Source organism: Pocillopora verrucosa, chromosome 13, assembly GCF_036669915.1.
Source record: "Pocillopora verrucosa isolate sample1 chromosome 13, ASM3666991v2, whole genome shotgun sequence".
NCBI lineage: Eukaryota > Metazoa > Cnidaria > Anthozoa > Scleractinia > Pocilloporidae > Pocillopora > Pocillopora verrucosa.
The window spans coordinates 10,710,735-10,782,492 of NC_089324.1; the positions used below are offsets into that span (position 1 = coordinate 10,710,735).

At 37.6% G+C, this 71,758-nt stretch overlaps 4 protein-coding genes, 1 long non-coding RNA gene and 2 pseudogenes across 6 annotated transcripts; 2 read left to right on the plus strand and 5 right to left on the minus strand.

Moving 5' to 3' along the window:
- Positions 1–297, plus strand: part of LOC131770140 (uncharacterized) — a 973-nt pseudogene extending 676 nt beyond the window's left edge.
- A 1,927-nt stretch (positions 298–2,224) lies between these two features.
- On the minus strand, positions 2,225–6,559 carry LOC131770174 (methyltransferase-like protein 27). The gene is made up of 4 exons (XM_059085887.2): positions 6,469–6,559; positions 4,505–4,631; positions 3,236–3,611; positions 2,225–2,403 (listed from the first exon to the last, which is right to left on the minus strand). Exons 2-4 carry the CDS (start codon positions 4,628–4,630, stop codon positions 2,225–2,227), a joined length of 681 nt encoding a protein of 226 aa, XP_058941870.2. The 5' UTR covers position 4,631; positions 6,469–6,559.
- A 5,215-nt stretch (positions 6,560–11,774) lies between these two features.
- On the minus strand, positions 11,775–13,721 carry LOC131770149 (methyltransferase-like protein 27). Its single transcript, XM_059085851.2, has 3 exons — positions 13,593–13,721; positions 12,845–13,220; positions 11,775–11,953 (listed from the first exon to the last, which is right to left on the minus strand). The coding sequence occupies exons 1-3, from the start codon at positions 13,719–13,721 to the stop codon at positions 11,775–11,777; spliced, it is 684 nt and encodes a 227-aa protein (XP_058941834.2).
- An 11,652-nt stretch (positions 13,722–25,373) lies between these two features.
- On the minus strand, positions 25,374–26,039 carry LOC136277858 (uncharacterized). Its single transcript, XR_010716055.1, has 2 exons — positions 25,898–26,039; positions 25,374–25,730 (listed from the first exon to the last, which is right to left on the minus strand). It is a non-coding gene; the product is annotated as an uncharacterized lncRNA (long non-coding RNA).
- Positions 26,040–31,425: 5,386 nt separating this feature from the next.
- On the minus strand, positions 31,426–41,129 carry LOC131770172 (methyltransferase-like protein 27). Of its 2 annotated transcripts, none has more exons than XM_066160650.1 (4): positions 41,055–41,129; positions 32,729–32,858; positions 32,143–32,518; positions 31,426–31,719 (listed from the first exon to the last, which is right to left on the minus strand). In XM_066160650.1, exons 2-4 carry the CDS (start codon positions 32,855–32,857, stop codon positions 31,541–31,543), a joined length of 684 nt encoding a protein of 227 aa, XP_066016747.1. In that variant the 5' UTR covers position 32,858; positions 41,055–41,129; the 3' UTR covers positions 31,426–31,540. The 2 variants fall into 2 exon arrangements, with proteins under 2 accessions (XP_066016747.1, XP_058941869.2); XM_059085886.2 differs by having other exon boundaries at positions 41,043–41,126.
- A 9,521-nt stretch (positions 41,130–50,650) lies between these two features.
- Positions 50,651–54,800, plus strand: LOC131770141 (uncharacterized). The gene is made up of 4 exons (XM_059085844.2): positions 50,651–50,740; positions 52,408–52,450; positions 53,477–53,614; positions 54,201–54,800. Exons 1-4 carry the CDS (start codon positions 50,693–50,695, stop codon positions 54,683–54,685), a joined length of 714 nt encoding a protein of 237 aa, XP_058941827.2. The 5' UTR covers positions 50,651–50,692; the 3' UTR covers positions 54,686–54,800.
- A 6,808-nt stretch (positions 54,801–61,608) lies between these two features.
- Positions 61,609–63,689, minus strand: LOC131770147 (methyltransferase-like protein 27; annotated as a pseudogene).
- Between the last annotated feature and the right edge of the window lie 8,069 nt (positions 63,690–71,758).

Consider the following 71,758-nt stretch of genomic DNA (forward strand, 5'->3'; position numbering starts at 1 on the left):
TACACCAACCTATGTGCTCTGGATATCTCAGCTGAGATGTTAGGGGAAGCAAAGAAGAAAGAGGTCTATACTGAGTTCATCTGCACGTCTTTGAACGGGCAGTCGATACCTCAGATTAAATCAGGGCAATTCGATGCTTTGACTTGTGGTGGGGCGCTCATTACAGGGCGTATCGGCTCATCTGCTTTCGTGGAGATGATAAGAATGGTTAAAACTGGTAGGTGTTTCTCAGGAGTTTACCGAGGCACAGATGTATTTGACCTTCCCATGGCCGCGGGGAGTCTGTTCTGTGACTAATTGTTGGACTTAACTCTAAAGAATCATTTGGTTGCGGTTCCAAATCATTTGTGGTTGAAGAAATTTGTTCATGATGTTTTGAATATTTTATGCGCCATATTAAAGAAAAAACAACAACTACAACAAAAACGGACACTAGCCTTTAAACATCATACTTTGATAAAGCTTTGAGGAAATAATTTCTTCTTGTTACCAATTGATCATAAACATTTCAATTTCCGAATAAACAAATACACCCAGAAAAAATTTCTCCAGTGAAGGCAATGCCTTTAGTTAAAAATTCCTCTATTTTGGAAATTCCCTAGTTTTTCTTTGTGATTGTTGTCATGGTTATTGTAATCGATTCTGTGATTGGTGGATTTAGCTGAGAGGATTTAGTGCGATTGGCTGCTTCAACAGTCCGATTATAGGTATTCGATTACAGCCGTCCTATTGCAGCCAACTATCCGATTACAACTTTACAGAAATATGCATGATAAATGAAGCTGCAAATGCACCAATAACATTTGAGGAATATGTGATGGTTCCTTCATCCTAAGATAAAGTAGTCCTGTAGGCTTGGAGGCTTATCAGGAGGTTAAATTCTTACCTGTCGCTGTAAAGTTAAATGGATATCCCATTCTGAAATGAATTTTGGAATGTAGAATAAAGTATAATTAATTAGGTCGTAAATCAGTAGTCAGTCGACAGGGACGAGCACGATTTGGCTCTTGTACATAGAGCTGTACGATTAACTGACGGGTGGGAGTTCAAAACCGGTTAGGCTTAAACGAAGAGAAAACTATTTCAACCAGCATACCTAGATGATGAAGTATTTACACGGGAGTTTTTCAGCTTAATAATCTTAATGATCTAATAAATATTCGATTTGATGTAAGCAAGGTGGTTCTTAATTGGAATAATATCTTAAGTGTTGGAGAAACACTCAAAAAAATTCAAACCATCCACACACGTAAAGGTTTTCAGTTGGGAAAGCAATATTGCATGATTTAGCCTTCCTGATCCATTCACCCACACTCCCAGACAGATTTTTCGGGACACCTACAACTACCGCGCCCGTCTCAATGTTGGTCTACAAGATGGTTATGCAAAAATTGGTAATTATGAAAAATGATAAGAGAGAGAGAGGGGCGAAAGAAAATCACAAAAGTTTCTTTCTGTCTAGTTTTGCTGCTAAAGTGATCGGTTGTCGATTTTGAATTGCTAGCATTTATCTGAACACGTTTTCTGATCTTTCTTGTACTCAGGGAATAAAATGTCACACGATAGCTCATACTTTACAGCTTTCCGGTGTCGAACGAAGAAAACCCGAAATTAGAAATGGCTCTATTTACAAATCTTTCTTAGGGTTTAGGGGTCTTTCGTCTTTCGGAGATAAACTGTGATACCCCTTCTTATTTTGGATTTTTATGGTGGAAGTCTAGAAAAAACCAAGGGTTGTGTTAGATTTGTGCTTTGATAACAGGTTTTAAGTTTGTGTTAATTGTTTCAGCCAATTTTATGACCACTGAGTTGTTCAATGGACAAGAAGTTTCTTTTCCATATTGACCCAAATTTCTCGAGAGTCCTGGTACTTACCAGTTCCACCTTAAAAGTTGTTTTCTCTGCTGTGTTTAAATCCAAGAAAAAAGTATCAGTAGTTTCGAAATTAGTACAATGAAAAATATCAGGAAACGAAACGCGAGTCGTAAAAGAACATTTGAAATGGCTGCGGGCTCGCCGCCCACCGGCACGCGCAAAAACGTAAGTACAACATCAGGGCAATGCCGTTTGAACAGTTTGATTTATTTCATGAAATTTTTTTAGTTTTAACATCAAAATATCACAACAGCATTATAACTGACGTTTAAAGTCAGCTAAAACAATGATTCTATTATTTCTATTATGGCCTAGATGAGTTAAGCTTAATGGCCATGGTACATGTTTCTTAGTTCTTCGAAACTTTGTAAACGAACCTCCAGCATTCACTGGGCAGATCTTCGGCTGCATAGAAAGGTGAAGACGCTCTGGACATGCACATCCATTCGCCAGCTTTCTCCAGCTCCGTCATCATCTCTTGATAGTGTTCTAATTCCTCCTTTATTATGTTGAAACAGAGGACGCCATCTGCAAAGAAGTTAACATCTTGTAAGGTTTTGACATGGGAAAGTTCCATCCTTTTTCCTATTTGTCCATGTATTTGTTAGATTTAACTCACAGAGTTGGTTAATCCTTTTACTCCTAAGGTCTCTTTAGTAATTCTCTTTAATGTCTGTCATACAATTCTTATGATGTTAGTTAGGAGAATTTGGTATTGGATTAACCAATAATACCCTCATTGACATCTTCTTTTGTTTTCCCATTACTTGTCTGCTTGATATCATATTAATACTGTAATAAGAAATTCTGTCTTGGTCACTCATGGGAGTTAAAGGGTTAACCTATAACCTGTAATATCATTCAAAGAGAAGTTGAAGAGACCAACTCTCTTGCAGAGAGAAGATTTGGCCCAGAAGAAGATTTACGGGCCAGATGCCAGATGTTAAGGGACTTTCTCAAGAAGGGTGTTAGGTGAGTCTTCACTACCTGATCTATCTCACGGTTTGAGTTTTCAAAAAAACAAAAATAAGCAAGCAAAAAAATTGCCAGACGATTTTACCGTTCTTCATTTTTTACAATCCTTTTTTTCAATTTTGTTAAAACATTATTATTTTCTCAAATGTTTATCAAAGTATGATGCTTAAAGGCTTGTGTCCGTTTTTGTTGTAGTTGTTTTTTAAACAGCGTTTGAAAGATTCAAAACATTGTGGGCAAATTTCTTCAACCACAGATGCTTTAGAACCGCGACCAACTGATTGTTTTTGTGTCAAGTCCAACAATTAGCCACAAAATAAACTCCCCGCGGACATCCGTGGGTCAATTATATCTGTGCCTCGGTAAACCCCTACGAAAGACCCACCAGTTTGAACCATTCTTATCATCTCCACGAAAGCAGATGAGCCGATACGCCCTGTACTGAGCGCTCCACCACAAATCAAAGCATCGAATTGCCCTGATTTAATCTGAGGTATCGGCTGCCCGTTCAAAGACGTGCAGATGAACTCAGTATAGACCTCTTTCTTCTTTGCTTCCTTTAACATCTCAGCTGAGATGTCCAAAGCACACAGGTTGGTGTATCCGAGTTTCTTGAGCTCAACTGCTATAAGTCCCGTTCCAGCTCCGGCGTCAATGATTTTGATCTGATCTTTTGCCTTGTCCTGGTAAACTTCTTCAAGGGCGTTATGCAAAGATTCGGTCAGTGGCTTGATATATAAAGCGCGAGCCGCTGAATGTTCCTATATGATGAGAAAGTTCAAGCTGATTATTATGATTTGGTGTTCGATAAATACGACACTAGTCTGGTGTCGCCTTGGGCCTCTTTTCCTCGAGAGCTCCGGTAACTTTACGGACCCGAAAAATCGAGATTTTTCCTTTAAAATTTTGAACTTAAACAAAGAAAATATCGGGGAATAAGGTAAAATAAACTAGTTTTTGAGCTAATAAGATACATGAAAATATTACTCAGTTCTGATTGGTTAAGATGAATGAAGTTGTTTGGTAATTCAATGCAGAAGAGTGTTAATTCAGTGAAAAGAAATAGCAAACCAGACCGAACAATTCCTTCAACTGTTCATCCGGATTTTGAACTTTTTTGCGCCTTAAAGATGTGAAAATATCGTTGTATATTATTGTTTTATCGTTCGCGGTTGTTTTGACCGAACGCACAATGTCACTTGCAATGAAAAAATCATTTTTGCACTTGATGCACGCGCTTTGCTTCTGCATAATTATGATAAGCTATCACGTATTTTTTCATATATATTATTAACAGGTAATCACATGCTTTTTCTTGTGTAATTTGGAAGAAATAAGCACGTTTAAACTTTTTCAAAGACCACAAATTGCATTCGCCCTTCGAGCTCGTGAAATTATTTTAGTCTTTCTTTTTACTCGTGCTCATTTATTCCAAATAGCACTCGAAATCATATGCTTACCTAGACTAAGACTGCACTATTATTCCCTCAATTAAGATCTAGGAATGTTGCATTGGGCTCGAATGTTCCGGTAGTACTGGAACATTCGAGAAACGCTACCCTGAATGATGGATCAGGTGTCCGGTGGGTCAAATGGCAATGTGCCACATCGTGCCCCAAACCCTTATTATTATTATTTTACTATTTTAGAATACCTCGTCATATGTTGCTGACCGTGCAGCATAGATACTTTTGATTTCATCTTCGGTTGTTTCTTTGGTTACTTTTGCTGTTGCTTCTCCGAAATACTTCGTTAAGCTTGCTTTTAACTTCTCATCCATTCTATATAGAAGAAAAAATGCAAAATATCATATACACTTGTCTGATAAAGGCTTTTATTATGTGAAGTGCGGTGCTTTGTAATGATTTCCAGCCCTGAGAAAAGCCTTAACAGTACATGTGTAAAATTGCGATAATTTTTTTGTAAACCTCTGTAAGGTTGATGATGATTGCAAAGTGATCCTTGGAATACGAGGTTGACAAAAGCAATTCATTTCCCATCCTCGTTCAAAGCCACGCTGTTCTTTGAGTAACAAGTTGAAAAAATTAATAGCTTAGCTAAGTTGAAAAGTTGGGGAAGGGGAAGCGTGATCTAAGATGTTAAAACACTCGTCACATGGTCAGTGATAAGACCTCTCGCATTTTGAGACATCTACATAATTCTCTACAATGACGCACTCTTTGTTCTGATAAGTGTTTTAGCATCTTAGATCACGCTTCCACAACTTTTCAACTTAAAATCAAAGAAGCTATCCACATTCAATGCGAGAGACCCACACTTAATTATCAACTTTATCATGTTAATTTAAAACTTTCTTTGTAAATGCATACATCGTTCTGTTACTATTGTTTGTTTTGTCCAGTCAGCATTTTGTTACACACTTTAAATTCAACTTTGTACTTTGTATTATTCAGAACTGAAGATGACAGAAGAACTGTCGAAACATGTTTTTAAAGAGTTCAATGTCCTTTATAAAACAATTAAAGCTTATCTTCACGTCAAGTGCAGTTCTCTACCATAGACAAAACAAACAGTATCACTAGTCTCAATGTTTCTGTTGAATTTATCATAAATTTGCCTCAAAATCCTAACCACTTCTTATAGTATTTCCGAATTGTGGGAAGCAAATACACGGTCGATGGTGTTACATTTTGAAGGTGAAAAAAACATGACAATCAGAAGAATAATCATACAATGGAATGAATCCAGAACAAGCCGTTCACCGTACAACACTAATTTCTGGTTACCATGTATCTGCGGCAAAAAACCATGTATCATCGGAAAAACCAAGAAAATTTCATTGCATTTGCTTTCACTCGTCTTCAATGCTTCACAATACTTTGGAATGGAAGTCCAATGTAAATTTTAAATGTTCATCGAAATGACAGTTTCAAGGCTACTATTTTCATACTAATAATGTTGAAAACATTACATTAGCTGAGCAAAAAAAAAAAAAACGTTTCTGAAGAGTTAACTGTTACTGAGTTAACTGTTAAGAGTTACTGAATAATGTTGGGTCGCACATGGAAGTCCCATGTAAATTTTAAATTTTCACTGAAATGACAGTTTCAAGGCTACTATTTTCATACTAATGATGTTGCGAACATTACAGTAACTGAGCAAAACAAAAACGTTACTGAAGAGTTCAGAATAATGTTGGGTCGCACTTAGGGAGAAAACTATCCACCGTCAAGCCCATCATACTCAGCAAAAAGCATTAAGTACTCTCGATCTGCCTTTCTCGGTTCTCCAATACAGAATCAATTCTACCTACATCCAATATTTCCCACTCTGTGGAACTCTGGTTAATTTCTTCGACTCTTACAATTTGATTCTCTCTGAATACTTTTTACTGACCTCTCCCTGAATTGTTCTTGTGATTTGTTCGTCGAGTTACAGTTTCAAGTGCAAGGCTACTATTTTCATACTAATGATTCTGCGAACATGACATTAGCTGAGCAAAAAAAAAATACGTTACTGAAGAGTTCAGAATAATGTTGAGTCGCACTTAAGGAAGGAGGAAACTATGCGCTGTGAAGCCCACCATACTCAGCAAAAAGCGCTTAGTACTCTCGATCTGCCTTCTCGGTTCTCTAATACACAATCAATTCTACTTACGTCCAATTTTTCCCCACTCTGTGGAACTCTGGTTAATTTCTTCGACTCTTACAATTTGATTCTCTCTGAATACTCTTTACTGACCTCTCCCTGATTTGTGTCGCGCATGCTACAAAATGAACTATGAAGTACATGCTTATATAGTCACTAAAGATAGGCATGGGTGGGCATGCCAATCAACTAGCCTTGAATGGTTATTTTAGACCACGTTGTCTACAAAGTAGACAATGAATCAAGCAAGGCGAATCTATTTCGCGGGTCGCTTAAACGCAAAGAATTCTGAAATTTTTCGCTCATAAATGGTATATTTAGTTTTTCTTTATAAAAAATGTGAGATAAAAATATTAGAGAATACTCGAAGATCAGATTTCAAAATACTTAAAAGTACATTTTGGCTAAAACTATCATTTTTTCTATTTTCAGAATACGCTGTCTCGTTCTAAATAAACGAAATGTCTGGCAGTTAGAAATTTTCACAGAATTTCCACCGAAAGGTTCTTTCAAACTTGTTAAGATTATCAGATGTTTGTTTAAAAATGTCAGATTAATTTGGCTTTTAAGTGGACAAATTAATATCCGTGTTGTGCAGCCTATCATATCGCCCGGTTGTCGACACTTTGTACGCTTCTGATCAGACTGCCGAGCACGGTCTCGAATAGACCAAATGCCCAGCAGTCAGAATTTTTCAAAGTGCCTCTAAATGGTTCCATTCTCCATTGATCAAAATGTTAGATAAAAATAGTACAGAATATTTGGCGATGAGATTTTAAATTACTCAAAAGTACATTCTGGCTAAAACTATTATTTGTTTTAGTTTAAGAGCAAGTTGTTAAACCATTATTTCCGTAGAGATTTTTTTCAGTAAAAAATTCGACGGTCTCGAATAGACCAAATTCCCGGCAGTGAGAATTTTTCAAAGTGCCTCTAAATGGTTCCATTCTCCATTCTCCATTGATCAAAATGTTAGATAAAAATAATAAAGATTACTTGGCGATAAGATTTTAAAATACCCTAAAGTTCATTTTGGCTAAAACTATCATTTTTTTTAGTTTAAGAGGAAGTTGTTGAACCGTCGTAGTAAAAATTCGATTTGTTTTACATTTATGGAGCGCTGTCTTTTCCCAAAAGTTATTAAATTGCAAGAAAGCAATATCCAAACAATTTCGGTTACGTTGTTTTACTTTGCGCGTTCATGGAGGCTTAAAGCGCGTGGAAAGTTTTGAGATCACTCAAGAAGCTAGACTTGCTCTCGGCGACGCCTCGAGCAACTTCTCTGTCGCTGTCTAAATTTCCCATATATTGGCCATGAGCGCACGCTAACGTAAGAACCAACTGTTAATTCAAAATGACAGTATGGTCAACTAGTGGATACCCTGTATAGAACATGGAAATATCAGATGTTGGAAGAAATATCATGACAAGGAATTGATTGAATCAACGGTTTTTGATATCTCTGCTTCAATAGGCTTGTGGAGTGATGGTCTTGAATCTGTTCATGGGTGCACAGCTGTCTTGAGGTTGCGACGTTTGAGAGTCATGTAGCCGAACTAAAACCGTGTGTACCTGATCTAGAAATGTATATAAGCGAGCAGCTACAGACCCATGCGGTCACAGCTGCTTGGGTTAATCAACCAAAATCTTTGTTTCACTGCTCAGAGTGGGTTGACTAATCTCATGTTATGACTATATTTGGTCATGGATGATGACATCAAGTTCGTTGGCCTGACAATTTTGGGTGGGTAGTACTGTTGGCACGCATCTTTATTGCAGTATTTGTTTGTTATTATAACGCGATATAAGTTAAGTGCAAGAAGGAACACCACTGCCGCCACGGTGCACACCATCAAAGTAGGAATTTGTCAGTTAAGAGTGTGGCGTTCTCTGAAGTGAAGAGACCCTGAATAACCTTCATAACGTTAATTTATGCGATGTTCAGGTGGCTTTCATATTAACGGGTTACGTGACAGACTGTGTCAGGCGTACATGAATTAGCCAGATCAAGGAATCTAGAAAGAACTGTAAATAACAGAGCTGCCACTTGTTACGCCCTTATGTCAAGAATCGTTTAAAAGTTATGCTGGTCATAATTCCAAGTTTATCCAGAGAATCTTTTAAAAAATTTGCAGAGAAAGCTTGCAAAATTGGATGCAAATCCTAGTTCCACTTTTTCGTGGGATTCCGTCATTCATGTACACCGTAGGGTATATCCCCAGATGCCTTTAGAAGATAACAGCATAAATCTGACATGTGTTGAAAGGCCAAATTTTGTTTTTCTAACACACATTTCAGTTGTCTTTGTTAGCGACTTCTTCTTTCTTTATTACATCTAGGAATTTCCCAACGTTAACGTTGGAAGCATATTTTTGGAGAGCGTAGATTTATTTCAAGCTTACGAAATTTTACTATTCAAAACAAGTTAAGTGTCCTCGTATATCCAACGTTTTATTAACACGACACAAATATCAATTCTGCACTTACCGTATTTCTTCACCTATAAGCCGAGCGATTTTTTCAGTATTTGACACGAAAGTTTAGTAGATTTTTCCAAGAGAAACGGGGTTCAGCTTATAGCCAAGGGTTTAGAATTCAAAAACAAAGTCTAATTGCAAACGAAATGACGGTAAATTCTCTGACTGTAGCGCTCTTTAAGTGACATGATTTAAAATTGCCATGACAACAACGTATTTCTGACCACCAATCAGACTCTTTGCTTCCCACGCATTGAAAGACGATCTCACTCAACTCAGCAAAACTCTTCCCATTTCGCATTAGACATGAAATATTTTGGTCTCTCCGCTGTAAAAACCACTCCATCACTTGCTCGTCTATAGTTCGGAGTTCTTGGGAGTGAAACGGCCCATTTTTGCACCTTTTGCAGTCATCTTAAGCTCGCCAGAAAGGTTCGCTCACTCAAATGACTGGTTTCAATCAAGAATTTCGCTTTCGGCTTGTAGCCGATGGGTTTTCTTTTTTTTTTGGATAACACAAGTCTGTTGGAAGGTCTCTAACTTTTAGGGTCTCGCCTTATAGCCGAGATCGCCTTATAAGTGAAGAAATACGGTACAAAGGCATTTTAATCTGGTTCTGAGATTTCTTTCATTTATAAGACCGCTGTATCTACATTGCTGTAATCCCTTCGGAAGAAAACAGAGCTGCTAAGAATATTCCTAAATGTGTGTGGTAACTTGACCTTCGCAGAGTAAAATTTCAATATTTCACAAGTGATTTAAAATTTTTTTACAGAGTACGGTTAGCCTAGAATCAATTCGTCTCCTATTTTCTCGTAAGATTTAATCATTTTATTTGCTTATTGTTTATTTTAAGATGACATGTCGTGAAAATCCAAAGTGTCGCAAAATGGACTTGAATTCATTTATTCTCTCTCTTGTACAACGAGTCATGAGGTAAGTTAAAACTTGATTGGCCCTTACCCTAACCCTAAGCAAGTCAATCAGGCAGACGATTAATTTTGTCTTTAAGTGGGTCAGTCAATTCGATAGAATGTACGTAATTCACTCAGTCAGTCCAAGTGCATGTACTCTGTGATGCCCTCGAAGGTGTCGTGATCATTAAATTGTTTGTTGAAAACCTTAACTTTGAAAGTCTTTTCTTCAGTTTTTACCTTGTGGGGTAGAAACACTTATGACCTTAACCACAACTGTAATCGATAGGATGCATTCCATGTCATTTGTAAGATTTACTTTGTAAAGTACCATACGCACTTGGTTTCAAAATCTTGTTAAGTTTTGTCAAAAAAATTTGGTAATTATATACGCAGTTGAAATATTTGATAAGTGCAAACTCTATTACCCTGAAATCGAACACCTTCATTTCGATTCCGTTCGCATGAAAGTGCACGATATATATGCTTACATGCAGCCGTCAATTCTTGGGAGAAAATGTTGCCTCGTCATGTAATTGCGTTGAACGAAGGAGAACGCATACTAATCGTGTCGTTGGATAAATCACTCTCAAGGATTTAATGGACTAGACCCAAGGGGATCGCCATTTTGGACTGGCTGGCTGGCTGGCTTGGCTATGTGGAACAAATAGCCTCGATCGCACGTGCAAATGTTTTCTTGGCTGCCTTGAGCCAAAGACACCAATTTTTTTTTCTCTGCGCAAGTGAGATATATTTTTTCGGTCCTTCATGTTGGCTGTAGTCTTCGCCAATCTTCATCGTTGTCTTCATAGCTCGATTGCTATGGAGAGTGAGCTATTTTAGAATATTTCCCAAGTTTCAGGTCTGTAGCAATTTCCACTGATGACGGATATAAGCGATACTCACAGCTATAAACACCACTGAACGAGTAGTGTAAATAAGACCTGAAAAAAAATTTAGGCCCGTAGGTCATGGTTCAAATCCCGTACGGGCCTGAATTTTTTTTTGGGTCTTATTTCAACTATTCGTTCAGTAGTGTTCATAGCTGCGAGGATCGCCTATATCCATTTCTTCCCCGCAGTGTACTGACATAAATTTATAGCGCTTCGGATGGGAACGCCAAGTTGATGCCCATGCCCACCTGCATGGGCATCACTACACAAGTAGCGGCCATGAAGTAATGCAAACATTTGCTGTCTTGTTTGGCTTCTAAAGTGATTAGTTATCAATTTCGAAATTGCTAACATTCATCTAAACACGTTTTCTAATCTTTCTTATGCTCAGGGAATAAAATGTCACACAATAGCTCATATTTTACAGCTTTCCGGTGTCGAGCGAAGAAAAACCGAAATTATAAATAGCTCTATTTTCAAAATAGAGAACTCCACGATGCTGAAACCTTTCTGAAGGTTTCAGAGGTCTTTCGTCTTTCGGAGATAAGCTGTAAAATCCCCTCTTATCTTTATTTTTATGGTGGAAGTCAAGTAAAAACCAAGGGTTGTGTTAGATTTGTGCTTCTAAAACAAGTTTTGAGTTTGTGTTGAATGTTTCAGTCAATAATAAGACCCCTGAGTTGTTCAGTGGATAAGCAGTTTCTTCTCCGTCTTGGCTCTAAATTTTTTAACTTTTTTAAAAAGGCATTTATATCTTCGAAATTTTTAATATCAGGAAATGAAACGCAAGCCGTGACAGAAAATTTGAAAAATCTGTCGGCAGTCGCTGTCCACTGGCATTTGCAAAACTGTAAGTACAACATCAGGGCAATGTCGTTTGAACAGTTTGATTTGTTTCATATACTTGCTTTTGATTTAACATCAATGAAAACATCACAACAGCATTATAACTGATGTTTCAAATCAGCTAAAACAATAATTTCCCTGTATGGCCTAGATAAGTTAGGCGTAACTGCCATGATACATGTTTCTTAGTTCTTCAAAACTTTGTAAACGAACCCCCAGCTATCACTGGGCATGTCCTCGGCTGCATAGAAAGGTGAAGACTCTTTGGACATGCATATCCAATCGCCATCTTTCTCCAGCTCTGTCATCATTTCTTGATAGTGTTCTAATTCCTCTTTCCTTATATTGAAACAGAGGACGCCATCTGCAAAGAAGTTCACATAGGAATTTAGTGCGTATCTTGTAAGGTCTTATCATGGGAAATTTCCATCCTTTTTCCTATTTGTCCATGTATTTATTAGATTTAACTCTCAGAGTTCGTTAATCCTTTCACTCCTAAGATCTCTTTAGTAATTCTCTTTAATGTCTGTCATATAATTCCTATAATGTTAGTTAGGAGAATTTGGTATAGGACTAACCAATAATACCCTCATTGACATCTTCTTTTGTTTTCCCATTACTTGTCTGCTTGATATCATATTGATACTGTAAGGAGAAAGTTTGTCTCGGTCACCCATGGGAGTTAAAGGGTTAACCTATAAACTGTAATATCATCCAAAGAGAAGTTGAAGAGACCAGCTTGAACGCGTGACCTTGATATATCAAGAAATTCTTTAAACGAATTTGCAGAGGGAACGTTTGACCCTAGAAGACGATTTACGGGTCAGATGCCAGATGTTAAGGGAATTTATGTAGAAGGGTGTTTGGTGAGTCTTCACTACCTGATCCATCTCACGGTTTGAGTTTTCAAAAAACCAAAACAACCAAGCAAAAAACTTTTGATAGGATTTTAAACGTTTTTTCCTTTTTTAAAATCCTGATATGTCTTCAATCTAAAATGATCCTTTTTTTTTCATTTTTGCTTAAAAACATTATTATTCCCTCAAAGGTTTATCAAAGTATAATGTTTAAAGGCTAGTGTCCGTTTTTGTTGTGATTGTTTCTTTTTTTTACAGCGTTTGAAAGATTCAAAAAGAGATTCCTTTGAAACCGCGACTAAATGATTCTTTAGCGTCAAGTCCAACAATTAGCCACAGAACAGACTCCCCGAAAACATCCTTGCTTGTGCCTCGGTTAACTCCTACGAAAGACCCACCAGTTTGAACCATTCTTATCATCTCCACGAAAGCAGAGGAGCCGATAAGCCCTGTAATGAGCGCCCCACCACAAATCAAAGCATCAAATTGCCCAGATTCAATCTGAGGTATCGGCTGCCCGTTCAAAGACGTACAGATGAACTCAGTATAGACCTCTTTTTTCTTTGCTTCCTTTAACATCTCAGCTGAGATGTCCAAAGCACATAGATTGGTGTATCCGAGTTTCTTGAGCTCAACTCCTATAAGCCCTGTCCCAGCTCCAACGTCAATGATTTTGATCTGATCCTTTGGTTTGTCCTGTTTAACTTCTTTAAGGGCGTTATGCAAAGATTCGGCTAGTGGCTTGAAATATGAAGTGCGCGCCGCTGAATGTTCCTATATGATGAGAAAGTTCAAGCTGATTATTAAGATTAGTTGTTCGATAACTACAACAGTAGTCTAGTGTCGCCTTGGGCACCTTTTCCTCGAGAGCTCCGGTAACTTTACGGTTAGTCTTTGAAAAATTAACTAATGCTAATTTATTCCAAATTGTACTCGAAATCATATGATTACCTATACTAAGACTGCACTATTATTCCCTCAATTGGGATCTAGGAATGTTGCAGCGGGACCCGAATGCTCCAGTAGTACTGGAACATTCGAGAAACGCAGCCCTGAATAATGGATCAGGTGTCCGGTGGGTCAAACGGCGATGTGCCACATGGTCCCCCAGACCATTATTATTATTATTTTACTATTTTAGAGTACCTCGTCATATGTTGCTGACCGTGCAGCATAAATGCGTTTGATCTCAACTTCGGTTGTTTCTTTGGTTATTTTTGCTGCTGTCTCTCCGAAATACTTCATTAAGCTTGCTTTGAACTGCTTCTCATCCATTCTATACAGAGGAACAAAATGCAAAATGTCACATACACTTGTCTGATGAAGGCTTTTATTATGTGAAGTGCGGTGCTTTGTAATGATTTTCAGCCTTGGGAAAAGCCTTAACAGAACACGTGTAAAATTACGAGGACTTTTTTACATGTGCTTGTTATCGCTAGTCAGCTGCCAACACGTCAATCGCCTTTCAACCACTCTGGAGGGTTGATGATTGACTGGCAAAGCGATCCTTGGAATACGGGGTTGACAAAAGCAATTCATTTCCACGTTCTTCGCCAAGTTGTTCTTTGAGTAACAAGTTGAAAAAATTTATAGCTTAGCCTTCTACCTGGCAACGAGCAATGAATAACTGCAGTGATTTACAGAGTTGAATGTTCTGAATAATACAAAGTACAAAGTTGAATTTAAAGTGTGTAACAAAGCGCTGATTGGACAAAACAAACAATAGTAACACACCAACGTATGCATTTACAAGGAAAGTTTTAAATTAACATAATAAAGTTAATGATTAAGTGTAAGTTTCTTCCGCTGAATGTGGATAGCTTCTTTGATTTTAGGTTGAAAAGTTGTGGAAGCGTGATCCAAGATGCTAAAACACTCATCAGAAAAAAGGGTGCGACATAATGGAGAATTATGTAGATGTTTGAAAATGTGAGAGGTCTTATCAGCATTTTGTTACACACTTTAAATTCAACTTTGTACTTTGAATTATTGAGAACTGAAGATGACAGAAAAACTGTTGAAACATGTTTTTAAAGAGTTCAATGTCCTTTATAAAACAATTAAGCTAATCTTCAAATCAAATGCAGTTCTTTACTGCAAATCAATGTTTCAGTTGAATTTAACATAAATTTGTCTCAAAATCCTAACCACTTCTAATAGTATTTCTGAAATTGTGGGGAGCAAATACACTGTCGATAGTGTTAGATTTTCAAAGTAAACAAAACATGACAATCAGAACAAAGATCATACAGTGGAACGAATCAAGAACAAGCTGTTCACCATACAACACTTATTTCTGGTTACCATGTATCTGCGGCAAAAAACCATGTATCATTGGAAAAACCGAGAGAATTCCATTGCATTTGCTTTCACTCGTCTTCAATGCTTCACAATACTTTGGAATGGAAGAGTCCAACGTAAATTTTAAATTTTCACTGAAATTACAGTTTCAAGGCTACTATTTTCATACTAGTGATGTTGTGAACATACAGTAACTGAGCAAAACAAAAACGTTACTGAAGAGTTCAGAATAATGTTGGGTCGCACTTAGGGAGAAAACTATGCCCTATCAAGCCCACCATACTCAGCGAAAGGCACCAAGGACTCTCGATCTGCCTTTCTCGGTTTTCTAATACACAATCTACTTACATACAATTTTACCCCACCCTGTGGAACTCTGGTTAATTTCTTCGACTCTTACAATTAGATTCTCTCTGAATAATTTTTATTGATTTGTGTCGCGCATGCTACAAAATGAACTATGAAGTACATGCTAATATAGTCACTAGAGATAGGCACGGGCGGGCATGCCAATCTCCTGGCCTTGAATAGTTATTTTAGACCACGACGTCTAAAAGGTAGACAATGACTCAAGCATGGCCATTCTATTACGCATTTCGCTTAAACGCAAAGAATTCAGACATTTTTCACTCATAAATGGTATATTTAGCTTTTCTTTATAAAAAATGTTAGATAAAAATATTAGAGAATACTCGAAAATCAGATTTCAAAATACTTAAAAGAACATTTTGGCTATAACTATCAATTTTTCTAGTTTCAGAATATGCTGTCTCTAAATGCCCTTCAAACAGGTACGTTCTAAAATAGATGAAATGTCTGGCAGTCAGAAATTTTCAGAGAATTTCCACCGACAGGTTCTTTCAAACTTGTTAAAATTATCAGATGTTTGTTTAGAAATGTCAAAGATAGTTGGCTTTTAGTGGAAAAATTCTCCGTACCGTGCAGCCTATAATATTGCTCGGTTGTCAACACTCTAATCAGATTGCCGGGCACGGACCAAAAGCCCGGCGGTCAGAATTTTTAAATGGTTCCATTCTCCGTTCTCCATTGATCAAAATCTTAGATAAAAGTAATACAGAATACTTGGCGATAAGATTTTAAAATACTCAAAAGTACATTTTGGCTAAAACTGTTATTTGTTTTAGTTTAAGAGCAAGTTGTCAAAGTGTTATCTCTTTAGAAATTTTTTTAGTAAAAATTCGATCTGTTTTGCATTTATGGAGCGCTGTCTTTTCCCAGTAGATTTAAATTGCTAGAAAACAATATATATAAAACACTTGGTTCATACGTGCGTTCATGGAGACGTGGAGCGCGTGGAAATTTTTAAAACGACGCCTCGGGCAACTTCTCTGTCGCTGTCTAAACTTCCCGTATATCGCCATGAGCGCACGCTAAAGTATAAACTAATTGTTAATTCAAAGTGACAGTATGGTTAACCAGTGGATACCCTGTATAGAACATGGAGATATCAGATGATGGAAGAAAATATCATGAAAAAGAATTGATTGAAACAACGGTTTTTTATATCTCTGTTTCAATAAGCTTGTGGAGTGATGGCTTTGAATCTGTTCATGGGTGCACAGCTGTCTTGAGGTTGCGACGTTTGAGAGTCGTGTAGCCGAACTAAAACCATGTGTACCTGATCTAGAAATGTATACAAGCGAGCAGCTATAGACCCATGCGGTCGCAGCTGCTTGTGTTAACAATCAAAATCTTTGATTCACTGCACAGAGTGGGTTGACTAATCTCATGTTATGACTATATTTGGTCATGAATGATTGACATCGGGTTCGTTGGCCTGACAATTTTGGTGGATGGTACTGTAGGCACGCATTTTTTTCGCAGTATTTTGTTTGTTATTACAACGCAATATGAGCTGAGTGCAAGTAGGAACATCACTGCCGCCACAGTACACACCATCAAAGACAAATTTTCGTTTGTAATTTGTCAGTTAAGAGTGTGGCGTTCTCTGAAGTGAAAAGACCTTGAATGACCTTCATAACGATCAGGTAGCTTTCATATTGAAGGGTCACGTGACAGACTGTGTCAGAGTGTACATGAATTATCAAGGAATCTAGAAAGAACTGTAAATAACATAGCTGCCACTTGTCAAGCCTTTATGTCAAGTATCGTTTAAAAGTTATGCTGGTCAGAATTCCAAGTTTATCTAGAGAACCTTCTAAAACATTTGCAGAGAAAGCTTGCAAAATTGGATGCAAATCCCAGTTCTGATTACTCGAACGCTTCATGTATACCGTAGGGTATACCCCCAGATACGTTTAGCAGATAACAGCACAAATCTGAAATATGTTGAGGGGCCAAATTTTGTTTTTCTAACACACATTTCAGTTGTCTTTGTAAGTGACTTCTTCTTTCTTTATTACATCTAGCAATTTTCTAACGTTGACTTTGGAAGCATTCCTTTGGAGAGCGTAGATTTCTTTCAAGCCTACAAAATTTACTGTTCAAAGCAGGTAAAGTGCCCTCGTATATCCAACGTTTTATGAACATGTAACACAACTATGTATCACATGCCTCGTTGCACCAACATGTATTACCATAATATTGCACGGACCTTTGTATAATTTACACCTTTGCACGCCTTGTACGTATTTAGTGATTGCAATGCATTAAATATTCAGTTTTGGACATGTAACAGAAGCGTTAACAAACACGACACAGATATCAATTCTGCACTTATAAAGTCATTTCAGTCTGGTTCTGAGATTTCTTTCATTCATAAGACCGCTGCATCTGCATTGCTGGAATCTCAAGAGAAAACGTTGCCTCGTCATATAATTGCGTTCGACGAAGGGGAACGCATACTAATCGTGTCGTTTTTAGGAAAATCACTCTCGAGGGTTTTATGGACTAGTTCCTCAGGCACTGGGCGCCATTTTGGACCGGCTGGCTGGCTGACTGGCTATGTGGCACAAATAGCCTCGATCTCAGTTGCAAATGTTTTCTTGGCCGCCTTGAGCTGAAGACACCGATTATTTTCTCTGCGCAATTAATAAAAGAAAAATAAAAAACTTTTACTAAAGATGGAACGCGCTTTACCAATCTTTGATTATTACTAGTTATATTTTTGTGGTCCTTCATGTTGGTTGTCGTCTTCGCCGTTTTTCATCGTTGTCTTCATAGATCGATTGCTAGAAAGAATGAGCTATTGTAGAATATTTCTCAAATTTCAGGTCTGTAGCCATTTCCGCTGATGAGTTATTAGCCTGAATGTCTGACATGAATTTATAGCGCTTCGGATGGGAACGCCAAGTTGGTGCCCATGCAAGGGGTGTCAACATGGCGGCCATGAAGTAATGCAAACATTTGCTGTCTTGTTTCGCTTCCAAAGTAATTCGTTATCGATTTTGAAATTGCTAACATTTATCTAAACACATTTTTCTAATCTTTCTTGTGCTCAGGGAATAAAATGTCACATGATAGCTCATATTTACAGATTTCAGGTGTCGAGCGAAGAAAAACCGAAATTAGAAATGGCTCTATGTCAAAATAGAGAACTCCACGATACTGAAACCTTTCAAAAGGGTTTGGGGGTCTTTCGTCTTTCGGAGGTAAACTGTAATATCCCTCAAGTAAAAACCAAGGATTGTGTTAGATTTGCGCTTCTAAAACAAGTTTTGAGTTTGTGTTGAATGTTTCAGTCAATACTAAGACCCCTGAGTTGTTCAGTGGATAAGCAGTTTCTTTTCCGTCTTGACCCTAAATTTCTCTCGAGTCTCGGTTCTTATCCGTTCCACCTTAAAAGCTTTTATTTCTATCGCTGTGTTTAAATTTTAGAAAAAAGGCATCTATATTTTCGAGATTTTAAGAGGACATCCGTGCAAAAATCAAACAAAAATGAAATTTTTATGGCAAGGGTCAAAAATTCAAATTGTCTCAAGTTTTGCACACAAGTAGACCCTAGTAAGAGAAGAAAGACTGTGTATTTTTTTCCTCAAATGTGTTTTTTTTTTCGAGAAAAACGAATGTGACGCTTGCGACGAAAGACGAAACTTCGAGGGGTGTCGCTAAGGCATGTTTGCTAAGTGTCGCAGATGTCGGGACTATTTTACAGGTCGTAATAAAACCACGAAAACCAAGATGACGGTTAATGGTGTTTATTCAGATTACGAAGACAATGACGAAGACGATCACAAAGAAGATCACGATCGTAAACTGGAATTACAATAATATTATAACGAATGCATGAATCTACTTGAATTGGTGCGAAAGGCATAAAAGAAACGCTTTACGTGCCTATGTCGATAACACGATTAAAATAACAACAATTAACGTAAATCAACATAAACAAATCATAAAAGACTAAATTGAAACTACTCGAGATTCAAAGATCGGCTACACGATGAACATTTGCGGCTGATTAACAGCCCAAAGACTAAAATGTGGGCGTTGCTGTCTGAGCGTTTAGTTCTTTCAAATTACTCTTTTGATCTCAAGATAATTAGTTGTACTATTGTACAACACAGTACAAATGTGCGCTATCACCCAAGGTGAAAAACTAAACTTAAACACATTGAAATAAAACTAACAAAATTACTTACATATCGGTTCCGCTTGTGCCAAAGGTTTAGAACGAAAGAACGAAGGTACTGCTATTCAAGGCGAAATCTTGCGAAACTCTGGCCTAAAGGGACGCTAACTTAGCTTGATATGCGCCTGGTGACGCTAAAAGATCCGATTACAAACCAATAGGAAAAAGATAAACATTGTAGGCACACAAAGTAATTGATAATTGATCTAATCAAAAAACTGTTCTTTTGTTCGATATCCTTAACAACGAACTTTTCGCTTTCACCTTTTAAAATCGATGGATCGGGTCATAACGTGTCGAAAATTGAACACTTTCGCTCGCTTCGCATTTCAAAGATATTTCATCAAGGGAAATCTAACCAACGTATGCTCTTTTATAGACTCTTCGTCTTCTGTAAAAGGTAAGTTGTGTAGGAATTGGTTGCTTAGAAGCTTTTATCCATCCGAAAAAACAATGTGCTCTCTTCCGTTACAAAAAAGTGTCGGTGAAGAAAACCTCTTTTTTCACCATGTGCCATTATCAGAATTCCACCAAATTACGTATGTAAACTGCCGAAGGAATGATCCTCAAAATGACGTAAATTTTTCTTTGAGCAAATGTTTTCTCGCTAGGTCTAGAGGCATACCCTAGCACGGCGCGGTCATAATATTCAAGAACATATTTGTGTCTCCCACATTCGAGATGCTTCTGTAATGACGAATGGCGTTGATAGGACTTGATGCAACCCTCTTCCGAGCAGAAAAAAATATTTTTAGTCGTGGAAGCGTGCGATTCTTCACTTGAATCATCGGTACCTTCATCAGTGCTGTCTTGGTGCTTTTGAGATGTTTTAGCAACCTCACCTCGTCTCGGCTTGATAGGAACAAAATTTGTTCTTATATTTACGCTTGCTGCACTGCATTCCAGAGTTGGAACTTCGTCCTGGTCAGGAACATGAAACTTGCTCCAATGAATGAATTTGTCTCTTCCAATTTTGTAGGATCTCCATACTCTCACACCTTCCTGCACAATACTGCTTTTACTCCAGGGATACCTCCAAATGGTTCTATTGCCTCCTGCATTTGAGATGCCGACTCTCTATCGTGGCCTGAATTCAAATGGATGGCCATATGGGATTTGATCGTTGCAGCTTTCCGATCGCAAGATCCCTTCCCTCCTTGGGGATCTGAAAAATCCATTCTGCGTAGTTTATTTAGCTCTGCTACTTTACTGGCTGTAACCAGGGTTAAAGCGCAGTGGTAACACCCGGCGTTGTCTTGTCTAAGATAAATAGATTGTAAATGAGGCATGACATCCTTCAGTCGACGAAAGACGTCGTTAAGTATGGCAAGAACTGCAGAACTGTCCTGGTTACAGGTCTCAAATAAGTGTACAAATATCATCATCTCAATCTTGCCATCATTTCCCTTTCTCATCGCAACTGTGATATGCCATGGCAGACCTCTCTTACCAAACCAGTCTGTTTGGCTCTCCCTGAATTTCTTTGGTAGATATTTCATAGCCCAGTCTAAGACCAATAAGACAGAAGTTTCATCCAGCTCATCGATGACGTCTAATCTAGACTCGTTCTGGTTTGTTGAACGCAGTAAGTGCGATTTCCAAGAATCTATGCATTGTTTGGACTGTAAAGTCACAAAGGCCAAATCTCCTTTCGTATCGGTTGTGCCTCCCACTTCCTGGACAGCTCTTTCGATTTCAGCAACAACAGATGTAAGACGAGAACACCGGTCGCATGTGTGGTTGTGGTTGTGATGGCAAATTTCAAGGTAGTCTGTGTCGTCTAGACAACTTAGCGCGTAGGCTCGACAATGGTCTGGTACACTTGAGCTCGTTGAGATGTGTACCTATTAATTGAAAACATCTCTCGAATTGGAAGGTATGATAATGACTATGGTCCCTGTCTATCTGCATGTATTTATTAAGGGTAACATTTTGAGGTAACATTTTGTGGATTTTCGTTTACCGTAGGGGCAAGTTAAAAGGCACCGATTAGCAAGTCAAGTAAGGGGCAGAAACTTAAGATTCGTATGCGAGAGACCTTGAATAATGGCACATGGTGAAAAAAGAGGTTTTCTTCACCGACATTTTTTTTGTAACGGAAGAGAGCACATTGTATTTTCGCATGGCTAAAAACTTCTAAGCAACAATTCCTACACAACTTAGCAGAGGGGCATTTTGTTGCGCATGTTTCATAAATTTTAGTTTGATACGAGAAACCGCTGGTATGCGCCTGCGTCAGTTTCCCGCTCGAGAATTGCGAAAGAAAAGAAGCAGTAAAATAGGTCGGAAAAAACAATGGTTCAAGTATTTGAGACAACCTTTCTTCTTATTTTTCTTCTGTAACTTAGATGGAAGCGGCAAAGTCTTGAAACTTTTGTGTGATGTGTGGAAGGAAGTTATTTTCTAAATGCAAAAGATTGTTCGAGTCTTGTCTTGTGATTGTTTGGGCGATCGATGTAGATGATGTTATTTTTGAAGGATGCAAGTGGCCTGTCGAAGAGCACAAAAGAATTGGATAGTACACTTTTATCGTGTCATTGCTATCTCAAGTTATCGGTAGTCACTTGAAGTACTCGCCTTCCTGTAAACGTTTTTTAAAGCTTCAACTATGCTGCTAGTGCAGTGTACTTCCAATTTTGGCAAAAATTTAAAGTTTAGAGAAGTTTATGTTTTGTTTCCAAAAGTTTTTTTTTTTTTTTTATGAATCACAATCGGCAGGGCCGATTACCTAAATAAAAAATAGGTCCGCAATGCGTACTTGTGTGGGATTTTATTGACAAAGTGTTTGGAAGGGGTTTTTGAGCGGAAGCAAACCTGTCGCTCACTATGAGTCAACTGTACTACAGGGGTGATATTAGGCCTGGAATCAACAGTCTTTCTACGCCAATTTGGGTCTTTCCGTTGTAATCGTTTCGTTTTGTTATTCTTCTATGCAAGCGTGACTGTTTTGATGGTAAGAATGAAAGATGATCGCTTTCCACAAGTCGTTGCCGAGCACGTGACTATAATCTGGCCGGTGTTGTTTTGATCACTTGACAACCTTTTTCGCTGAAAATACAGGACGACTTCCTATTTCAAGGAATGTTTTTCCAATTAATTTCTATCGCATCGGTGTAAAAAAGTACAGGTATATGGGTGTTCTGAAAAACAAAAGGGAAATTCAAAACTACGAGAAATTGCGAGTAATCGGCCTCTTGTACTACACGCGGGTTTTTTTGGTGTAACATGCGTGTGTTTCCCGTAAGTTACAAGCACTTTACGCACGTGGAAATGCTGCAATCACGAATTTTATATTACGTGAAAGTCACGCATGTGGTTGTTTGCTCACTTCACTAATATGTTTGTTTGCTTGTTGTTGTTTTTTTTGGTATCCTGGAGTATTTCAGGAGGGGTTGCAGACTTAACTGTGGAATAATTGTTTAATGCAGGGTTGTCAATAAAGGTTGCAGTTAGAAATTAGTCAAGATGCTAAGGGAGCTGCCTTGAAATTTCAGGACTGTGTGTTATGTAGTTTATTTTTGTCTTTTGTAAATGGTTGTTAAACTGGACAACTCTTAGAAAGATGACTTCAAACTTAATTTTAAAAGGCCTGTTCTGGTACCAAATGAATAAGCAGCATTTCCTTATTAATAGTTTTGCAAGTTTCTCATTACAAATTCCTCTGAAAAAAGAGAAACAACTATTTTCATAACTATTTACTGCTTTCTTTTGTTGCTCTCTTAACTTAAAAACAATGTACATCATGATAAAGTAATTTGTTATAGGACACCGTGAAATGAGGCCCAAACAGCTTTATGATCTGTGAAATGTGTTTCTAAAACATCTGCTTGTATATCAATGTTAGATATATTTGTATATATATATGATCAATTACTGTGTTGTTGTCAGTTGTATAAGTTGATATGAACTGTTTGTAGTGGTTATCCCTCACTAATAAATTATACAAAGGTCTTCTGTCTGTTTCAACAAGCCAATTTATATCAAAGTCTCTAGTAATGATATTGTTGTCTGGTGAAATGTTATTTAATACCTCAGTTATTGCTTCATAAAGTTGTCTTGCAAGCACGTTTGGGGAGTGATATATCCCTATGATTGTCCAATCCTCAAACCTTGCTAGCTTAATTACTGTTATTTCAACACCATCTATATTGTGACAATAGGGGTATCCAGGTAAGTATGGGATTTTACTGTACACAGCTGTACCACCATAAGACCTTGATCCATTGCTGGAATTAAGGTTATCATTACGGAAGAGAACATAACCAGCAATGTCATACATGTCATTATTATCTTGAGAATTAAATCTTGTTTCTGTAAAAATATTGATATCAGCACTTAGATAAATTAAGTCTTTACGTATATCTTCTATGTGTTTGTGAAGAGACCTTACATTAAGATAACACAGTTTAAGAAGGGAAAATGTTATGTCATGGAGAGGGAGATGCAAAGCTTAAGTTTTGCAGTTGTTCTTAATCTCTCCATCTGGATTAACAGCAATCTTGCTTTCACACAAATCAGAAATATATAGGCCTTCTATAGCAGTCACTCTACTGAGTCCCATATAATGTATGTGTGGAATAGTATTTCTGGTACTAAAATCCACAACAATTCTACTGTCAGTATCACCTTGTGACCTGTGAATTGTTTTTGCTGCTGAGGGACGCAGCGGAAATTGTTTTCTAACAACTTGTGCTGTTCTGTTTCTACCTACCGCAAACTGTGTAGTCACAGGGTTTACTGGGGTCCATGTGTGTTCAATTCATTGTACATACAAATGCCTTTTTTCATTCCTTGTTTTCTGACCTACATCTGAGTGGTCAAATTGTACCCATACAATACCAGATGGTTTGGTTTGTTGATGTAACTGAACTAGTTTAACAACATTTCCAGCACCATTTGTCATGCCATCTTCGGTTCGTACATTCATGACAAGGTGTGTTCTTTCACCCTCAGCAAGACAAAGGGTTGAGGCTAACTGTTTTGTTTTTCTTGGATCATTGGGTATTTGTCTCAGTATTTTGTTTCTTAGCTCTGGAGAGATAGCTCCAATAACACTATCTTGAGCATATATTGTGAATTTGTTTCCTGTGGCTGCATTATGGGCCCTTTGTTTAAATTAATCTACTTTAGCATTCTGTATAAATAGGTGAGCTGCATCTATTGGGTTGTTGATGTCTTCTTGTATAGCTCTCTTTAAGTTTTGCAATGTCAGCTACTGTGTGTTTACCTTTACACAACCTATTAAGTAATTCTACAAACAATTTGCTGTCTCTTTGACCCATGATTTCATTAAGTTCAAACATTTTAAAGTGTTTATGCCATAAACTGGGAGAAAGAACAGCATAAATCTACATTTTTGAGGTCTTTGAAAATATAAGCATCCATAACGGATTCTAATTGGAATGAGTCACCAATAGCAATTATGCTCACACCTCCAAAATCCTCTCTACAGCCTTTTATGTCTTTAAGCCTATTGTTTAGCTGTATTGCAAACATACCATTTCCTACCATTGAGATTTCATCAACAAAAATCAATTGACTTCTCAAAGTGTTTAGTCTACTTGAATCAAGCTGTTTGTAATTTCTCAGTGATTGATTGGCAGGAATGGCCAGAGTGCTATGAAGAGTGTCACCCTTAAGCTTTACCAGTTGGAGCTAATAGTATAACTATGATCTGATGAAAATCATCACCAGCTCTAGTGTTATAATACTTAAGCACTGCCTGATACAAAGCTTTTGTTAAATGCGATTTGCCAACACCAGCCCCTCCACTGAGGAAGCAGTAGAAAGGGGTTTCTGAGGTTTTAATCTGATGTAAAATGTGTTAAAAAAATTCTTTTTGCTCTTTATCGGGTGTCTGGACCATTTGACGAAAATCAAAATTAGGTAATTCATTCAATATCAGTGGTTCATTATTCAGCGATGTTGATGAAATGTTGAGATCATCAAAGAGGTCATAGTTTTCACTAAAATCAGGATGTAAATCTTCATGAGATCCAATCCTTGAACGGAATTGGTCAATGGAGAACTCCATATTTACTTGTGTGCTTGAGCGAGCAACAACAACAATCCAACTAACTAGAAACTCAGTTTATTAAAATAGATAACACTCTTGACAGTTCAAGGCAAACAATAGTTTCTTTCAGTTTGTGACACTTTGAGACACTCGTGAGACATTTTTAGACACTCGTGAGACACTTTGAGACACCCTGAGACTCTTTGAAGCGCAACCCGCACAAATACATTCAAGCCGACAAATGTTGGCTTGCGAGAGTACAATGACTCCTTTCAATCTGACACAACCCGCACCGAAGGTCCAAGCCGATAAATGTTGGCTTGTGAAAGCGTAAAAGCTCCTGTGCAACCTGCACTGAACACAAGTCGCGTTTCAGCGTGTTGACTTACGTGAAAAAATCTTTTGTTATAGACACCTGAAGAAATAACGAAACAAACGCCTCAGATTATGAAAGAAAAACACAAACCAGGTGTACAAACGTAATCGCCTTTCGTGAGAGCTTAATCGTGAAGCTCCCACAACAAAATTGAAAAGTTAAAGCACGCAAAGAACCCGTGAAAATATGAAATGACTTATCCTTACCTTGGAAACAAAAATCCCCAAGAAACAAACATGAAATTCCGAATAAGTTCTCCAAAACCCAACGACTGAGAAGAGAAATGGCCGCCGTACAATACACTATGAAAAAACGCCGACTGGAATCCAGTCTTCACGGCTCACTGAACGCAAATAAAAACCACGTGACAAGCACTTCTCTCTCGTGGACAAATAAATAAAGAAATAAATTTCGCGGGCGTTGACAAAGTGTGGGAAATCCCACACAAAAAGGTCAATGTCGAGTAAAGAAAAGTAAGACAACGCTAGTGCTAGAGATATGGTAGCTCCATCTGGTTAGAAATGGAGGAATAATTATGGATTTTATCAGAGTAAGATAAAGTCTTTTCAATCATTAGTCTCAGAAATATCATCAGATATGATTGATGATATGGGGAAATTGTGAATGAAAACAAGTACTAGTTTGGGCTTCCAGTTATAAGATGAAAAGTTAAATAAATCAATTATTACCCTGTAAAAATCACTTTCATTTATCATTTCAACTGCACAACAAAATCATACACGCTCTTTGCAACCTTATCCTCTAACCTATTAAATTACAAGAATGTATAACAAAAAAGACTCTTACACATGCCAAACAACAAAGGTAAATGAACTGGTTAGACCAAAAGCTAAATAAATAAAAAATGAACTGACAGTGGTGAGGGATTTGGGGGCCATGTGATAAAACAAGTTCTACCGAAGTTTATCCTCTAGTTAGCACTTCAAGCCCAAAAGGGCAATCAGAAAAATTCTCACAAAAACACAGCAACAAAATAAGATAAAACCGGAGAGAATCGAGGTAAGACTATAAACGTTGTGAAGACACATGCCTACATACAAAGTACAACAGACTTGGAGAGCAAAAAGGCCAAAGACAGTTGTGAGTCATGACTTGGAAAATCCACCTCAACCTCCCAAAAACGAATTCGCCGAAGGTTGTAGAAAGAGCAACTCAATCCTGAAGCTGGAACGTTTTTTTAACCCTTGTGTCCTGTGGGACTACAAAGAGAAAGAAGAGAAGATGTTATTTGGAGTGATTTGAAGCTTGGGGGCCACCTCGAACTTAACGTAATTTTATTTCAAAGTTGAAGTAAAATAAGATCAAATTGTAAACTACCTTCTATTATCGAAACGAATATCTCACGATCGCCTCCACACACCTCTTCGTGATTCATAGAAGTAAGACATCAACATCTTAAGACTAACCTTCAAGGTTTGTAGTCTCGTGTGCACATCTTGATCGTCAGCAAATCAAATCTCAAACTTCAAGTTTTCGGCCTTTTTTCGCGTTTTGTTCGCACTTTGATCATTAAAATATCCTCATCCGACGAGCCAGCAAACTCCACGAGTATCCACAAAGTTAGGAATCGTGGTAAACTTGTCATACTCTTTCATCCCTCTCCAAAAAATATCACAGAAAGGTGTCGATCGCTCAGTTGAAAACCCGCAAAAGCGCGCTAAAAATACCGAAATGGGGCCGAACGCGCCGAACAAATTTTCTTGGCGCATGCGCAACAAAATGCCCCTCTGCTACGCAACTTACCTTTACAGAATACGAAGAGTCTATGAAAGAGCACACGTTGATAAGATTTCCCTAGACGTAATATCTTTGAAATGCGAAGCGAGCGAAAGTGTTCAATTTTCGACCTGTTATGTCCATCGATTCTAGAGGGTGAAAGCGAAAAGTTCGTTTTTCTCGAAAAAAAAACCACATTTGAGGAAAAAAATACATAGTCTTTCATGTCTTACTAGGGTCTACTTGTGTGCAAAACTTGAGACAATTTGAATTTTTGACCCTTGCCATAAAAATTTCATTTTTGTTTGATTTTTGCACGGATGTCCTCTTAATTTCTATAAAAATACAATTTAGAATATCAGGAATAAAACGCAAGCCGTGACAAAAATCTAAAATGGCTGCGGTCTCGACGCCCACCCGGCACGTGCAAAACTGTAAGTACAACTCCAGGGCAAAGTCGTTTGAACAGTTTGATCTATTTCATATACTTGCTTTTGATCTAACATCAAAACATCACAACAACATCATAAATGATGTTGCAAGTCAGCTAAAACAATGATTTTCTATTATGGCCTAGATGAGCAAGGCTTAACTGCCATGCTACATGTTTCTTTCAGCAATCAATGAGCAAGTCCTCTGCTGCAGAGAAAGGTGAAGACTCTTTGGACATGCACATCCATTCGCCAAATTTCTCCAGCTCCGTCATCATCTCTTGATAGTGTTCTAAATCCTCTTTCATTATGTTGAAACAGTGGACGCCATCTGCAAAGAAGTTAACATTGGAATTTAGTGCGGATCTTGAAAGGTTTTATCATGAGAAATTGGTGAATCCTTTCACTCCGAAGATCTCTTTAGTAATTCTCTTTAGTATGGAGAAATTCTGTCTTGGTCACTCATGGGAGTTAAAGGGTTAACCTATAACCTGTAATATCATCCAAAGAGAAGTTGAAGAGACCAGCTTAGGGGCATGCTCTTGATGTATCAAAAAATTCTTTCAAGCGAATTTGCAGAGAGAAGATTTGACCCCAGAAGAAGATTTACGGGTCAGACGCCAGATGTTAAGGGAATTTATCAAGAAGGGTGTTAGGTGAGTCTTCACTACCTGATCTATCTCACGGTTTGAGTTTCCTAAAAACAAAAACAACCAAGCAAAAAACTTGCTAGAGTATTTTACACGTTTTTCCTTTTCTACAATCTTGAAAGATTCAAAACACTGTGAGCAAATTTATTCAACCACAGGTGCTTTGCAACAGTAACCAAATGATTCTTTAGTGTCAAGTCCAACAATTTGACACAGAACAGACCCCTCGCAGACATCCACTCATCACTTGTTTTGATGAGTGTTTTAGCATCTTGGATCACGCTTCCACAACTTTTCAACTTAAAATCAAATAAGCTACCACATTCAATGGGAGAAACCTACACTTAATCATCAACTTTATCATGTTAATTTAAAACTTTCCTTGTAAATGCATACATTGTTCTGTTACTATTGTTTGTTTTGTCCAATCAGCATTTTGTTATACGCTTTAAATTCAACTTAGTACTTTGTATTATTAAGAACTGAAGATGACAGAAGAACTATCGAAACATGTTTTTAAAGAGTTGAATGTCCTTTATAAAAAAACTAAAGCTAATCTTCAAGTCAAGTGCAGTTCCTTACCGCAGACAAAACAATGATGTTGCGAACATTACATTAGCTGAGCAAATAAAAATATGTTTATGACGAGTTCAGAATAATGTTGAGTCGCAATTAAGGAGGAAACTATGTGCTGTCAAGCAAGCCCACCACGCTCAACGAAAGGCACCAAGGTATTATGTTAAACCTTAAATGTGCAAACCGATTTTGTGATCTGATCACCAAGTACTCTGTATTATTTTTCTCCACCATTTTGAAAAAATGTTAGATATAAATATTAGAGAGTATTTGTAGATCAGATTTCAAAATACTTAAAAGTACATTTTTGCTATAACTATCTTTTTTTCTAGTTTCAGAATACGCTGTCTCTAAATGCCCTGCAACCAGGAGCGTTCTAAAATAGACGAAATGTCTGGCAGTCAGAAATTTTCACAGAATTTCCACCGAAAGGTCCTTTCAAACTTGTTAAGATTATCAGATGTTTATTTAGAAATGTCAACGATTAATTTGGCTTTTCAGCGCACAAATTCTCTGAGGTATTTAAATTGACCTTATTTCTAAACTGTGGGTCGAGTCTTACCCGCACTGAATAACCCGTAAGGGTATCTTTGAAAGAAAATAATAAGAAATGTATGACGAAGTGGAAAAAATCTTCCGAGAGACTCCTTAACCCTTTTTAAAAAGAGGCCTCAGAGGCAAAATACTGTTACTAAGTCCGTAAAGCTTCACCTCCCATCATTCTTTGCTCTCCAGTCAATTTTGCAGAAAATTGTGCTCGTTTCTGTCGACTGACTACTGATTGACGACCTAAACAATTAATACTTTATTCCAACATTCCAGTTTTTGTTCTTTGCTTTCAGAATGGGATATCCATTTACCTTTACAGCGACATGTAAGAATTTAACCTCCTGATGAGCCTCCAAGCCTACAGGATTACTTTATTTCAGGTAGATCATAACCATTACAAATTCCTCAAATGTTTTTGGTACATTCGAATCGCTAATCATTCCGTAAAGTTTTAATCGGATAGTGTAATCAGACAGTTAGTTATAATCGGACACTTGTGATCGGACTGTTGAAGCAGTCACTCATACTCGTATCAAGAAAAGCGGTTAAATCACCAATCAAAATTAATCACAATAAATATTGTTTCTTTGTCTTCATGCCTTTCATTTCGTACTCTCAACTGTTCTCTTACCTTCCATCAATTTTAAAGTATGGTAGTGAGCTTATGCTTTTTAAGTTTCTTGACCACAGTATGTTTAATTAATTTCCATGATTTATTTTTTCCTGAATCAGTTCTTTGCATATGATATGATTATCAGCATATCGCTGAAAACATGTATAACCATCCGTTAATTACTGATAAGTTTAATGAGGTGGTAGAAGATCACTATTTCTCAGTGCTTGATTCTCTGAGAAGAGGAGAGCACGTCTGGCTTAAAATCTTTGGAAACTTCTTTGACTTTAATCCGCAAACGACAAAAATTGATTAAATTAGCCGATGGTTTGTTGTCCAAGAATATGAGCAAGATAATCTCGCAGACAACTCGGAAGATGAAAAATTATCAAGAAAGCGCAGGATAAAGTCTGCAGAAAGACAAATCCACCCGGTTTGATGCTACTTCTGCTTCTTCTAATGCTACTCGCAGCAGTGATGACCGGCAGCTTTTTCTCGATTTTTCGAGGTAATGCGATCGTTAGCCCTTTCTTTGTTATTTCCAGAGCTTGTTCAACCTGAAACAAGCGACCCAAATTGTATTTATTGTAGTTCTTTTATTGTCTCTGTGTTTCCTAGTTTTCTGTCCCAATATATTTGAACCCTCTTCATTGCCGATGGAATGCTCTACCAACTGAGCTAACAAGCCAACTGTGAGCTGGTCATTATGTTCTTCATGGCTCGTTTGCTATAGAGAGTAAGCTATTGTAAAATATTTTCCAAGTTTCAGCGGCCATCATGTGAATTAATGCAAACTTGTTTCGTTTCTAAAGGGATTAGTTACGGATTTTGAAATTACTAACATTTATCTAAACACATTTTCTAATCTTTCTTATGCTCGGAAATAAAATGTCACAGCTCATATTTTACAGCTTTCCGGTGTCGAGCGAAGAAAAACTGAAGTTACAAATGGCTCTATTTTGAAAATAGAGAACTCTTCGATGCTGAAAAATGTATCGGTAATTTCGAAATTTTAATTTGCATTAAAATACAACTAAACATATCAGGAAACGAAACACAAGCCTTAAAAGAATATTTGAAATGGCTACGGGCTCGCCGCCCACCAGCACGTACGAAAACGTAAGTACAACATCAGGACAATGTCGTTTAAACAGTTTGATTTATTTCATATACTTGCTTTTTAAACATCAAAACTTCACATCAGCATTATAACTGATGTTTTATGTCAGCTAAAACAATGATTATCCAGTATGGCCTCAATGAGGTAGGCTTAACTGTAATGGTACATGTTTCTTAATTCTTTAAAACTTTGTAAACGAACAGCCAGCATTCAATGGACAAGTCCTCGGCTGCATGGTAAGCTGAAGACTCTTTGCACATGCACATCCATTCGCCAGCTTTTTCCAGCTCCGTCATCATTTCTTGATAGTGTTCTAATTCCTCTTTTATTATGTTGAAACAGAGGACGCCATCTGCAAAGAAGTTAACATTAGAATTTAGCGCGGATCTTGTAACTAGTTTTATCATAGGAAATGTTCATTATTCTTTTCCTTTTTGTCCACGTATTCATTAGATTTAACTCAAAGAGTTGGTGAACCTATAACCTGTGACATCATCCAAAGAGAAGTTGAAGAGACCAGCTTGAGGATGTGCTCTTGATACATCAAAAAATTATTTAAGCGAATTTGCAGAGAGAAGATTTGACCCAGCAGATGATTTGAGGGTCAGATGCCAGATGTCAAGGGAATTTATCAAGAAGGGTGTTACACGAATCTTCATTACCTGATCTGTCTCACGATTTGAGTTTTCAAAAAAAAACAAAAACAAACCAGCAAAAAACTTGTGAGAAGATTTTACATGTTAGGTCCTCAATCTAAAATCATACTCAGACCCACCAGTTTGAACCATTCTTATCATCTCCACGAAAGCAGAGGAGCCGATACGTCCTGTTATGAGCGCCCCACCACAAATCAAAGCATCGAATTGCCCAGATTTAATTTGAGGTATCGGCTGCCCGTTCAAAGACGTGCAAATGAATTCAGTATAGATCTCTTTCTTCTTTGCTTCCGTTAACATCTCAGCTGAGATGTCCAAAGCACATAGGTTGGTGTATCCGAGTTTCTTGAGCTCAACTCCAGTCAGACCTGTCCCAGCTCCGGCGTCAATGATTTTGATTTGATCCATTGGTTTGTTCTGGTAAACTTCTTTAAGGGCTTTATGTAAAGACTCGGCCAGTGGCTTGAAATATGAAGTGCGCGCCGCTGAATGTTCCTATAAGATGAGAAAGTTCAAGCCGGTTATTACGATTAGAGATGTTCGATAAAGACGACACAAGTCTGGTGTCGCCTTGAGCCCCTTTCCAGTAGTACTAGAACATTCGAGAAACGCAACGCTGAGTGATGCATCAGTTGTCCGGTGGGTCAAACGGCAATGTGCCACATCGTCCCCCAGACCCTTATTATTATTATTATTTTAGAGTACCTCGTCATATGTTGCTGACCGTGCAGCATAGAGACGTTTGATTTCATATTCGGTTGTTTCTTTGGTTACTTTTGCTGTTGCTTCTCCGAAATACTTCGCTACGCTTATTTTGTACTGCTTCTCATCCATTCTATATTGAGGGACAAAATACAAAATGTCATATACACTTGTCTGATGAAGGCTTCTATTATATGAAGTGCGGTGCTTTGTAATGATTTCAAGCCCTGAGAAGAGCCTTAACAACAAACGTGTAAAATTACGGTAATTTTTTTCACACGTCACTCGCTGACACGTCACTCGCCTTTTGCGCCACTCTGTAAGGTTGATGATTGACTGACAAAGCGATCCTTGGAAGACGACGTTGACAAAAGCAATTTATTTCCCATCCACGTTCTTAGCCGAGCTGTTCTTTGAGTAACAAGTTGAAAAAATTCATTGCTTAGCCTTCTAACTGGTAACGAGCAATGAATAACTGCAGTGATTTACAGAGTTGAATGTTCTGAATAATACAAAGTACAAAGTTGAATTTAAAGTGTGTAACAAAATGCTGATTGGACGATAGTAACAAACGATAGTAACAGAACAATGTACGCATTTACGAGGAAAGTTTTAAATTAACATGATAAATTTAATGATTAAGTGTAGGTTTCTCCCACTGAATGTGGATAGCTTTTATGATTTTAAGTTGAAAAGTTGTGGAAGCACACACACTTCACACAAACACACCGCTTAATTAATTTACAATTAAATTTTACAGAAAAGGGCTTGCCTGCAACTGGCAAAGGCTAATCTAGGCGGGCCATGCCTTAATAGCCGAATTACAAAAATATATTGCCAACAGAAATTAACTAATAAAGTAGAAGGGAAAGAGACAGTATTGAATAACAACAAGGAAAACCGTTACATTGACATAATTTAAAATATTAAAAGTGCAGCTACTGTTTCTAAAGATAGTCAGGACAGATCAGGAGAAGTATTACCAGGATTTTACATTTTGTATAATCTCAGATAAATCTATATAAGAGTCTTGTGAACCTAATATGTTGAATAAAATTTGTTTGAGTTTTTTTTTTTAAACGCATTTTTGGAAAGATTTCTTAATGCTTGAGGTATTGCATTCCACACTTTTACTCCTATTCGAGAGAAGGAATTCGCTTGAACGGATAGCCTAGAAGGTTTGGTATAGAAGTTATTAGAGGCAGAAGAACGTGTATTGTAAGAATGAACATTATATATATCTTGAAATAAATCTTGAATATTGGATGGAGCTGTTCTGTTTCGAACGTCAAGCATCAAATTAGCTATAGATTCATAATGAACAAATTTTAGCGGTAAGATACGAGCGTCAACAAATAAAGGAATTGCATTCTCATTATGATCAGAAAAATAGATAAAGCGAACGGCTCGTTTCTGTAACTTTAGGAGCTTGTCAAGGTAAGATTTTCAAGCCTGACCCCATACTGTCAGACCGTATAGTAAGGAGCTATAAGAGCTTGGTATATATTTAAGAGAGTATGCGTTGGCAGAAAGTGTCGTAATTTTGCGATTAATCCTAAGGTTCTGCTTACTTTAATGATTATATGGTTAATTTTTCCACAAACAGTTGTTAATGCGGGTTGTAGGTGCGGGTAATAAGATAATTTTTAAAGCTTCCGGTATAGTTTTAAAACTATAAACAGGAAAAAACCAGAGAGGATAAGATCCACTGAAGATACTCTTTAAAAAACCTCTGAAATAACTCATATATTTCGCGCAGATTGCTCGTAACAATAAGAGACCTTAAGAACAAGTCTCTGTAAGAATCAAGTATCTTGGGAAATGAAAATTTTCAGCCTTCCTTCAAATTTTGCATGCAGTTAGGCACTCAGGGAGGATGCACAAAAATGCCCTTTTTAAAGGTCGCAGCACTCTTGTTGCTATGGTAACAACGACTGCTTGTTCGAGGCCTGGGGCCTCATTTTCATACAAAAACGTCACAAAAAAAGAGTGAAATGTTTATTTCTACCATACATAGTAACATCATTCGTCTTTATATTGACTCATTCAATTTCCCCTGGGAGTGAATGTGAACACACCAATAGATTATTTATCTCGGTACAGTTGCGGTCATTTTTTTCGTCGGGTAAAACAGGGAAAACGTTTATCTGAATTTCTCCAAACGTACACCGATTCTGGAACTGAAAAAACCCCCCTAGCTGGTTATAACATTCTTGTTTTTAAATATGTAAAAATCTCTGCGATCCTGCCTCTCCTTTTTGTAGGGGCAATTTGCGAACGAAGCTCAAAAATCAGATATTGCATAATTTGGCGATGTTTGCATCTAATGTTCTCAACAACAAATGTTTCAGACAAATAAAACATGTAAGGCTTTGAAAGAATGTTATCTTATGAGCAATATCCCGAAGAAAAATCTCGCCTCTGGTTGTCATCTTTTAAAAAAAAAATTGATCAACCTTCGTGCCGGAGGACTACTCGACGTAAGTACAAACATATACCTCAAATCGTGTACATTATATGATCATCCAGATTCCGAGTGCTGCACCTTCTTTCATGGGAATTTGAGCGATCCGAAGTTCTCTGAAGATACACTGTTATACTTGTATGTCATTTAAAACATGTTGAAGTCGGCTGAGCTACACGAAACTATGTACGTTGTCACGATGGCGTGACGTTGTATTTCTCGTACAATAGCAATTTGTACGACTCGCGCGAAAATCATCACAAAGTGGGGATTTTGAACTACTCAGTATCCCTGCAGTACAGCAAACGGAACAGGGATTTCATCACAATCAATTTTCAGGGAGTCTTTCACGTGCTCGAACGTTATATTGGCTTTGAGCCTTTAGATTTATTTCACTTGACAACAAAATGCTATAGAAAGTGCTTACAAAATTTCAAAGGAACTATTTTTGGTGTCGCTTGGACCGAGAAATACAGATTTGAAATAATTAATGTTGTCACTGATGAACCAAAGGGCACAATCTTCTCAGTTATTAGCTTGATAATCTCTACAGACTAACGTTATTGGACTGAACGATCTCCTGTTTCTTCCTAGTGAGCCGGCCACCTCAGGGGAAAATTAAAGAGACCTTTGACTTCCTCTCGTGTAAAGCACTGGGAGATTGCATTATGTTCATCTTTCTTTAAGCTTGTAAAAGATATCCGGAAGAAAAGTATGGAAAATAATGGTGACGAAATCGCTGTTCTTTTTCCTAAAGGACATGAAGCAATCCATATTTCATATTAACCATGGGGAGTTTCGTTTAAGTGACAAGTTGCGATAAGTTGCGATAAATACGTGTGGATAATAAGTTGTTTGAAATGTGGAATTATGACATTATGATTTCATTAAATCTTTTATTTCAAACTTTGTTATGATTTTTTTCTCTTTCAAGACATGGAAGGAAACATTGATTGACTCGATTGCACTGCGTCGGTGATAGGTCTCTCCTCATCATATCTTATGCAAATTTTCTAACAGTTTTCTGACAGTTTTCAGATGACTCGAAATATCTTATTTACTGTCACAAGGAAATGATAACTGCCCGAATCTGCTATTTGTAAGGGGATGCCTATGTCGTTCAAATAGCTTGCAACTGGGTTTGACATGTAGTACTGCCGCTGACAAGTTACGACTTATACTCTCATATTCTCAGTGTTTACGACCGTTCAATCGAAGTTTTCCTCTTTTTTTTTTTTGGTTGTTTTTACTTCAGAAAGTGGAAATCTGCTGACATATATGAAAAATATCTATTTGTCGTCTTCTTTGGAGCGACCGATGGAATCTTCACGGAGAAACACAGCGTCACGCCATCGTGACAACGTACATGTTTATGACAAATGACCGGTGTGAGGATAGTTTTGTGTAGATCACTCGACTTCGACATGTTTCAAATGACATACAAGTATAACAGTGTATCTTCAGAGAACTTCGGATCGCTCAAATTCCCATGAAAGAAGGTGCAGCGCTCTGAATCTGGATAAAATGCACACGATTTGAGGTATATGTTTGTAGTTACGTCGAGTTGTCCTCCATGAAGGTTGATCAATTTTTTCCAAAAGATGACAACCAGAGGTGAGATTTCTCTTCGTGATATTGCTCATAAGATAACATTCTTTCATAGCCTCACATGTTTCATTTGTCTGAAACGTTTGTTGTTGAGAACATTAGATGCAAACATCGCCAAATTACGCAATATCTGATTTGGACCTTTTTTCGCGCATTGCCCCTATAAAAAGTAGAGGCAGGCCCGCAGAGAGTTTTACATATTTAAAAACTAGAATATTATAACCAGCTAGGTGGGTATTTTCAGTTCCAGAATCGGTGCACTTTTGGAGAAATTCAGATAAACGTTTTCCCTGTTTTACCCGACGACAAAAATGACCGAAACTGTACCGAGATAAATAATCTATTAGCGTGTTCACATTCAATCCCAGGGGAAATAAAATGTATCAAAGTAAAGACGAATGATGTTACTATGTATGGTAGAAATACCAATTTGTAATGTTGTATTTAGCTTGAGATAGAGAAATAAACATTTCACTCTTTTTTGCGACGTTTTGTATGAAAATGGCCCGATTTATACTAGAGACGGATCATCCGTCATACGGATAATCCGTCCAAGTATAAATCCGAAGACGAATTTTGACGAATAATCTGTCTAGCTATAAATCGTTCGCGAGTTTCACGACGGGTGTCTCGGTGTTGAGCCGAGTGGAAGCCTGGCGAGAGCTTAAATATGGCGGCTCTCGTAGCCTTGTTGATGAAATCGAGAAGAACAGCATTGGATATGGCGGTATATCAGAGAAGAATATCCTCTGTCAAGCGCATGTTTGAGCCGGAAAATAGCTTAATGAACTTCATGTTACCCTTTTCTCTCGCTAATCTTGCTCAAGATAGGAAGATAAGAAGTAGAGATGAGATAGGAAACAAGAAATCACTTCCTCTGTATTGTGGGTCATATATAACTTCTGCGAAGACGTCCGTGTCTTGATCTGTCCAAGTCAACTTCTTGTTTGCTTTCTCCTTCTTTTTTGTGATTGCTTTCGAGGGCACGATTACTTTACCGGACGCCATCTTGAAATAGGCATCCCAGGAAACCTTGCAAAACTATAGAAAACCAGTCTCTCTCATAAGGAAACTTCGTCAAAAACCGTCTTCGTTTTCCGTCTAGATAAAAATTTAGAGACGGATGATCCGTCTAAGACGAGCTATCCATCTGTTAGCACGTCTTGAAGACGTGCTGACAGACGGATCAGCCTGAGACGAATTTTGCTCCATAATTCGTCTTAGTACTGAATTTATATTTAGACGAGCTATCCGTCTGAGACGGATGATTCGTCTCTGACGGATAACTCGTCTCCAGTATAAATTCGGCCAATGAGGCCCCAGGCCTCGAACAAGCAGTCGTTGTTACCATGGCAACAAGAGTGCTGCAACCTTTAAAAAAGGGGATTTTTTGTGCATCCCCCCTGAGTGCCTAACTGCATGCAAAATTTTAAGGGGGGTTGAAAATTTTCATTTCCCAAGATGTTTGATTCTTACAGAGAATTGTTCTTAATCCTCTCGGTGAAAGCCGATGCAAATCGAAAACATACAAAACTCGAAAACAAAGCTTTTATCTTGTTTGTACTATTACCTTCTTACCTGGTCAATTTCACAGCTCGCTTCTTTTTAATTTCAAAAAACAATTCTCACTTGCACGTGAAGTGAACACGTGCCTGAATTTTTTTCAGGTCTTACTTTCAACTACTAATTCAGTAGTGTTCTTAGCTGCGAGAATCTCTTATATCCGTCTCTTCACCGCAGTGCAAATATATGAATTTCATATATCTAAAATCATTATTCATCACTTGGATGGTTTATTTGGACCCAACATATTAACCAGCTCTCAGTTGGCTTTGTTAGTTCAGTTGGTAGAGCGCTGCACCGGTATCGCAGAGGTCATGGGTTCAAATCCTGTACTGGCCTGAATTTTTTTAGGTCTTACTTTCAACTGCTAGTTCAGTAGTGTTCTAATCTTCATGTCAAGTGCAGTTCTCTACGGCAGACAAAGCAAACAATATCATTAGTCTCGATGTTTCTGTTGAATTTATCATAAATTTGCCTCAAAATCTTAACCACTTCTTATAGTATTTCCGAAATTGTGGGAAGCAAATACACGGTTGATGGTGTTAAATTTTATAGGTAAACAAAACATAACAATCAGAACAAAAATCATACAATGGAATGAATCAAGAACAAGCTGTTCACCATACAACACTAATTTCTGGTTACCATGTATCTGTGGCAAAAAACCATGTATCATCGGAAAAACTAAGAGAACTTCATTGCATTCGTTTTCACTCGTCTTCAATGCTTCACAATACTTTGGAATGGAAGTCCAATGTAAATTTTAAATGTTTATCGAAATTACAGTTTCAAGGCAACTGTTTTCATACTAATAATGTTGCGAACATTACATTACCTGAGCAAAAAACCACGTTACTGAAGAGTTCAGAATAATGTTGGGTCGCACTTAAGGAGGAAACTATGCGCTGTGAAGCCCACCATACTCAGCAAAAGGCACCAAGTACTCTCGATCTGCCTTTCTCGGTTCTACTTACATCCAATTTTACCCCACTCTGTGGAACTCTGGTTAATTTCTTCGACTCTTACAATTTGATTCTCTTTGAATACTTTTTACTGACCTCTCCCTGATTTGTGTCGCACATGCTACTAAATGAACTATGAAGTACATGCTTATATAGTCACTATAGATAGACATGTGTGAGCATGCCAATCAACTGGCCTTGAATGGTTATTTTAGACCACGACGTCTAGAAAGTAGACAATAACTCAAGCATGGCGAATCTATTACGCGGGTCGCTTACACGCAAAGAATTCTGACATTTTTCGCTCATAAATGGTATATTTAGTTTTTCTTCAAATAAAACTTTTGCTACAAAATATTTGATTGTGATATTTGCCTTACTTTATAGTCATAGTTTTCGATCTGCACGTGGTATTTTGTTAAACCTCAAATGTGCAAACCGATTCTGTAATCTGATCGCCGAGTATTCTGTATTAATTTTTTTGGTACCATTTTGATAACAATGTCAGTCAAAAATATTAGGGAATACTCGAAGATCAGAGCACATGCTAAAGTATGAACCAATTGTTAATTCAAAGTGACAGTATGGTTAACTAGTGGATATCCTGTATAGAAAATGGAGATATCAGATGCTGGAAGAAAATATCATGAAAAGAAATTGTTTGAACCAACGGTTTTTTATATCTCTGCTTCAATAAGCTTGTGGAGTGATGGTCTTAAATCTGTTCATGGGTGCACAGCTGTCTTGAGGTTGCGACGTTTGAGAGTCGTGTAGCTGAACTAAAACTGTGTATACCTGATCTAGAAATGTATACAAGCGAGCAGCTTCAGACCCATGCGGTCACAGCTGCTTGTGTTAATCAATCAAAATCTTTGTTTCACTGCACAGAGTAGGTTGACTAATCTCACGTTATGACTATATTTGGTCATGAATGATTGACATCAAGTTCGTTGGCCTGACAATTTTGGGTGGGTGGAACCGTAGGCACGTATTTTTATCGCAGTATTTGTTTGTTATTGTAACGCAATATGAGTTAAGTGCAAGTAGGAATACCACTGCCACCACGGTACACCCATCAAAGACAAAATTTCCGGTTAAGAATTTGTCAGTTAAGTGTGTGGCGTACTCTTAAGTGGAAAGACCTTGAATAACCTTCATAACGATCAGGTGGCTTTTATATAAAGGGTCACATGACAGACTCCTTGTCAGAGTGTACATGAATTAGCCAGGTCAAGGAATCTAGAAAGAACTGTAAATAACAGAGCTGCCATATTTTATTATTCAGAACTGAAAATGACAGAAGAATTGTCGAAACATGTTTTTAAAGAGTTGAATGTCCTTTATAAAACAATTAAAGCTAATCTTCACGTCAAGTCGGCAGTTCTTTACCGCAGACAAAAAAAACCTTATCACTGATATCAATGATTCTGTTGAATTTATCATAAATTTGTCTCAAAATCCTAACCACTTCAGTCTCTAAGTATTTCCTAAATTTTGGGAAGCAAATACACGGTCGATGGTGGCTACTATTTTCATACTAATGATGTTGCAAACATTACATTCCCTGAGCAAAAAACCACGTTGCTGAAGAGTTGAGAATAATGTTGTCGCACTTAGAGAGAAAACTATGCCCTGCCAAGCCCACCATACCCAGCGAAAGGCACCAAGTACTCTCGATCTGCCTTTCTCGGTTCTCTAATACACAATCAATTCTACTTACATTAAATTTTACCTCAGTCTGTGGAACTCTGGTGAATTTCTTCGACTCTTACAATTTGATTCCCTCTGAATACTTTTTACTGACCTCTCCCTGATTTGTGCTGCGCATGCTACTAAATGAACTTTGAGTACATGCTTATATAGTCACTAAAGATACGCATGGATGGGCATGACAATCAACTAGCCTTGAATGGTTATTTTAGACCACGGTGTCTACAAAGTAGACAATGCCTCAAGCATGGCGAATCTCTTACCGGGTCGCTTAAACGCAAAGAATTCTGACATTTTTCGCTCGTGAATGATATATTTAGTTTTTGTTTAAATAAAGCTTTTGCACAAAATATTTAATTGTAATATTTGTCTCGCATCATAGTCATAGTTTTCGATTAGTACGTGGTATTCTGTCAAACAAATGTGCAAACCGATTTTGTAATCTGATCGCTAAGTATTGTGTATTAATTTTTTTCTACCATTTTGATAAAAATGTTAGATAAAAATATTAGAGAATACTCGAAGATCAGATTTCAAAATACTTAAAAGTACATTTTGGCTAAAACTATTATTTTTTCTAGTTTCAGAATACGCTGTCTCTAAATGCCCTGCAACCAGGCGCGTTCTAAGATAAATAAAGGAGGTAAGTCGACACTTTGTACGCTTCTGATCAGATTGCCGGGCACGGACTAAATGCCCGGCAGTCAGAATTTTTCAAAGTGCCACTAAATGGTTCCATTCTCCATTGATCAAAATGTTAGATAAAAATAGTAAAGACTACTTGGCGATAAGATTTTAAAATACTCAAAAGTACATTTTGGCTAAAACTATTATTTGTTTTAGTTTAAGAGCAAGTTGTTAAACCTTTATTTCTGTAGAGTTTTTTTTTATGGAGCGCCGTCTTTTCCCAAAAGTTTTAAACAGCAAGAAAACAATATCCAAACAACTGCGTTTACGTTGTTTTAAAACAATTGGTTCATACGTTCGTTAATGGAGATATGGAGCGCGTGCCGTGGGAAGTTTTGAAACTACGCCTCGAGCAACTTCTCTGTCGCTGTCTCAAACTCCCGTTTATCGGCCATGAGCGCACGCTAAGAAAGAACCAACTGTTAATTCAAAGTGACAGTATGGTTAACTAGTGGATACCCTGTATAGAATATGGAGATATCAGTTTTTGGAAGAAAATATCTTTAAAAGTCTCTACTTCAATAAGCTTTGAAAGTAAATTTATTAAGTGTCTTAACATTACATTTGTATGGTTTCTAGGAAGAAGTGTGGGTGTTCCGGAATTTTCGTTTTTGCGTAACATGGCGAAAATTAGATGGTGTGCGCACTCCGATTGCTTTGCATTGTGGTAGCTTCATTTTCAATATGGGATGAAAGTAAGAGAAATCGGCAGATTTTGACTGATCTTTCCGTAAAAGTTAGGCCGTTATTCTGTATGTACCAACAGTTTTACGTCACACAGATGATTTATAACCTTGCAAGTTAAAAAACGTTATTCTCTAAGTGAGATGAATACTGTGCTATTCCTGGGTAAACACACAAGAGAAGTGGTTAAATTTCACTGCAACTTGCTGGCGAAGATAGAAAACATTCTTCTTTGTGGGAGAACTGAAAATAAATCGGGAAAAGACCACTTCAGAGGCTCAAGGGTAAATTGGTATTTGCATCAGAGAGCGATAGCAAGTACAGCTTCTGACAACAAACTCTGGCAGGGATTGTCATCAGCTTGAAGAAATATATCAATGTAATGTTAAGACACTTAATAAATTTACTTTCAAAGCTTATTGAAGTAGAGACTTTTAAAGATATTTTCTTCCAAAAACTGATATCTCCATATTCTATACAGGGTATCCACTAGTTAACCATACTGTCACTTTGAATTAACAGTTGGTTCTTTCTTAGCGTGCGCTCATGGCCGATAAACGGGAGTTTGAGACAGCGACAGAGAAGTTGCTCGAGCCGTCATTTCAAAACTTCCCACGGCACGCGCTCCATATCTCCATTAACGCACGTATGAACCAATTGTTTTAAAACAACGTAAACGCAGTTGTTTGGATATTGTTTTCTTGCAGTTTAAAACTTTTGGGAAAAGACGGCGCTCCATAGAAAAAAACTCTACAGAAATAAAGGTTTAACAACTTGCTCTTAAACTAAAACAAATAATAGTTTTAGCCAAAATGTACTTTTGAGTATTTTAAAATCTTATCGCCAAGTAGTCTTTACTATTTTTACCTAACATTTTGATCAATGGAGAATGGAACCATTTAGTGACACTTTGAAAAATTCTGACTCCCGGGCATTTAGTCCGTGCCAAAATGTACTTTTAAGTATTTTGAAATCTGATCTTCGAGTATTCTCTAATATTTTTATCTAACATTTTTATCAAAATGGTAGAAAAAAATTAATACACAATACTTAGCGATCAGATTACAAAATCGGTTTGCACATTTGAGGTTTGACAGAATACCACGTGCTTATCGAAAACTATGACTATGAGGCGAGACAAATATTACAATTAAATATTTTGTGCAAAAGCTTTATTTAAACAAAAACTAAATATACTATTCACGAGCGAAAAATGTCAGAATTCTTTGCGTTTAAGCGACCCGGTAAGAGATTCGCCATGCTTGAGGCATTGTCTACTTTGTAGACGTCGTGGTCTAAAATAACCATTCGAGACCAGTTGATTGGCATGCCCACATATGTCTATCTCTAGTGACTATATAAGCATGTACTTCATAGTTCATTTAGTAGCATGCGCGACACAAATCAGGGAGAGGTCAGTAAAAAGTATTCAAAGAGAATAAAATTGTACGAGTCGAAGAAATTCACCAGAGTTCCACAGACTGAGGTAAAATTTAATGTAAGTAGGATTGATTGTGTATTAGAGAACCGAGAAAGGCAGATCGAGAGTACTTGGTGCCTTTCGCTGGGTATGGTGGGCTTGGCAGCGCATAGTTTTCTCTCTAAGTGCGACAACATTATTCTGAACTCTTCAGTAACGTGTTTTTTGCTCAGGTAATGTAATGTTCGCAACATCATTAGTATGAAAATAGAAGCCACCATCGACCGTGTATTTGCTTCCCACAATTTAGAAAATACTTAAAGACTGAAGTGGTTAGGATTTTGAGACAAATTTATGATACATTCAACAGAATCATTGATACCAGTGATTCCTTGACCTGGCTAATTCATGTACACTCTGACACAGAGTCTGTCATGTGACCCTTTAATATAAAAGCCACCTGATCGTTATGAAGGTTATTCAAGGTCTTTCCACTTCAGAGTACGCCACACTCTTAACTGACAAGTTCTTAACCGGAAATTTTGTCTTTGATGGTGTGTACCGTGGCGGCAGTGGTATTCCTACTTGCACTTAACTCATATTGCGTTACAATAACAAACAAATACTGCGATAAAAATACGTGCCTACGGTTCTGCCCACCCAAAATTGTCAGGCCAACGAACTTGATGTCAATCATTCATGACCAAATATAGTCATAACGTGAGATTAGTCAACCTACTCTGTGCAGTGAAACAAAGATTTTGATTGATTAACACAAGCAGCTGTGACCGCATGGGTCTGAAGCTGCTCGCTTGTATACATTTCTAGATCAGGTATACACAGTTTTAGTTCAGCTACACGACTCTCAAACGTCGCAACCTCAAGACAGCTGTGCACCCATGAACAGATTTAAGACCATCACTCCACAAGCTTATTGAAGCAGAGATATAAAAAACCGTTGGTTCAAACAATTTCTTTTCATGATATTTTCTTCCAACATCTGATATCTCCATTTTCTATACAGGGTATCCACTAGTTAACCATACTGTCACTTTGAATTAACAATTGGTTCATACTTTAGCATGTGCTCTGATCTTCGAGTATTCCCTGATATTTTTGACTGACATCGTTATCAAAATGGTACCAAAATAATTAATACAGAATACTTGGCGATCAGATTACAGAATCGGTTTGCACATTTGAGGCTTAACAAAATACCACGTGCTGATCGAAAACTATGACTATAAAGTGAGGCAAATAATCAAATATTTTGTGGCAAAAGCTTTATTTATAGAAAAACTAAATATACCATTTATGAGCGAAAAATGTCAGAATTCTTTGCGTGTAAGCGACCCGCGTGATAGATTCGCCATGCTTGAGTTATTGTCTACTTTCTAGACGTCGTGGTCTAAAATAACCATTCAAGGCCAGTTGATTGGCATGCTCACGCATGTCTATCTATAGTGACTATATAAGCATGTACTTCATAGTTCATTTAGTAGCATGCGCGACACAAATCTGGGAGAGGTCAGTAAAAAGTATTCAAAGAGAATAAAATTGTACGAGTCGAAGAAATTAACCAGAGTTCCACAGAGTGGGGTAAAATTGGATGTAAGTAGAACCGAGAAAGGCAGATCGAGAGTACTTGGTGCCTTTCGCTGAGTATGGTGGGCTTCACAGCGCATAGTTTCCTCCTTAAGTGCGACCCAACATTATTCTGAACTCTTCAGTAACGTGGTTTTTTGCTCAGGTAATGTAATGTTCGCAACATTATTAGTATGAAAACAGTTGCCTTGAAACTGTAATTTCGATGAACATTTAAAATTTACATTGGACTTCCATTCCAAAGTATTGTGAAGCATTGAAGACGAGTGAAAACGAATGCAATGAAGTTCTCTTAGTTTTTCCGATGATACATGGTTTTTTGCCGCAGATACATGGTAACCAGAAATTAGTGTTGTATGGTGAACAGCTTGTTCTTGATTCATTCCATTGTGTGATTTTTGTTCTGATTGTTATGTTTTGTTTACCTATAAAATTTAACACCATCAACCGTGTATTTGCTTCCCACAATTTCGGAAATACTATAAGAAGTGGTTAAGATTTTGAGACAAATTTATGATAAACAGAAACATCGAGACTAATGATATTGTTTGCTTTGTCTGCCGTAGAGAACTGCACTTGACAGGAAGATTAGAACACTACTGAACTAGCAGTTGAAAATAAGACCTAAAAAAAATTCAGGCCAGCACGGGATTTGAACCCATGACCTCTGCGATACCGGTGTAGCGCTCTACCAACTGAACTAACAAAGCCAACTGAGAGCTGGTTAATATGTTGGGTCCAAATAAACCATCCAAGTGATGAATAATGATTTTAGATATATGAAATTCATATATTTGCACTGCGGTGAAGAGACGGATATAAGAGATTCTTGCAGCTAAGAACACTACTGAATTAGTAGTTGAAAGTAAGACCTGAAAAAAATTCAGGCACGTGCAGGATTTGAACCCAGGACCTTTGCGATACCGGTGCAGTGCTCTACCAACTGAGCTAACAAAGCCAACTAGCAGCTGGTCAATATGTTGACCCGTTGGCCTGAATTTTTTTCAGGTCTTATTACAACTACTAGTTCATTAGTGTTCTTAGCTGCGAGGACCTCTTATATTCGTCTCTTCACCGCAGTGCAAATATATGAATTTCATATATCTAAAATCATTATAGTATCTGATATTAGTGATCATTTCTCGCAATTTTGCATCTTAAAATCTGTGAAGGATAAAGTAAAGGTTAACAAATTTAAAGTGCGAAACTTCTCACAGTTTTCTGCTGATTGTTTCAATGACGAACTTTCCCAAGTTGACTGGAATGCTATTGTTGAAAGGAAATCGTGCGATGTGAATGATTTGTTCTCTTCTTTTTATCTCTTCTTTTTATAACAAGTTTAATAAGCTTGTCAACAAACAAGCACCTATGAAGACAATTTCAAATCGTTAGCAAAACAGCTCTCCAAACCATGGATAACTCAAGGCTTACGCACCTCCATTGAGATTAAAAACAAATTATATGCATCTGGTGATGTCTCTAAGTACAGAACTTGTAGAAACAAAATTTGTAGCCGAACACGTAAGTAAACAACAATACCATTTACATTTTTTTGACTCTAACTTGAATAATATGAAAAAAACGTGGAAAGGAATTACCGTAATTTCCGTCCATTTACCCGCACGGCAGATTAACTGCATCGGTCAATTTTTGCAATAACGAGAAAAACATTTCAAAAGATTACCTGCACTGCCAGATAACTCGCACCCAAAAACAAAAGAAAATCGTCGACTCGCACAAAGTTCCTTCATTGTTTTTGTTGACATGATATCCTTTGGCGTGCAATTAATAAATTTTCATACTTTTTGTCTTCGCTGTTTCATTGAGAATGATACCAATTCTAAAAATCTGTTGTAACAAAATCGATATCTCGAGATTTTTAGTTGAAGAAATCCCTTGAAAGGCAATGCTAGCTAAAAAATTTCACTGATGCGTCGAAAAGTCTGTCGCATTATTAATTATGCGGCGCCACGAAATGAACATGTCAGCACCATTTTCCGTGTGAATTGCCCTGAAGCCAGCTTTTTCACAATAAATTCTTTTATTTTCAAGTTCACTTCACGTGCAAGTGAGAATTGTTTTTTGAAATTAAAAAAAGCGAGCTGTGAAAATGACCAGGTAAGAAAGTAAGAGTACAAACAAGATAAAAGCTTTGTTTTCGAGTTTTGTATGTTTTCGATTTGCATCGGCTTTCACCGAGAGCATTAAGAACAATTTTCTGTGAGAATCAAACATCTTGGGAAATGAAAATTTTCAACCCCCCTTCAAACTTTGCATACAGTTAGGCTCTCAGGGGGAATCCACAAAAATGCCCTTTTTGAAGGTTGCAGCACTCTTGTTGCCATGGTAACAACGACTGCTTGTTCGAGGCCTGGGGCCTCATTTTCATACAAAACGTCGCAAAAAAGAGTGAAATGTTTATTTCTCTATCTCAAGCTAAATACAACATTACAAATTAGTATTTCTACCATACATAGTAACATCATTCGTCTTTACTTTGATACATTTTATTTCCCCTGGAATTGAATGTGAACACGCTAATAGATTATTTATCTCGGTACAGTTTCGGTCATTTTTGTCGTCGGGTAAAACAGGGAAAACGTTTATCTGAATTTCTCCAAAAGTACACCGATTCTGGAACTGAAAATACCCACCAAGCTGGTTATAATATTCTAGTTTTTAAATATGTAAAACTCTCTGCGGTCCTGCCCCTACTTTTTATAGGGGCAATGCGCGAAAAAAGGTCCAAATCAGATATTGCATAATTTGGCGATGTTTACATCTAATGTTCTCAACAACAAACGTTTCAGACAAATGAAACATGTGAGGATATGAAAGAATGTTATCTTATGAGCAATATCCCGAAGAGAAATCTCACCTCTGGTTGTAACTACAAACATATACCTCAAATCGTGTGCATTTCATCCAGATTCAGAGCGCTGCACCTTCTTTCATGGGAATTTGAGCGATCCGAAGTCCTCTGAAGATACACTGTTATACTTGTATGTCATTTGAAACATGTTTCAGACAAATGAAACATGTGAGGATATGAAAGAATGTTATCTTATGAGCAATATCCCGAAGAGAAATCTCACCTCTGGTTGTAACTACAAACATATACCTCAAATCGTGTGCATTTCATCCAGATTCAGAGCGCTGCACCTTCTTTCATGGGAATTTGAGCGATCCGAAGTCCTCTGAAGATACACTGTTATACTTGTATGTCATTTGAAACATGTCGAAGTCGAGTGATCTACACAAAACTATCCTCACACCGCTCATTTGTCATAAACATGTACGTTGTCACGATGGCGTGACACTGTATTTCTCCGTGAAGATTCCATCGGTCGCTCCAAAGAAGACGACAAATATATATTTTTCATATATGTCAGCAGATTTCCACTTTCTGAAGTAAAAACAACCAAAAAAAAGGAGGAAAACTTCGATTGAACGGTCGTAAACACTGAGAATCTGAAATCAAACCCAGTTGCAAGCAATTTGAACGACATAGGCATCCCCTTACAAATAGCAGATTTGGGCAGTTTTCATTTCCTTGTGACAGTAAATAAGATATTTCGAATCCTCTGAAAACTGTCAGAAAACTGTTAGAAAATTTGCATAAGATATGATGAGGAGAGACTTATCACCGACGCAGTGCAATCGAGTCACTCAATGTTTCCTTCCGTGTCTTGAAAGAGAAAAAAATCATAACAAAGTTTGAAATAAAAGATTTTATGAAATCATAATGTCATAATTCCACATTTCAAACAACTTATTATCCACACGTATTTATCGCAACTTATTATCGCAACTTTTCACTTAAACGAAACTCCCCATGGTTAATATGAAATATGGATTGCTTCATGTCCTCTAGGAAAAAGAACAGCGATTTCGTCACCATTATTTTCCTTACTTTTCTTCCGGATATCTTTTACAAGCTTAAAGAAAGATGAATATAATGCAATCTCCAGTGATTTACACGAGAGGAAGTCAAAGGTCTCTTTAATTTTCCCCTGAGGTGGCCGGCTCACTTGGAAGAAACAGGAGATCGTTCAGTCCAATAACGTTAGTCTGTAGAGATTATCAAGCTAATAGCTGAGAAGATTGTGCCCTTTGGTTCATCAGTGACAACATTAATTATTTCAAATCTGTATTTCTCAGTCCAAGCGACACCAAAAATAGTTCCTTTGAAATTTTGTAAGCACTTTCTATAGCATTTTTTTGTCAAGTGAAATAAATCTAAAGGCTCAAAGCCAATATAACGTTCAAGCACGTGCACTGACCTCCATCTTTCATATAAAAAAAGTATCAAGGGAAGGACATTTTGACTTTATCCATACTGTCCTTTCATGTCCTCATTTAACAAAAATTGCAAGTTTTTACTTTGTGGAGTCCTGCAAACTGTGAATCAATCCAGTTTATGCATCATTTTCTCATAGCACAAGGTCTATATCGCATTTATTATCACGGGAAGGTAAGATCTGTTATTAGAAGATCAACAAACGTGTTCGAACGATCGAAAAGGTACTTTTGTTAATTGTGAAAATTCTGCAAATAAACTTTGACAAGAGTGATATCTCTACAAATACAAAGATTTGTATGAATTCCAAACAGTTTCTGGGAAAGAGGTACGAAACGATGCCGGGGTGAATTTATTTGAGCATGATATGCTTTCATGTACCTTTCCAGTTCGATTTAATTTCGAATTCTTTCCTTTAAATGGATCAATTTTTTTACGCAAATTAATGTTTTAGGAAGGGTCTCCCGAGATCTCGCTGGCATACATAAAATCCAATTTTAATTCCATATTTTGTCTTCAAACTAACTGAATACATTTAATGATTTTGAACTAAGTACAATTTGAAGAATAACAACATTTCAGACGCTGTGCTTCACAAAATCGTCAAGTTTTTTTTTTGGAAAAAATTCCTTACAGTTTATGGCCAAAAATTCAACTTTGATCATTACAAATGTGTTTTAAACTCTTTTCATGAGCATGAACTTTCACTCTGTCCCAAAGGCCAAAAAATTAAATCATTAAAATATTCAGACAAGAATACCTCAGATAAATCCAATTGCGCCTACTGTCATTCATCATAGTTTCTTTTTTATGCTGCCAATTTCCGCGAGTGACGTTGTTGTGTAAACAAAGGCATACAGTTGAAGTTGATGCCAATTATGATATAGCGTGTAGGGGATCGATTCCAGGCTCGTATAAGGGACTTTTGTATTAACTAATTGAAATTTTAACGCCATAAATTTACATGGAAAGGGATATGGGACTAGAAATCTATCCAGATGTCACAAGACAGGTGAGAATTAGCTTACCACTATTTTAATTCCAACCTTAGTCTGTTGACACGAGTATTTATCGTTAATTCTGACATACGCGAACATCGGTTAGTCGAATCGATCAGGAAAACCAGTATCTCCTGGATCTACTGCAAAGAAAAAGGTTGGTTTACCCTAAATATCAATTCAAGCTTAGTTCCCTAGCTTTCTTTTACTGATTGTGTTTGCATCGCAGGGGTCAGATTAAGAACGTTTCTCAATTTTGAAAGCGTTATACACGTCTGTTCTTATTAACGTGCATCGCGGAGGTAGACGATGTATTTCTACTGCAATTAGAACTATGATAACAGACTGTGAGATGGATTTGAACTGACATACAATTTCTGCAATCACATGAGCAAAACTAAGCTCTACGTTAGTTGTCTAATATATCAAACCTCCTCCTGGTCATGATACATGTTTATTCAATCAAAGTGATGGGATTCAAATGATAAACAGAGTTGCAGCTATATGAACAGAAAGTTTCAGTGTATTCACTTCAGTGACAATATGGAATATTGCTCTGATAACAATCGTAGACCAGAAACGTGGATCTTCTTTAATTTCTTCGACGATTTGAAAAATTGAAGTTGGCAATTTTATGCAGTGCGAACCTTGTGCTCTTCGCACAAACAAGGGAGGCACACAAAATAGTAACAAATTTCATTTGACCTGTGGATGAAAATGACAATCGAACACAAATCCAGGTAACTAAAATATCTCTGGGATTCATTTGCTAATAACACATATAGAGGAAATAATCACAAATGAAACCATCAAAGCGGCAACAGAGTTAGAAGCTTGTGCAAAGAATAGATGATTAGTTTAGTTTAGTTGATGTACGTGATCAAAAGGAACAAATTTTTCGGCATGGATTTGTTCAAACCTGTCATGCCTATTCCTCGCCATATTTTGTGGGTCAATTTTATACAAATTTTCCTTAGATCAGCCTTACTGACGGCTAAACGGAAGTCGCCTGTTAACAAGTCGATCTCTTCGAGTTATGATTAAAATGAATTTAATTAATATCTACAGCGGCTGCAATGTCAAGTGTAAATAAAAAATAAAAATAAAAGTGCAAAGATATATTCCTTGCTACTACTGACACTTGATATTAGTTATTTCAATTATAATTTATTTTAATCTTAAGAAAAGATTTCAAAGTGCTTTCCGGCAGAGTTAATGTTCACTGTCAGTCTCGTTGTTTACTTACTCTACTTTAGTATGTAATGTTTACCACTGTAGATCAAGGTAAGCCATGGTAAGCCAAGCCAAGCCTACTAAATTGTACGCGCCTGGAATTCACGGATGTCTTGGATGGGTAATCTTGAAAATCTTTCCTGACCTATCAAGGAATTAGAAATAATTTAATAGGTATATTCAAATGATAGTCACAAGACATGTCAGCAGTGAATGATAAAAATGTATAATAACAATAATGCAGCCAAACGAAGGCTGACTCTTAGGTCTCCCAGTTTGCCGCTCTTTCCCCGGTGTCCAATCAATGAACTCAAATCCTTGCATTGGTGATCACAAAAACATGAGGGAGCCGAAACTTCTCACGTTATTCTCACGTTGTTCTGTCACCAAAATGTTTATCTTTATCACGAAGGAACACAGGAAAATAATTTTTTGTTTTATTGACTAGCACGTGTGTGTGGATACAAAGTGTGATGCAGCCATGAAAAAAGGTATGTGCGGATGGTGGAACGAGAAGGCCTAACATCACGACCAAACTTTATCATCTTGTTAAAATAACCGTATTTTCTTACTTATGCGCTCCGCTATAACTCTTAAAAAATAAAACAAATGTATTTTTTAGCGCCGGGATTTATGTTGTCGATATTTGATACCGTTAAAAAACGTTGTTTTAACTCCATGTAAATCATCATTTGTGAATCCGATACAATATTTTGATATTTAAAAACTGTTCTATGAAATTATTATATTTCATGAACCAGAAAATGAAATGAAATGGAATTTACAATTCCAAGGACCCTCTCATTCTATCCAAGAAAATGAAGAGTTTTCAATGAAGTCAGCAATGATAACCACTGTTCGCGATCTAGAGGACGTATGTTGCCCCTTTGCAGCAATAAACGCTGTGGTCCCATCATTACTATCGAGTTTGAGGTCCGTTCTGTAAGTTACGGACCGGGTTTTTTCTGCTCGGATTTATGGCCCAAGCTCAACATACGTAAGATATAAATACGAGCAGAAAAAAAAACTAGTTCTATAACTTATAATAGAAAACCGAGAAATAAGGTTAGACATTTCTTATATCTGTAGGATCAAATGGAGAGAGAAGATTTCAATTAAAAACAAATTCCAATAATCTATTTTTACGCATTGCAACCCATTCTCTTGTGATCAGTTACGTCTGAGACTGAAGCTAGAGGGCTCAACCGAAATTTAGAAAAGGGACTTCGCTAAACGATGGTTCAAACGACGAGGGTCAGTCGCTAATTGGTCAGTTCGGAAAGTTTACCAGCAATCTTTCATCTACTTGCGAGCGGATATGTCGCACATTATTCATAGACCATTAGAGATGCACAGAACTTCTTCCTTGAGAAGATGACAGTTGCAAAGCCTTCTAGTTGGAAACTATCTTTCCGAATTTGCAAATGAATGAATCCGTTCCTCGCATGAAAGGTTTTCTACTTAGCCTAATTTTGATAGTCAGGAGGTTTGTAACCCATTCTATTGCTATCGTATAGTACCCCTGGGATCTATCGCCGAGCTTCCAGCTGAATCGTGCACAGAGGTTAGAGCAAGTGAAGGAAATGATGTGGAAAATAAGAAACACTGGATATACTCTGATGAGAAAAGTTTGCCAATAGAGGCTCTTTGTGAAGGTAATCATATATTATAGTCAGTAACCACAGAAAGGTCTGATCCTAAAGAAATTCTATCACAAAGATGACGACACGTCATTAGATTTTGGAACTGGAAACCTGTTGGTCCACTAATTTAAAAACAGCAATTTAGTCAGTTTGTCACCTTATTAGTCGACCTGTCTGTACGTTTAAAGGTCCATCGATTGAGAACCTAAGTATTATAGGGGTATGTAATTTGTCTATAAGTTCTAACAAGTAATTCGATGCAACTAATCGCAAATAATAGTAAATTTTTATAGACTGTCCTAAAGAGTGCTGCATCGAATATACACCATTGCCCGTCCGATTGGTGTGGAATGTTCCAGTACTGGACTATAATGGACTCACGGTAACTTTATTCAGCAAACATCCCAGTTATATCCAAAACTTATGTCTACATTCAAACTGTTTATGAGTACAAAATTAATTATTGAAAAAAATAGTAACACCCACTATTAGTAGCCACGTGTTCATTTCCAGGGGGAGTAGGTCCTTATCTGATGAAGACCTCAGAAACGTTGATTGTTTGAATTTAAAGTTCTTAGTTTTATCAATTCCACTATAGGTAGCTGGCAGAAGGTAAATGGTGAATATTCTGTCTGCTTTGGAGCGAAAGATAATCAGTATGGTTCCGTGACAATCCCCAAAAGTGGACGTCTCCGAGCCATGAAGCTCATCCACAAATCAGGATCGTTACGCTGCAATCGCGTAACTGGCTCATCGTTCTGGGGTTGCACTTACAGTGCATATAATGGAAAACTATCGACAATTATAACAGATGCTGATAAAAACGCCGTCCTACCTCCTGATGAAGACCTAGAAGGGTTAAATGTCTCACAATCTCACGGATGTGGCACCGAAAAACACTTTTACAGTCTCGATGGGACCAGCCACAATTCTACTGTACTGGTTTTTCGCAACCTTTCGAATCCGTTGTCTGTGTCACGCGATCAAGAGTTACAGATATGGTACGGACAAGATCTGAAAGACTGTTCGGAACGTGGGAACAGTGGTGAAACTTGTGTTGATGTGTTTGCATGGTACGAGTAAGAGAACCGTCACTCAGGAAAAATTTCAATCGAATACCAAAAGTCAGCTTTCGTTTTGTTTTACTTCGTTCTTTGGTTTAGGAAATTCTTACCATCTTCTCAATAAATCAGACTCAATCCTAAAGCCAATCATGACTTTGCTTTTTTGTTTAATTGAGCTTCGCATCCTCATCTTTTTCCCCTGTTTCATTATTTTGGTTTCGCTCTTACGAACGAGCCACCGTCGAAATCCCTACTGCCAGACTAGTACATTACTTCTGAGCATGTTTAATCTGCTGATACTGAATAGTACCAGCAGATACCGAAAAGTGCCAGCAGATTAAAGTAGTAACACAGAGGCTGAGGTTACTTCCCACCTCGCGGGTGTCCTTCAGGAAAAAAACTTTGTACGCGCGCTAGTTTCACTAAAACCCTAGCCAACTATTTATAAGAAGAAAGCTTAATAACGGCAGTTTACGATAAAAATATAATTTAAGCGACTTTTCTTTTAGGAAAGTGTCAGGAGCCGGTAAGGCGTGAAACGACCGAACATTCTCCTATTGAATTTATCAGGTATCGGATTGCGCAGCACTATCAAAATGGCTGCACAGTCTCACTCACAAGGTATCAATCAACAAGTGTGTCAGGCTTTTTCGACCTTCTGATTGGTTTTCTAGGTATCGGCATCCAAAGTTGGAGAGGCTAAAAATATGCGTATCATGTTACATTAGTGGACGCTACAGGATTCAAATACCAAAATTTCCCGACACAATTTCGTTTGTCATTATTCCTAGAATGTTTTGGCGAAGTTGGACAAAAATAGGTCAAATCTATATATCCTATAGATTCGTTCAAAGTGGTTGTAATCGAGTAAGACAAATCGATATCGAGCTCGGTTGCACAACAAATATTGATCCCAGATTTTTAGAAGTGGTATCATTCTCAATGAAACAGCGAAGACAAAAAGTGTGAAAATTTATTAACTGCACGCCAAAGGATATCATGTCAACAAAAACAATGAAGGAACTTTGTGCGAGTCGACGATTTTCTTTTGTTTTTGGGTGCGAGTTATCTGGCAGTGCGGGTAATCTTTTGAAATGTTTTTCTCGTTATTGCAAAAATTGACCGATGCGGGTAATCTGCCGTGCGGGTAAATGGACGGAAATTACGGTAATTCCTTCCCACGTTTTTTTCATATTAGTCAAGTTAGAGTCAAAAACATTTAAATGGTATTGTTGTTTACTTATGTGTTCAGCTACAAATTTTGTTTCTACAAGTTCTGTACTTAGAGACATCACCAGATGCATATAGTTTGTTTTTAATCTCAATGGAGGTGCGTAAGCCTTGAGTTATCCATGGTTTGGAGAGCTGTTTTGCTTTACGATTTGAAATTGTCTTCATAGGTGCTTGTTTGTTTACAAGCTTATTAAACGTATTATAATATATTCAGGCCAGTACGGGATTTGAACCCATGACCTCTGCGATACCTGAACTAACAAAGCCAACTGAGAGCTGGTCAATATGTTGGGTCCGAATAAACCATCCAGGTGATGAATAATGATTTTAGATATATGAAATTCATATATTTGCACTGCGGTGAAGAGACCGATATAAGAGATCCTCGCAGCTAAGAACACTACTGAATTAGTAGTTGAAAGTAAGACCTGAAAAAAATTCAGGCACGTGCGGGATTTGAACCCAGGACCTCTGCGATACCAGTGCAGCGCTCTACCAACTGAGCAAACAAAGCCAACTGGCAGCTGGTCAATATGTTGACCCGTACATGCCTGAATTTTTTGGTCTTACTTTCAACTGCTAGTTCAGTAGTGTTCTAATCTTCATGTCAAGTGCAGTTATCTACGGCAGGCAAAGCAAACAATATCATTAGTCTCGATGTTTCTGTTGAATTTATCATAAATTTGCCTCAAATCCTAACCACTTCTTATAGTATTTCCGAAATTGTGGGAAGCAAATACACGGTCGATGGTGTTAAATTTTATAGGTAAACAAAACATGACAATCGGAGGAACAATCATACAATGGAATGAATCAAGAACAAGCTGTTCACTGTACAACACTAATTTCTGGTTACCATGTATCTGCGGCAAAAAACCATGTATCATCGGAAAAACTAAGAGAACTTCATTGCATTCGCTTTCACTCGTCTTCAATGCATCACAATACTTTGAAATGGAAGTCCAATGTAAATTCTAAATGTTCATCAAAATTACAGTTTCAAGGCAACTGTTTTCATACTAATAATGTTGCGAACATTACATTACCTGAGCAAAAAACCACGTTACTGAAGAGTTCAGAATAATGTTAGGTAGCACTTAAGGAGGAAACTATGCGCTGTCAAGCCCACCATACTCAGCGAAAGGCACCAAGTACTGTCGATCTGCCTTTCTCGGTTCTCTAATACACAATCAATTCTACTTACATCCAATTTTACCCCACTCTGTGGAACTCTGGTTAATTTCTTCGACTCTTACAATTTGATTCTCTCTGAATACTTTTTACTGACCTCTCCCTGATTTGTGTCGCGCATGCTACTAAATGAACTATGAAGTACATGCTTATATAGTCACTACAGATAGGCATGGGCGGACATGCCAATCAACTGGCTTTGAATTATTATTTTAGACCACGGTGTCTGCAAAGTAGACAATGACTCAAGCATAGCGAATCTATTACGCGGGTCGCTTACACGCAAAGAATTCTGACATTTTCGCTCATAAATTGTATATTTAGTTTTTCTTTATAAAAAATGTTAAATAAAAATATTAGAGAATACTCGAAGATCAGATTTCAAAATACTTAAAAGTACATTTTGGCTATAACTATCACTTTTTCTAGTTTCAGAATACGCTGTCTCTAAATGCCCTGCAACCAGGTACGTTCTAAAATAGACAAAATGTCTGGCAGTCAGAAATTTCCACAGAATTTCCACCGAAAGGTTCTTTCAAACTTGTTAAGATTATCAGATGTTTGTGAATGAAAGTGATGATCGCAGTAATGTGCACTACTTGAGCAATAGTGAAAGTAAGACCTGAAAACAATTCAGGCATGTACGGGATTTGAACCCATGACCTCTGCGATACCGGTGCAGTGCTCTAGCAACCGGGAGCTGGTCATTATGTTGGTTCCAGATAAACCCGTGAAGTGATGACTAGCTCCCAGTTGGCTTGTTAGCTCAGTTAGTTGAGCAATGCACTGGTATCGCAGAGGTCATGGGTTCAAGTAGTGTTCATCACTGCGAGGATCGCTTTCATTCACGTCTTTATCCGCAGTTCAAATATATGACTTTCATATACTAACAGCCGATTATCATTTTAGTGGACAAATTCTCCGTGCCGTGCAGCCTATAATATCGCTCGGTTGTCGACACTTTGTACGCTTCTGATCAGTTCGCCGGGCACGGACCAAAAGCCTAGCGGTCAGAATTTTTCAAAGTGCCACTAAATGGTTCCATTCTCTGTTCTCCATTGATCAAAATGTTACATAAAAGTAGTACAGAATACTTGACGATAAGATTTTTAGAGTGGTCGTCTGTAAAAATCGAGCAGAGATGTTGAAAAAAAAAGTCTCCATGAACGCAAGCATGAACCAATTGTTTTAAAACAACGTAAACGCAGTTGTTTATATATTGTTTTCTTGCAATTTAAAAAGGTTGGGAAAAGACGGCGCTCCATTAATGTGTTATGAAATGTTTCCACGCAAAAACTCAGACACATCATTAAGAAAATCACAGTGAAGTGGTGGCATGATTGATTTGTGATATTTAGAATGACGGAAGCAGGAAAAACACATTGAGATTTTTCCTATTCACCAGTAAGTTAATTAGATTTTGGATTCTACTTTCAAACTGGGTGAGATTAAATTTATTCATATCATATGCTTCGTTATGGTTTGTTTACCTGGAAAGGTAATTGTTATTATAGCTTCAAAGATGTTCTTGTTGCAATCACAATTAACGTTCATAACAAAGTTTCATTTAACATAGGATATTTCAAGAACTTTCTTCCTTTCTCTTCAATACCATTTACTATTCCTAGAGCATAATTAAAGGAAGCAGGTTTTTAAAAAATTATAACTTTTGATTCAGGTAATTATTTGAATATGTGAGTAACATTTCATGTTTTCGCATGTAACAGGATGATCAAGTCTCAAAAGGATTGAACTATACTGTAAGAATTAGGTGACTAATTTGGAACCTTGAGCACTTGGTAAATACACCTTGGCTTGCAATTCTGATGATTACAGTTTGCTGAGGTAATTGAAATGTTAGTCCTCATGCAGGAACCTTCCACATGACCTGTACAGTTATGTACTATGAGATAACTTTAGAAAAATGCTTTTCTGTTGTTGGAACTATTGTAAATACAGTTCCACCTCGGGACAAAAATAAATGATTTCCTGTAGGCATGAACATTTGGGAGAAGTTATGGTGGTAATGACCCTTCTTTTGCTTGGATGAATAGGGTCTGATGATTGTAATGTATATCTTTTAGCTTTCAAACTTTCAACTTTGTATTAATTTTAACTGTTTACCATATCTATTCTCTGTACCTTAAGCCCTCAAAAGTTGAAGCAGGCGAGTCAATAACCTGACTTCCTTTGTTTGGAATTGTGTGATTATATAATTTTGCTGTGTAAGTTACCATACTTTAACATGTAATATTTGTTATTTAGATTGCATTTAACACTCTTCTCAAGCTTTCATTAATGCACGGTGTTTCTTACCAATGGTCCTACCTAAACTGAACATTGAAATAAGGAATTGGTCACAAGATCTGTGAGTTTAAAGGGTGAGAATCTGGAAAAACAAGGATCCTACTTTAATTAGGACTGAAATTAATGGGGGCCCTCCTATTTAATTTGACCTGCCTCCTCCCCTGTAATGTTTAGGACACAGATGAAGAGAACATTTTTTTGTATTTTGATGCATGAAAGTTAAATTACCAATAATTGGCGTCCACATAATCACAAAGCAAGAATATAAAGCTTTAGCTTAATAGGTTAAACAGTTAAAATAAGACAGTTTTGCAGACCATGTCTGTCTTTTTATGCTGGCTCTGGATATTTATTCAAATAACAGTCACTATTAGTTTCATTCACTCCCACTTTCCACTGAGCTTGTGGAAAGATGATAGCACAATTATTTCTTTAAATGAAGAAAGGAAAGCCTGCCCTCTTGCCACGGATAGTTCTGTTGGGTATCATCAGTACAAACCTCGTCTAATTTTTACATGAAGATGATTGTTCCGGGTAGGCTAACCTTAAAAATTAGTTGTGAAAATCTCTTGAACCTGTCGTTGTACGTCTTGAATGTTTGACTCAATTTACCCCACTAACCTAAACTGAATAAATAGAAACATGAAATTTATTTGTTCTCCTTTTGAGGTGTGCATCAAAATTTGGGCTTAAACTATAGGTTTACAGGAAATCTGCATGTGCATGTGTTTTCAACATATGAAACTGGGATTATGACTACTTCAAAAGACTTAACTACATGCCACATAGGAACAGGCAGGTGTTGTAAAAAAAAGTTTGCTTAGCTTTTCATTAGTACACATTTCTTTTTCTAAGAATTTTGTTTATCCAGCCTGTGCTGAATTCTAATTTTTTAGATCTCCTAGTATCAGTTAATATTTATGTAATTAAAATAATTACACCAAATCTTTCAGATTTATGGCACAATATTTTTTTCTCTGATCCTCCTAACATTTGACCATGTGAAGGGACTGGTGTTGGCTATAAAAGTATAATCAGATTAAAGTTTTTTGCACAACCTATGCATCAAGTTTTTGTTATAAAATATTGTATCCTTCTCAAAACTAGTTTATCAAAATAAGAATGAGTAACCAGGCACAAGTATGGCTTTTACGATGATAGTTTCCAGGTTTGAAAAAAAAGTCATTTCCTACTAAAATCCTTATTTCCTTGCCCAGACAGCCCAACCTCATCAAAACATTGCCAACAGAAGTGACTAACAAATTATTGATCCAGACTACGTCAATTCTTCCCCACCTCCCCACCCCCCGAAATGGTCTTTCAATCCACTGAAGAAACTCTTCTACAGCTAGTGCTGAGGAGTTTTATTACAGTTTTTATTCCGTCTAAAATAACAAGAGCTCCGCTTTTAGGCTTGGCTAAATCTATATATTATGATTTTTCGGTCCTTTATGATGGTTGCAGTCTTCGCTGATCTCTATCGTTTGTCTTCATAGCTCGAATTGCTATGGGAACGCCAAGTTGGTGCCCATGCAAGGGGTGTCAACATGGCGGCCATGAAGTATACGAACATTTTCTGTCTTGTTTGGCCTCTAAAGTGATTAGTTATCGATTTTGGGACACCTAAACACGTTTTCTAATTTTTCTAATACTTAGGGAATAAAATGTCACACGATAGTTCATATTTTACAGCTTTTCTTCGAGCGAAGAAAAACCGAAATTAGAAATGGCTCTATTTTCAAAATAGAGAACTCCACGGTGCTGAAACCTTTCTAAAGTTTTAGGGGGTCTTTCGTCTTTCGGTGGTAAACTGTAATATCCTTTCTTATTTTGGATTTTTATGATGGAAATCAAGTAGAAACCAAGGGTTGTGTTAGATTTGTGCTTCGAAGACAAGTTTGAGTTTGTGTTGAATGTTTCAGTCAATACTAAGACCCCTGAGTTGTTCAGTGGATAAGCAGTTTCTTCTCCGTCTTGACCCTAAATTTCTCGAGAGTCTCGGTACTTATCGGTTCCACCTTAACAGCATTTATTTTTACCGTACGTACAAAATCAGAGCAATGTCGTTTTTAACAGTTTGATTTATTTCATATAGTAGAAATATACTGACATCAAGACATCACAACAACATCATAAACGATGTTGCAAGTCAGCTAAAACAATCATTTTCTATTATGGCCTAGATGAGCTAGGGTTAACTGCCATGGTTTCTTAGTTCTTCAAAACTTTGTAAACGAACTTCCAGCATTAACTGGGTAGGTCCACAGCTACAGAGAAAGGTGAAGACTCTTTGGACATGCACATCCATTCGCCAGCCTTCTCCAGCTCCGTCATCATCTCTTGATAGTGTTCTAATTCCTCTTTCATTATGTTAAAACAGAGGACGCCATCTGGAAAGAAGCTAACATTGGAATTTAGTGCGGATCTTGTAAGGTTTCATCATAGGAAATTTCCATTATTATTTTCCTATTTGTCCATGTATTCATTAGATTTAACTCAAAGAGTTGGTTAACCTTTAACCTGTGACATCATCCAAAGAGAAGTTGAAGAGACCAGCTTGGGGGTGTGCTCTTGATACATCAGAAAATTCCTTAAGCGAATTTGCAGAGAGAGGGTTTGACCCCAGCGGAAGATTTAAGGGTCAGATGCTAGATATTAAGGGAATTTATCAGGAAGGGTGTTACGTTAGTCTTCATTAACTGATCTATCTCACGGTTTAAGTTTTCGAAAAACAATAACAAACCAGGAAAAACTTGTGAAGAGATTTTATATGTTTTTCCTTTTTTACAATTCTGTTAGGTCCTCAATCTAAAATCGTACTCAGACCTACCAGACCGAACCATTCTTATCATCTCCACGAAAGCAGAGGAGCTTATACGTTCTGTAATGAGCGCCCCACCACAATCAAAGCATCGGATTGCCCTGATTTTATCTGAGGTATCGGCTGCCCGTTCAAAGACGTGCAGATGAACTCAGTATAGACCTCTTTCTTCTTTGCTTCCGTTAAAATTTCAGCTGAGATGTCCAGAGCACATAGGTTGGTGTATCCGAGTTTCTTGAGCTCAACTCCAATCAACCTGTCCCAGCTCCGGCGTCAATGATTTTGATCTGATCCATTGGTTTGTCCTGGTAAACTTCTTTAAGGGCATTATGCAAAGATTCGGCCTGTGGCTTGAAATATGAAGTGCGCACCGCTGAATGTTCCTATACGATGAGAAAGTTCAAGCCGGTTATTACGATTAGATGTTCGATAAATACGACACTAGTCTAGTGTCACCTTGGGCCCCTTTTCCTCGAGAGCTTCGGTAACTTTACGGACCCGAAAAGCTGATCTGTTTTCAATCAAAATCGAGATTTTACTTTAAAAAATTTGAACTTAAACAAAGGAAATATCGGGGAGCAAGGTATAATAAACTAGTTTTTGAGCTAATAAGATACATGAAAAAATTACTTAGTTCTAACTCGTTAAGATAAATGAAGTTTCCAGGTAATTCAATGCAGAAGAGGGTTAATTCAGTGCAAAGAAGTAGCAAACCAGACCGAACAATTCCTTCAACTGTTTAGCCGGACTTTGAACTTTTTTACGCCTTAAAGATGTGAAAATATCGTTGTATATTATTGCTTTGATCGTTCGTGGTTGTTTTGACCAAACGCACAATGTCACTTGCAGGGTTTGAATAAATTATTTTTGCACTTGATGCGCGCGCTTTGCTTCTGCATAATTATGATAAAGTATCTCGTATTTATTCATACATATTATTAAAACGTAATCACACGATTACACGATTACTGCACTCGTGCAAATTGTAATAAATAAGCACATGTAAATCTTTTCAAAGACCACACAAACCACATTATCATTGGTCAAACAAGACCACAAATTGCACTCACCCTACGGGCTCTGAAATTTTGTTAGTCTTTAAGAAATTTACCCTTGCTCATTTATTCCAAATTGCACTCGAAATCATATGATTACCAAGACTGCATTATTATTCCCTTATTAAGATCTAGGAATGTTGCATCGGGCCCGAAAGTTCCAGTAGTACTGGAACATTCGAGAAAGGCAACCCTGAGTGATGGATAAAGTTTCCGGCGGGTCAAACGGCAATGTGCTACGTGGTCCTCCAGACCCCTATTATTACTATTTTACTATTTTAGAGTACCTCGTCATATGTTGCTGACCGTGCAGCATAGATACGTTTGATTTCACCTTCGGTTATTTCTTTGGTTATTTTTGCTCTTGTTTCTCCGAAATACTTCATTAAGCTTGCTTTGAACTGCTTCTCATCCATTCTATATTGAGGAACAAAATGCAAAATGTCATATACACTTGTCTGATAAAGGCTTCTGTTATATGAAGTGCGGTGCTTTGTAATGATTTCCAGCCCTGAGAAAAGCCTTAATAGCAAACGTGTAAAATTACGGTAATTTTTTTACACGTCACTCGCCTTTTGTGACACTCTGTAAGGTTGGTTGAGGTTACAGAGTTGAATGTTCTGAATAATACAAAGTACAAAGTTGAATTTAACGCGTGTAACAAAACGCTGATTGGACAAAACAAACAAAGAAACAGAACAACGTATGCATTTACAAGGAAAGTTTTAAATTAACATGACAAAGTAGATGATTAAGTTTAGGTCGCTCCCATTTAATGTGGATAGCTTCTTTGATTTTAAGTTGAAAAGTTGTGGAAGCGTAATCTAAGATGTTAAAACACTCATCAAAACAAAGTGTGCAACATTGTGGAGAATTATGTTGATGTCTGAAAATGTGAGAGGTCCTATCAGCATTTTGTTACACACTTTAAATTCAACTTTGTACTTTGTATTATTCAGAACTGAAGATAATAGAAGAACTGTCCAAATATGTTTTTAAAGAGTTGAATGTCCTTTATAAAACAAGTAAGCTAATCTTCAAGTCAAGTGCAGTTCTCTACCGCAGACAAAACAAACCTTATCACTGGTAACAATGTTTCAGTTGAATTTAACATAAATTTGTCTCAAAATCCTAACCACATCGTATAGTATTTCCGAAATTGTGGGAAGCAAATACACAGTCGATGGTGTTAGATTTTTCAAGGTAAACAAAACACGACAATCAGAACAACAATCATATAACGGAATGAATCAAGAACACGCTGTTCACCATGTAACGCTTTTCTGGTTACCATGTATCTTCAACAAAAAACCATGTATCACCGGAAAAAACAAGAGAATTCATTGCATTCGCTTTCACTCATCTTCAATGCTTCACAATACTTTGAAGTGGAAGTCCAGTGTAAATTTTAAATGTTCATCGAAATTACAGTTTCAAGGCTACTATTTTCATACTAATGATGTTTCAAACATGACATTAGCTGAGAAAAAAAATACGTTATTAAAGAGTTTCAGAGTAATGTAGGGTCGCAATAAATAGGAAACTATGTGCTGTTAAGCCCACTCTGCTAATTTCTTTGACTCTTACAATTTGATTCTCTCTGAGTACTTTTTACTGACCTCTCCCTGAATTGTGCTTGTGACTTGTGCTTGTGACTTGTGCATCGAAATTACAGTTTCAAGGCTACTATTTTCGTATTAATGATGTTGCCAACATTACATTAGCTGAGCAAAAAACCACGTTACTAAAGAGTTCAGAATAATGTTGGGTCACATTTAGGGAGGAAAATATATCCTGCCAAGCCCACCATACTCAGCGAAAGGCACCAAGTACTATCGATCTGCCTTTCTCAGTTCTCCAATACACAATCAATTATACCTTGCATCCAACGCGGGTCGCTTAAACGCAAAGAATTCTGACATTTTTCGCTCATAAATGGTATATTTAGTGTTTCTTTTGATAAAATTTTAGATAAAAATATTAGAGAATACTCGAAGATCAGATTTCAAAATACTTAAAATACATCTTGGCTATAACTATCATTTTTTCTAGTTTCAGAATACGCTGTCTCTAAATGCCCTGCAACCAGGCGCGTTCTAAAATAGACGAAATGTGTAGCAGTCAGAAATTTTCAAAGCATTTCCACCGAAAGGTTTTTTCAAACTTGTTAAGATTATCAGATGTTTACTTAGAAATGTCAAAGATTAATTTAGCTTTAAGTGGACAAATTCTCCGTGCTGTGCAAGCAGTTATATCGCTCGGTTGTCGACACTTTGCAATTGTACGCTTCCGCTCAGACTGCCGGGCACGCTCTCGAATAGACCCAAATGCACGGCGGTCAGAATTTTTCAAAGTGCCTCTAAATGGTTCCATTCCCCATTCTCTATTCTCCATTTATCAAAATGTTAGATAATATAGTATAGAATACTTGATAAGATTGGCGATAAGATTTTAAAATACTCAAAAGTACATTTTGGCTAAAACTATTATTTGTTTTAGTTTAAGACCAAGTTGTGAAACCGTTATTTCCTAAGAGCTTTTTTTAGTAAAAATTCGATATATTTTACCTTTATGGAGCGCCGTCTTTTCCCAAAAGTTTTAAATTGCAAGAAAACAATATCCAAACGACTGCGTTTACGTTGTTTTAAACAATTGGTTCATACCTGTGTTCATGGAGACATGGAGCGCGTGGGAAGTTTTGAAACGACACCTCGAGCAACTTCTCTGTCGCTGTCTAAAATTTCCGTATATCGGCCATGAGCACACTCTAACGTATAGTCCAATTGTTAATTCAAAGTGGCGGTATGGTTAATTAGTGGATACCCTGTATAGAACATGGAGATATCAGATGTTGGAAGAAAATATCATCAAAAGGAATTGATTGAATCAACGGTTTTTGATATCTCTGCTTCAATAAGCTTGTGGAGTGATGTCCTTGAATATGTTAATGAGCGCACAGCTGTCTCGAGGTTGCGACGTTTGAGAGTCGTGTAGCCGAACTAAAACCGTATGTATCTGATCTAGAAATGTATACAAGCGAGCAGCTACAGACCCATGCGGTCACAGCTGCCTGGGTTAATCAATCAAAATCTTTGATTCACTGCACAGAGGGGGTTGACTAATCTCATTTTATGACGATATTTTGGTCATAGATTGATCGCATTATTTGTTTGTTATTATAACGCGATATGAGTTTCGTGCAAGTAGGAACACAACTGCCGCCACGGTACCCACCATAAAAGATGAAATTTCGTTTGAAATTTGTCAGTTCAGAGTGAGGCGTTCTCTGAAGTGAAGAAAACCTTGAATGACCTTCATAACGTTAATTTATGCGATGTGCAGGTGGCTTTTTGTAACGGGTCACGTGACAGACTCTGTGTCCAGAGTTTACATGAATTAGCCAGATCAAGGAATCTAGAAAGAACTGTAAATAACGAGCTGCCACTTGTTATGCCCTTATGTCAAGTATCGTTTAAAAGTTATGCTCATCAAAATTTCAAGGTTATTCAGAGCATCGTTTAAAACATTTGCAGAGAAAGCTTGCAAAATTGTAAGTAAAGCCCAGTTCTGATAACTCGAAACGCTTGCTCGTGGGATTCCGTCATTCATGTATACAGTAGAACTCTGCTAACTCTAACTCCTAAGGGAAACGAACAACAGTTCTTCTTAGCGGGGTTTGAGCCAACAAGGTTGTTTTGGATTTCAATGATCCTGTTAATAATTCACAATTAAGGAATCATATCTTACCATTCTTGTACAATAAACTGTCATTTTGGAGCTTTTTGATAAGAGCGTTTAGCTTGGGAAGTTTAGCCGAATGTATGGAAGAAAAACAAGAGCTGAGATATCGCGCACAAAAGTTGAAGACATATTTTTTACATAGATAAAGTAAACAACTGACGTTGAAAATTGGCTCCTATACATAGAGCTGTACAAGCAACTAACGGGTGCGTGTTCAAAACCGGTTTAGGCTTAGACGAAGAGAACACTATTTCCGCCAGCACACCCAGATGATGAAGTATTTACACGGCAGTTTTTTCAGCTTAATATCAGGAGGTTCGCTTTGAAATTGAACGACCTAGGCAACAGTTCAAACCCCTTCCGCACCAAATATCCAGTTTAAAGCTCAAGGGATCGCTAGCTTCCACCCCCCTTTCAAGATTCATTTTGACATTCACGTATAGTTCTAGTCCGAGAATTTTTGTTGTAGATTGGCTGTCAGTCAAAGAACTGAACCAGAGGAGAACTTATAACACGAGAACTTAGAGTGCCTATGACACGAAAATTTTTTTTTTTTTTATTTTCTGGTTGATAGCGGTATTAAAAATTAGAATTAATCGACCTTAGCGCCTGGCGAGTTTCCTTGTTCACTTTTTTGTGCACTGAAAGTACGATTTGGCGGCCAAAAAGTGTTCCCATAAGCGCGCAGCCAAAATGATCATATTACATAGCTGTGGCGTGGGAAACTGCGAAGCCGCGTCCGGCAACTATAATGAAGAGAGGAAAAATCCAGAGTAAAGGCCGAACGTATTGCGTGTCCTAGAGCGCCAAATGATGTTAGCTACAAGAACAATACACATATACCGAGTATTTGTCTATAATTACTTTCCAAAGGATGTAGCTGTATGGCCAACATGGACGCGATTCGATCGTTGTTCATCAGCCTTATGCTCCGTTGCCGGCCTTCGAAGAACGGCTGTTACTAACACATATCCACTAGTCAAATCAGGGGAAGATAACCATGAATTTAGCTGAAAAGAATGCCGATTAAGTGGCCAGTACCCACACCGAACACGATTGTTCAACATTCTTTTCGGCTGGCATTTCGCAAGCGAAGAATGGCGAAGCTCCCTTATTGTTTGGTTTATTTCCACGCGCTAGAGTGTGTACTTATATTCCTTGTCTTTTCCACATGACTACATTTGCGCTTTTCTAACTCGCTAATGAAAATCGAACCACATTCTTGTTTCCATCGTGTTTTAGTAGCGGAAACCATATCATTGTATAACGTTCAAGCCCTTTCCTGAAGTACAGGCGGCCCAAGCTCACGTCTCGAGAAAAAGACAACGATTAATTCATGAACGCTGTCACGCGTTGTGTGACCTCGGGGTTGTGTTAAGTTACGAGCGGAACCGTTGAAAATTTGAAACACCGTTATGAAGAATAGTATGGTGAACGAAGTAATGGTCCGATTTAAACAAACGATAATATTTAAAAATAATAAATATTTTACACGTAAAATCAATAACCCTTACTCCACATCCTGAGTGTCTGTGGTAGTTTCCTGGCGATTTCTTTCTCTTCCGTTTTAGGGCTTGCTTTAACCATCACTCTGTTTCCTGTCAAAAGACGGAGTCCAGGCCTGCACACTCCGATTTCGACCGTTGTCCATGCGGAGGTGGTTTTTGCGCACCGAAAATCCCCCCGATCGGCATTTTTCTAAGCCATATTTACGATCTAAGATAATGGCAAAACCCTAGGACATGTCTCCAATACCAAACTAACTCCCCCGCGCATTTCGCTGGAAACTAGCGTTTTGTACCTGATTTTTCCAAGTTCGCTACTTTCTGGCTATGCTTTGAACAAGCAATTGGACACGGGCCGCGGAAGAAACAGTTTGGTACGAGGTTAATTCTCTCTCTACCGCGAGTGGTACGGTCGATTCAATGTACAATACTTACCCCATCCCCGCAGAGACACATCGCCTCAATTCTATTACCCGATCAGATTCCGGATTCCGACGTCAAACTTGCGAAAAGCTATGATATCTAAAGATTTATCCTTGGGTTCGCACGTGAAAATTCTGTTTCTCCTATAATATATGCTTTTCGCCCGTGAATTTTAAAATGACTAATCCCTCTTCAAAGTTTCCCAAAATGAAACTACTTAAGATATTCACCTTGAAACTTTGCCACTTCTAACTTATTTATGATTCTCTTCGCGGTCATTTTCACTGTCATCTCTTCCCCTTCGATAGCTATTTAGCGAAAATAATCACCAAGCTTAAGTGCTCACAGCAAAACCTGCCGAATATTCAAATTTTGTCCGTTGCTTTGGGTGGTCCGATCGATGACGATAGCCTGTACCTTTGCACTCTCTGAGGAAAGGAGCCACTTGCGGTGAACTGCCCGAGGACTTCTCGGCGAAAAATCATCGTGCCTCGCGATAAAGCTGATTCTTTCGTCAGAATTTCGCTTTTTTGTTTGCTAAGGTAATTAACTCTACAGTTCAACGAAACTCTAGAGCAACTGAGCTAGGGGACCCTCCGCCGCACTTAGTGCGAAGGACTGGAAATTTTATACAGCCACAGAAACGCACGCACTACCCGTTATTCACATAGATTTCGCTATAGAAAACAGAACACAAACGCAACAAACTAATTATTCAGTAACGGGAGTTTTTTGTTCTATTCTTGACCTGAAAAAACCGCAGGGCGAGAAAGCGTCTTAGTCAGTCCTTTGTCGGAAAAAAAATTCTTCGTTTAGATGCACGCTGGTTCTCCTTTGTAGGGCTGAACTGTGCTCGCAACTTCCATTTTTTCTTTGCTTCCCCCTTGAGTAGCTATGTATCACAACTCTCGATAGAGCTTGCTGAAGGTACGTATACACCGCTATCGGTGGTAATTTCAAAAATTCCGTGGTCATAGGCACTTGAAGGTGATTCCCTCCCAGAAAAAAAGGGTTACTGAACAATTTGTTTTTAAAACGTTCCTTACATGTTTTCCCTACCAATATCTGTCCCCATCGAAAAAAACCAAAAAAAAATGTAACCGTACTCTTGCTTTAGAGATATGATGGGCCATATTTAATGCCTGTACTGACACTAATCCCGGACGCGTCATTTCGTCGGTTCACGGTACATTTTGCGGTAGTTGGAACCAAAGGTTTTTAAAGTAATATTTTTCGAAAACAACTGTTAACAGGTAGAAGCTCTCGAGCGTATAGAACCATTTGATATATAGTGGGGGGAAAAATAACGCAATGTTAATATTACCTGTTATGCCCATACAGTGTACCTGCAATCTGCAGATACGGTTATTTTCCCACATCAAGATCACCCGAACATAATAACTGAACAAAAAATATCACCTCATCAGGAATTTCCAAAAATGTATGAGCATTCACAATTGTGTCTTTCGGTCTCTCATCTCTCTTTGCAGGAGTTTCGACTTGCCAATGCAGTCTGGAAGGATTTGAAGTCCGGAAAATTTGGGCTGCGATATTTCTCAAGTTGCAGGTAACTGAAAAGTCGAGTTTGATGTAAGCAAGGTGGTTCTTAATTGAAATAAGATCTTAAATGGTTGGAGAAAACACTCAAAAACATCCACAACCATCCACAACACGTAAAGGTTTTCAGTTGAGAAAGCAATATTGCAGCGATTGAGCCTTCCTGTATCCATTGACCCACACTCCCACAAATATTTTTTGAGACATCTACAACTAGCCCCTGCCTGTCTGACTCAATGTTGGTCCGCAATATGGCTATACAAGACTTGGTACTTAACACAATGATAAAAGAGAGACATAGGGCCGAAAGAAAATCACAAAAGTTTTTCAGGAGAAGTGTCCCAACTAATTATGAAATATGAAGATCAGTTATCAGATTTTTTCCTCCACACAAACACAAACAAAACGAAAAAGCACTAAATACTGTTTTAAGCAAAAAATATTTCACAGCAAAATGTTCACTTTTGGTCCCCAGGAATTATCCAGAGGTGACTTCAAAGTTACCGAACATTAAGTTTCATAAAAGTTCGGAAGAATCCGTTGTAAAAAGGCGATGAGGTAAAGAACGAGTATAAGGCTGGCGCATGACTGTTCTTGTATTGTCCTGAATCTTAAACCCTACAACCCCGTAAGAGTGACCTAATCTAATTTCTCCTCACAATATCGCCCCTGAATCCCACCTTAAGGTCACGAGAGTAAAGGAACTGATCAGCAAGTAAAGTGAAGCTGTTGATTGTTAAACAAATTCTCCTTGTCAGTACCTCAGGCAATGTATTGAAATCAGTATGGATAATATGCATACTGATAGTTCAGATGTAATCACAACATGTTAACCCAGGGGAGCTCCCAACGTAAACGGCTTTACCGTTGTTTTCCTTGATTAGTTTTTCAAAAAGAACCAGCGCTATTAGCTCCTCATTAAGGGCATATTTTTTTCGAGGGGAGGGGGAGGGAAGGGAAGGGGTGGAAGGGTATAACGCTCAGATGCCTTTAAAAGATAACCGCACAATTTCTGAATATGTTGAAGGGCCAAATTTTATTTTTTAGGCACACATTTCCAAATGTCCTTTTGTAAGTGACTTCTTCTGCTTTTATTATTTACATCTAGGAATTTTTCTAACGTTAACCTTGGAATCATTTTTTTGGAGAGCGGTAGATTTCTCTCAAGCCTACGAAATTTACTGTTCATACAGGTAAAGTGTCCGCGTATAGTTAACGTTTTAATCAATACGACACAAGCATCAATAGTGCATTTATAG

Bases quoted from the DNA above. Each gene is read 5' to 3' on its own strand.
- LOC131770172 (XM_066160650.1), bottom strand. From the start codon at position 32,857: ATGGATGAGAAGCAGTACAAAATAAGCGTAGCGAAGTATTTCGGAGAA. The intron at 32,519-32,728 runs GTACTCTAAAAT...CTCATCTTATAG, and splicing joins GGTCAGCAACATATGACGAG to GAACATTCAGCGGCGCGCAC. The intron at 31,720-32,142 runs GTGGGTCTGAGT...ACTTCTTTGCAG, and splicing joins GATAAGAATGGTTCAAACTG to ATGGCGTCCTCTGTTTCAAC.
- LOC131770149 (XM_059085851.2), bottom strand. From the start codon at position 13,721: ATGGATGAGAAGCAGTTCAAAGCAAGCTTAATGAAGTATTTCGGAGAG. The intron at 13,221-13,592 runs GTACTCTAAAAT...CTCATCATATAG, and splicing joins GGTCAGCAACATATGACGAG to GAACATTCAGCGGCGCGCAC. The intron at 11,954-12,844 runs GTGGGTCTTTCG...ACTTCTTTGCAG, and splicing joins GATAAGAATGGTTCAAACTG to ATGGCGTCCTCTGTTTCAAT.
- LOC131770174 (XM_059085887.2), bottom strand. From the start codon at position 4,630: ATGGATGAGAAGTTAAAAGCAAGCTTAACGAAGTATTTCGGAGAAGCA. The intron at 3,612-4,504 runs GTATTCTAAAAT...CTCATCATATAG, and splicing joins GGTCAGCAACATATGACGAG to GAACATTCAGCGGCTCGCGC. The intron at 2,404-3,235 runs GTGGGTCTTTCG...ACTTCTTTGCAG, and splicing joins GATAAGAATGGTTCAAACTG to ATGGCGTCCTCTGTTTCAAC.
- LOC131770141 (XM_059085844.2), top strand. From the start codon at position 50,693: ATGGAAAGGGATATGGGACTAGAAATCTATCCAGATGTCACAAGACAG. The intron at 50,741-52,407 runs GTGAGAATTAGC...TTTATTGACTAG, and splicing joins ATCCAGATGTCACAAGACAG to CACGTGTGTGTGGATACAAA. The intron at 53,615-54,200 runs GTAATCATATAT...ATTCCACTATAG, and splicing joins AATAGAGGCTCTTTGTGAAG to GTAGCTGGCAGAAGGTAAAT.